Source organism: Camellia sinensis, chromosome 13 (genome assembly GCF_055761805.1).
Source record: "Camellia sinensis isolate YWXY chromosome 13, ASM5576180v1, whole genome shotgun sequence".
Classification (NCBI taxonomy): domain Eukaryota; kingdom Viridiplantae; phylum Streptophyta; class Magnoliopsida; order Ericales; family Theaceae; genus Camellia; species Camellia sinensis.
In genome coordinates, this window is record NC_138973.1 from 2,776,936 (window position 1) to 2,849,024 (window position 72,089).

Below are 72,089 nucleotides of genomic sequence, written 5' to 3' on the forward strand. Positions count from 1 at the left end.
AATAACTCGTGTTACATTAATTTCACTCTCCTTCTCTAAATGCATATCACTTTCAATCCAAGCTTTAGTATCTAATTAACGAAATTCTTTTTCTTGAATTAGATAACAAATAATATCACGAGTTTAATCTATAACTTCACATTATAAATTGGACAAATTACAAATACACTCGATGAGATTTACTTAAAATACAAATTGCCCTTTATGATTTGAAAAATTATAAATACTCCTTTATTAGAATTTTTAATTTAACAGAATTAATTAAAAAAATAAAATTCATAATTATTCTCCTATACAATAATAAAATTACTTAAATTATTAATTGAAACATATTTTTAACATTATTAAAAATTATTAATTGACTTGATAATTTATTAATAAAAAATGTTATTTGTTATGAAATTAAAAACCTTCGGTAGTGGAATGTAATTTTCAAAATCACAAAAAATAATTTGTATTTTAATCAAATCTGAAGAAATGTATTTTTAATTTACTCATATAAATAATGTTGCAGAGCCATTAAACTAAAACGCCTGGTTCGAGTTTGACACATCAAGGATTACTTCTTCTTTTTCATTAATTTTTGTTTTTTTAAAGTCGTGGAGTCTGATATTTGTTATTCACCAAAAGTTAGGACTGTCCTCAAATTTGGGGATTGGAAAGATTGTTGCACATCACATGGAGTAGTTACTGTTGTACAGTTAATGGATCTTTTGGTAGGTTTTCATTCAGTCGATCTAAATCGTTCATTTTTTAAAAGATATTGAATAAAATATATCTGTACAAATTTAAGTTAATCAAAGATCTGTATCCTTTTCATCCAGACATATTTGTATCTAAAAAATTTAATGGTAAATTTAATTTTAATTATAAATATGAATACAAACATGTCTTGATAAAAGAGATACTAAAATCTGATTAACTTAAATTTTTACGTGCATATTCTACTCAATATCTTTTAAAAATCTAATGAGATCTAAAAAGGACCCCATTAACTACACAATAGTCACTGCTACAGTCACTGCTACGCGTGATGCGCAGCAGCCTCCCCAAACTGTCAAATTTGAGAGCCTACCAACTTTGAATTGTAAATTATGCGCGGCGGCAGCCTTCCCAAACTGTCAAATTTGAGAGCCTACTGGGGGTGTTTGGTGCAGCTTTTTTAAGCCAACTTATGGCTTCTGGCTTTTAAAAAGTTATTTTGGACTGTTTGGTTAAACTTATTTCAAACAGCTTCTGATTCTAACAACTTATTTTAAGTCAAAAAAGCTGATTCTGAGAAGCTGCTCACCCCTTGCTTCTGATTATCAGCTTCTGCTGTGGACATGTTAATTCACGGTTATACTCTTAGATTTTTTTATTTTTTATTTTTTTAAAAATAGAAAAAGACTCAAATGGACTATTAAATATTATTATTATTTTTTATGAAAAATGTAGACAAATAGTGAATAATAAAAAATAAAAATTAATTGAAAAAACTACTTCACAGCTTATTTAACAAACACTACTAAGCAACTTAAATCTATAATCCAACAGCTATACCAAACAGATTAACCGCTTCTGATTAAAGTCATAATCTATAATCTGTTAAGCTATAATCTATAATCTATAATCTATTTTAACAGCTACACCAAACACCACCACTAACTCTGAATTGTAAATTTTATCAAATAACTTTTGATAAAAGTTTTTCCTTTGCAGTGGCACATCACCAAACTATCAAACTTACGAAAAAAGTTCATCATGTAGTTGGCTACCATTAGTAGAATTTCTGGTAGAGAAAGTGAAATTGATTCATGGCCGCCTAGATTTCATTTATATTATACTAGCATAATATCCGTGTATAAATAAATAATTAATAATTAATTTTAAAATTAAAATTAAATAGTAAAAGAATAAAATTAATTAAATTTTAATTATTATTATCACAATTTTGTTTATGGTTTTTTTTCCCAACCATTAATGCTATGTTTTAAGTTCTAAATAACAATAACATAAATCGTAAAGTAATTAGTAAAAATTTTAAAAAAAAATTATAATAAATTATAAAATTGCACCTTTTAATTTTTATTTTTAGGAACAAAAACTATACCTATGATAAAATTTAAATACATTTTTATTTTTTAAGGATTTCATAATTTTAGTTTGTCATATACTAGATGAGATCGTAAACTATATGAAACTCAATAATTATTATTATTATTTTTTACTAATTACATTTTTATAGTATACCATAATAGTAATAATAATAATAATAATAACTTTTTGTTGAAACTCAATCTAGCAAAATTTGTTTAAATCAAAAAATTGAATAACAAAATGAAAATGACAAACAATGAATTATCAGTAACTCTTTATCTTTTTATTTTTCTTGAAATCAGCATTTACCTACCAAGTATAACTTTTAAATTTTCTTACAATCGCTAGTTTTGACATCTTACGTTGGATCATTTTCTTATTCTGCCCTCGCACTCACCTTTACTTAACGAATCGTCATATCATGGGTGTAATTTTTTAGAATTATTTTATAAACCATAATACTTATGTTGTGCACGGGATTTAAATAAATAATTAAAAATTAATTTTGAAATTGACTAATAACATAAAATTTATTTATAAGAAATAAATAAACTATGATAGAATGTATTTTAAAAAAGTGTAATAAAATTATAAAAACTATATTTACAATGAAATATAAATGCATTTCATTTTATAAGTTTGGCAATTTAATTTATTTTATATAAGAAATAGCCCAATCATATAATAAATTATATTTATTAATTTATTAACTACCCAATGTCTATTTGTAAAAGTTTAAAAATATGTCTACTCTTGCATAAAATTATAATTTCGCTTATGCCATAATTCACGAATACAAAAGAATAAGAGTTAGTTTGAGGATTTATAGTTGTGCTAAACACTAAAAAGTGACATAGTCTAATTGACTCAACATTTATCTCAACTTGGTCATGACCTAATAATTAGATAATTATCTTAATCTATTCCTAAGTATGAACCACTTAACTCATTTATTTATTAAATTGGTAAATAAATATATGTTACTATTTTTTATAATAAAATAATAAATATGTACATGTTTATGCATAGTTACTTAAAAAAATTGAAACTTTGATAAAATTTTATATTTATATTTAAAATTATGTCACTTTGAGATAAATATTGAATCAATTAAATTATATCACTTTTAATACCTAATATAATTATAAATTACCACGCCAACTCTCGTATATTTTATTATAAAAAATACTAATATATATTTATTCATCAAGTTAATAAATAAATGAGTTAAATAAATAATGCTAATGTGGGAAAAAGAAAGACTGGGACGTGACTAATGAAACCTCCCATGATTTGAAGGAAAAGTGGAACATGAATGGAGTAGTGGGGCTGCTGGAGAACCGTCTGTTTTAAGCCTACAAATAGGCTCAAAGCAGAAGAGAAAACTAGAAATAGCAGCAACTTATCATAAAAGTAGTTCAATACTTGTATTGTACATAGGAATAATTTTTAACAGTTAGTTTCAGCTTTTATAATTTTTTTAATACTCGTCGATTGTATAACAAAGATTGTACTTGTTAGTTGATTAATGCAATTAAGTGAACATTCAAATTTATTATCAATTTTAGTGTGCCTATATATACTTTGTTTCTTCACATTACAACCTTCAAAAAAATCATTGAACCTGTCAAGGTATAAGATACCAACTATAATTGTTTGATCCGTTGTTTGTGAAATTTTTATCTCTGTCGAATCAACACTATCAATTTGGCCCAAGCCAAATTTGTGCTAACACCTACCCATAAAATAAAAGAAATAAGTAAAAGTAAAATTTTGGAGAAAAGATTTTTCAAAAGAAAATTAGCCTTGAGTGATTAAAAGAATACAAATATCATTCAAATAAATGGCTCAGTTAGCCTGTTTCATGTTGCCAATATCACATACTACGCCTGTTGTAGGGTTCATCTATGATTGAGACACTACATTTTTCACCCAGAATTTAATATTTCTTCCATAAGAATTAACCCTAACCCTGGGCATGGCTTTATATTCGCTCTACCTATACATACATATATCAAACAAAATGACGTGCCCATGTACCTAAAAAAATATATCAAACAAAACTTCTACAGTAAATATGATTGGACACTCGAAAGCACCCATCACCAATGCATGCTATGGAGAACAAAACTGTGCCCATCTTTGGCCTATTTTGGAAAGTGACTTAAAAATTAACTTTTTAATTTTTTTTTTTAAATGTACAAAAAATAAATAAATAAAGAAATAATATAATCAAAAAAAAATCAAAAAAAACCAATTTTTATCCATGCTGCCAAAATAGGCATTCCCAGAATTTTTTTTGGTGGTGTGGGGTAGCAGGGGAAGCAGGTGCATGATAGTGGGGGAGGTGTGAGGTGATGGGTTGATTTGGGGGGGGGGGGGGGGGGGGGGATTAATGCCTTGGTGGTGTGGGGTAGCAGGTGCATGATAGTGGGGGAGGTGTGAGGTGATGGGTTGATAGTGGGGGAGGTGTGAGGTGATGGGTTGATTTGGGTGGGTGGGTGGGTGGGTGGGTGGGTGGGGGGGGGGGGAATTAATGCCTTATCTGTTATTTCATGTATATTTATTTTTTGAACTGATAATTGAATTTTGGCTTCCTCCACTGTGGACTTATTTGGAAACTTAACTATTTTAATTAATTTTTTATTTATTTTTTAACTATTTTAATCTAACTACAAATGTTTTGTTTGAGATGATAATTGACTTTTTTTTGTAATTAATTTGATGATTATGAGATAAAAAAGTGAAATAGTTCTAATTTAAATGTAACATTTTATCTTATTAATTATTTTAAACCATTTTATTGTCTTTATTGACTATTTTAATCAAAAACCATCTTCCGAAACACCATCTGTATCCTTAGAGGGCACTTAACTACTTGCAATAATGTGTATAGATTAAATATAAAAAAAAAAAAAAAAAAAAAAAAAAAATCAAAAAGCCAGATAAATATCCTAGTAATTTTTGGAAATATTCATAAATTTTATGGGAGACAACTGTACGTTTATACAAACAAACAAACAAAAAAATCATTCTGAAAATTGTACATTTGGATCCCTCTTGGGGAGTCAAGCTCAGGCATCTGCAGTCGTCCTCTCCCCCATCTAACTCATTGGATACTATACTATAACAGCTATTAGGGCTGCTGTCACTCACTTCTAAGAATAAAATTAAGGCAACAACCTATAGTCAAGAGATCGTACCTTGAAGCGGCTTTCTCGTGCGCGGCTTCTCTCTGCGCGCACTTTTATCTTCTACGGATACAGATAGTACTCTTAGAGGCCGACCCAATACGAACGACCATTGCTGTTGTGAATAGGAGATGAGCTGGGAGAAGTCACGCACCATTCGTACCAAACCTACATTGCATTCAGCAGAAAACAAAACTGCTTTCAGAAATCAACTGCCAGAGAAGGGAATGAGCGAGATACAGTTTTAGGCTAATTAATTAAACAAAGCTAATTAACTCTATGAAGCCATGCAATGAAATGTTTTACCTTAGTCGAACCACAACAACGCCAAATGTGAAATTCTAAAGGAGAACCGGGTGGTACTTGCACTGGAGTCCTCAACGGGAAAAATATTGGAAACCTGATTTCAGAGGAAGAAGCAACCACCAAAATGCTGTCATAGCAAGGAAAGAGCCGGATTCTGACAATACTCATATATTACACAGGTTAATGAAACAATCTAACCACACTACATTCAACATGCAAGCTAACCCCTCATAAGCTATAAGCATAGACACTTTTAAGAAGACTCTGTGTCCGTGCCCAACATGTGACAATAAGCATCCAAGCATGCTTCTAATTTTTTATTTTTTTTAAAATTAGACTTGGACATGTTTTGGATACTTGGGGGGCACATGTTGATTGCTTAGATAAACATGGAACACATTACAAGTTTAAAAAAAAGACGACATAAGATCTAATGTAAATTTATACTTATTAATAAGCATCACTTTGACTCTTATATTTTCTTCACAGTAATCGTGTCCACTGGTTATGATGTTTGAAGCAGCTTTTTTTTAAACAAAATTGTTGAAGAAGCTTGGATCCTCTAATTTTATATATGTTTGTAGAAGATAACTGTTAAAATCCACCTACTCTCCACCTACTTCACCCACTTAAACCTACTCCACTAAACCTAACCCACTAAACCTAACCCACTACACCACTACCACCTCACCTACTCCACTAAACCTAACCCACTACACCACTACCACCTCCACTTCACCTACTCCTTACCTACTACACACTCACCCTCTTCTATATATAGGAATCATGAATCATTGTAATTTATATAACATTACATCAAGCAATAATAATACATACAATTTATTCTCTCTCTTTCTCTATACATTATTTATTACATGGTATCAGAGCGATAAGATTTAAGCATGTATTTCTTTCTCACCGGCGGGCAGCCGGCCGACACCTTTGCCTTTGCTGCCCGCTGGAATTTTCTACACATACCTTCCACTCTCCACAGCCGTAACTCTGCAAGAAGAGAAACTTCGCTCCATCATTTTCTTCCACGAATCTTCTTCGTGGCTTTCGAGCTCGTCTCTCACTATCTCGTGCAATCGATCTTTGCACTTCATCGCCACATGTGAGCAACCGTGGCCGTCGTAAACGCCGAAAAAGTGCAAATCCGCCGGATTCTGACTACTCCGGCGGCAAAGCAAGGGGTGAATGGCCACAGCGTCTTCCATATCTCTCCTCCTTCCACGCACAGAAGTCATGCCTAACTTAGGGCATTTCTGAGCCACCTCAGGCTTGTTTGTCACATTTGAAGTCGGAGATGCACACTGTTTCGCAGACGTCGTCTCTGATTCACCGTTCTCCACCAAACGACCTTCACTAATCACGCAATTCTCAACTGCTTTTCCGCACTCAGACAGCTTCGAATCTGCCACCAAAACATCCAATTTCTGACGTTTTCTACCGTGCTCTTCCAGATTCTTCTCAGCTTGGTGATAGATTTTTCATAATGGTTGCTACCGCCGCTACTTCTGCATTTTTTCCAGTTGCATCTCCTCCACCCGATTCTGGTGCCAAGACATCCAGCAAGCTTGGAGGACCTCCAGCAAATGTGGATGCACGAGGGATTAAATCAAAATCTGCTGCCACTGGGGGTTTGCAGGTTAAGGCCAATGCACAAGCCCCTTCCAAGGTAAACGGTACCAAAGTTGGTGTAATGGAGGGGCTCAAGAGTGAGGATGATTCGCCATCACTTCACCAAAGGACTTTTATCAACCAACTGTTCACCCACGTTGGGCAGTGTTACAGCTGCAAATTTGTCTTCTTATCACGTGAGGTGATGATGAGATTTGTGAATTATTTGAAGTGGTTTGAGCTGGAATGCATATCTTCAGAAAAGGAATGTGCCGGTAAACCTAAGATAAACTATGTTAATATGTTACAGTGTGTCTCTCTCTCACTTTACTTTTTCCACCACCCACAACACATTATCATCGCCATTCCCTAACCCACATGGACTTGTTCCCATCGTTTCATACAACTCATCATTCATCCCACTAGAATATATAAAATATATATATATATATTTTTAAAAAAAAAAAAAAAAAAAAAAATACAAATTTGCACACCAAACCTTCCCTTATTTTATTCATGTTGGGGCTCACCCCGATCACCATTTTACACCCAAAAAAAAAAAAAAAAAAAAAACAACAACAACAACCACAAGATTTGTTTTCTTTTCTGCAGACGACCACCCACCGATCTCACTTTTTCGCCTATTCCGCCGGTCTTTTCTTCTTGCCTCCGTCCTGGGCGGCCCTTGACGGTGTTGCCTCCGTGTTTCCCACTCCACTGGGCACGATCACTCCACCCTGCTCCTCCACTACAACATATGGCGGACCTCCAAATCGGAACATAACGGTGGCCTTCCGCTTCAGCTCCTTATTTTCCGCCTTTAGCACACTTATCTCTGCTCGCGCATCCTTATACATGCGTTGGAGCAGAGCCAGTTGGGCGTTTAACTGTTGCACCTCATTTGTCCTACTCTGCAGCCGGTGCGACAAGTTTGTGACCGCAGTCATAGTTTCAACACAGGACTTCAATGTATATTGATTAGCTTCAATATCCGTTTGCACTGCCATTTTTTGCTCCACCGACCGCATCGGAAAGTTCAACGGAGCAAAACCAGAGGTGTTTGGTTGAGGTTCACAGGCCACCGCACCAGTTATCTCTCTTGTTGACTCGTTGAGGTCGGGAAAGAGAGTGAGCAGACCACGGGAAGAAGAGGCTATGTTCTGGGTAGCTGAACGGGAAGAAGAAGCCATGTTTTTGGGTTGCTGAGTGTTTCAGAGAAGGGTTGGTTACAGAATGTTACAGAGAACGAAGAGGTTTCAACTGGTTTGTTATGCTTCCAAGCCTCAGACTTCGCTTTGGTTTATAAAGACAGAGACGACGAGGCCGACACGCGCTCTGTCAATCACGTGCATCGCCGCGTGTCAGGCACCCCTTTTGATGGCTCGACGCTTTCTGTCGGGCACGTCTTTTGATGAAGTGGGCGCGCCTTTTGATGGCACGCCTTTTTGATGGCACATCTTTTTATGAATTGGGCACGCCTTTTGATGGCACGCCTTTTTATGGATTGGGCACACCTTTTGAGGGTGCGACTTTTTAAGGGTCCGACAAGACTCTGTAAACTGTCCCGACATTGATTCCAGTTAGCTCCTTTATGGGTCCGACAAGACTCTGTAAACTGTCCCGACATTGATTCCGGTTAGCTCCTTTATGGGTCCGACAAGACTCTGTAAACTGTCCCGACATTGATTCCGGTTAGTTTCTACAAGGGTCCAGCAAGACTCCGTAAACTGTCACAACAACTGTCAGAGCATTATCTGCTACAACGGTCCGACATGACCCCATAAACTGTCTTCTACATCGGTCTGACACCGCCATCCAGTGTCCTCTACACCATTATGACACCACCATACAGTGTCCTCTACAACGTTATGACACCACCATCCAGTGTCTTCACCAATGGTCTGACACGACCATACAGTGTCACCTATCCTCTTTTATTTTTATGTATTTTCTTATTTTGTTACTCTCTCCAAACTCAAGTTGGTTAGTTCCTATCCCCCTTGAGTTTGCGGGGGGCTGTTAAAATCCACCTACTCTCCACCTACTTCACCCACTTAAACCTACTCCACTAAACCTAACCCACTACACCACTACCACCTCACCTACTCCACTAAACCTAACCCACTACACCACTACCACCTCCACTTCACCTACTCCTTACCTACTACACACTCACCCTCTTCTATATATAGGAATCATGAATCATTGTAATTTATATAACATTACATCAAGCAATAATAATACATACAATTTATTCTCTCTCTTTCTCTATACATTATTTCTTACAATAACATGTGCTAGTAAAGAAATATTTCTTGCCTCACATAAACGGGAGATAGAAATTTCATGTTTTCCCTAAATCTTATAAATAATTTGCATCATCTTATGTAAGAGAGTTATAAATATGCAACACATTCAGGACATGTACTTTCTGGCAATTAAGGTATCTGCCAGCTGAATTACCTTGTACATTCAAAACAGCAAAAAAACACTGCACCACAATGCATTGAGCTTGAAGCTGAATTATCACATGCCATGAAGTACATACAAGAACAATGCACCATGAATCAAAAGGCAATTCCAGCAAAGAAAAAAAAAAATCATACCAGCTGAACATGTTTGGCGTTGCTGTTGATGGCTCAATACCAAGATGGACATCTTTGTAAAGTGTTGCATCAAAATAGCCAGCAAATCCTATTAATCAGGTGTAAAAAAAATCTTGTAAAGTGACAATTTGAATTCTCAGAAACATTATATAGAAAACTAAAAACGGCAGAGAGAGAGAGAGAGAGAGAGAGCAACGAATGTCCTGTAGTTGACAGCAGTAAATGTCAACATAAACCTATTTAATATTGGTCCCTAGGATTCTCACACACCATGCCTCAAGAAATTCATCTCAGTGAGATCTGATTCATTATTTTTTATATTGACAAAATATGACCGAACAAAGTGGCAGAACCAAAAGAAAGTTGTTGGACAGAAAAATTTAGTAATATTCACATTTTGGATCTCTATTGCAGTGGAACTGTGATACTAAGTGCCCACAGTGTAGCCTGCTCTCTATTCCTTTTCCATTAGCTGCTCCTTCGAGACAATCAGTTTCAACTACCATCACTGTTATTCGAGAGTACAAGCCTTACTAATAGAAGAATACGTGCAATCCTAGTATCCATTAGAATGGCCCCACAAACCATACTTTTCTATGTTCCTTGAAATTTTGGCAATACCAATGTCATCCCATGTCTGTGTTACATGGACTCGCCGGTTTAGGACAAAGTACCCGTGTCGACACGACACGGGTGCGGGTGTGAGATACGTGTCGGATTTGGCATGGTTTTCTCGGACACAGCTGACATGAGAGGAGAAAGAAGAACGGTTGTTGAGAGAGAGAGAGAGAGAGAGAGAGAGAGAGAGAGAGAAAGAGGGGGGGAGGGGGTTGAAACCTATGTTACATGGACTCGGGTACGGGTGTCGGGTGCGGGTATGTATCTAGAGGTCAGACTCATTAAATCTTAAATTTAAGGGTACACGGACTCGGCAAAAAAATATCATATTTTTATATTTTTAATCTAATATGTGAGATAAAATGGTACTATATGTAACTTACAGTGTCAAAAAGACATTTATAGTAATTATACAATAATATGCACATATAATAATTGTGTTATATACAATTATATAAGAAATATCCGTTGAAAAGAATCTAACACAGATCCCATACCCTTGTCCGAGTGTCGGATGTCCGACACGGGTATTTGATCTATTTTGAAGAGTCTGTGTAACATAGGTTGAAACTCACCTTTGCAAAGCAAGTCGAGTCGCGAAGCAAGATTGAAGCACGAACCCTAGTCGCAAACTAGACCAAATCTAAGGAGATCTGAAACCAACATCTCAAAGTCTATCCCACCCAGAATATGACCCTTAGGGCTTCAACTCCCCTTTGGTCTCTCTCTCTCTCTCTCTCTCTCTCTCTTTTTTCTTCTTTGACACTGTCTTCTCTTCCTCTCTGTTCTCTTTCTCTGCTTTCTATTTATAAATGATATTAATATAATAATATATAATAGCAATCATATTATAATATTCACTCAAAAAAATATTATATAAAATAATATATCATAAATGATATAATTTTTATGTCTAAAATAAAAATAATTTATTTTATCATATATATTATAATTTATTTTATGTCTAAAATAATTTTTATATATTATTTATATTTTATTTGTTATTTTTTTTAACAAAATTTGTTATTCCTTAACTTTTTTTAACTCACCTCATCTTCATATAATAAATATATTTAAAAAAATAACTATTTAACGTATTCCCATACCCATATCCAAGTTTGGATTCATATCCATGTATTCCCAATTTTTAATTTTGAAATGTCCGACCCCTAGATACGCACCCGCACCCGAGTCCGTGTAACACAGTCCCATGTTCCTAATTCCAGTATTCCAACATATCAATCAAGAACTACACATGTAGGAATGAAACTAATTCCAGTTTCCCACAGTTCTCTAGGTGACATGGATATTTTGATTTAATAAAATATTCACATACATATTAGTTTAAAACAGGGACAAGTCTTAGGCAACCACATACCATGAACCAAGGCTGATCCAGTGTCATTGGGCATCTCAAACTGAAGCTTCATATACCGCTGATTGCTTCTTGTAATTGAGTACTCTGGATGAGTAAACGTAAAGACCTATACCAGAGTACAAAACCACAAGCAGTTTCCCACAGGAACCAATATTTTAAGTTCATAAACCACAAGTTTGAAAATCCCTGTGAAATTGTTATCGAAGGAAAAACTCACAGGCTGGGAGGGTGCAAGCCTTGCAACACGGTGCAGTTTGACAACATAAGCAGTTTCAAAGTGCACAAGATCTTTGTGTGACTTAACCTGTAACATAACAAAAAGCAGTTCATTTCAAATGCTTAGAATAGGAGACATTGACGCATTGGAATACACAAAGACAAAGAATTTACATCATTATACAGTTTTGATGTTGTCACTGGTTGAATGAAACTTGTATACCTGATGAAGGCATAGCAACCAAAAAAAGCACGTGAGTACGAAAATATAATCAGGCATTTGACTGCCAAAATTCGAATTGGTTTTCTAAAACAAATCTAGAGCAGGATTAAGGAGAATAGAACTTTCAAGAGATTCAAAAAACCACCCAATAAGATGTGATGTGATCCAAATTCCGTAAATGCCTGAGCTCAAGTCACTCACCAGAGACGGGGTCACTCATAGTGGAATTACTCCTCCAAGGATTCTATATTCAAAAGTAAATGACATATCATCTAATGTCTCCAATTAATTTAGTTAATCATACAATTTTTGTGGAAGGTTGGAAGGAAGTCATTCCAGATAACAAAATTGGATTTTCCCTCCTCTTACCAGCACAATACTGTGCTATCTATTGAGTTAATATTTTTCTGTCTACTACTTTTCAGGCTTCAGAAAAATAAACAGCTTCTATCGCTGCTCCTGGTATTAGAAACAAGTTTCATACGCCAAAGTAAAGGAAAACACGTTCACTTTCCCAAAAAAAACCTTTTATTTTAATACCTAACAAAAAAAAAAAATCGAGTAAGCAACAGGAGTGGCAACTGCAGCAGAGTTGAAGGAAAACATGTTAACCATAAAACCATAAAATATATATTAAGAAAATGACACATACGATGATGGAATTGATATTCCATCTGGCTTCAAAAATCTTTGAGCTCCATCAAGACACTCAGGTGACAGCTCATTGTCACCAAAAGAACCCAGCAATTCACTAACCTGCATTACAAGGACAAAAGAGAGGAAAAAGTAAGCAGCTGAAAATGAGAAGAAAAATGTAAGAAAGATTTTCCACATGATTTTCCATGTACCAAAATGTCCGCTTTCTCAGGAGCATCCCAGCAACGCATGTCACAAGAAACTATGGTAACCATATTCTCCCAACCCTCTAGTTTAACCAGGCTCTGTTGCAACAAATTTACAGTCATTTCACTGCAATCCTATATTTAAAATAAATAAATAAAAGAAGACGAAGAAGAAGAAGAAAGTAGAACCAAAATTTTCTGTGATGTAACAGTAGGCCCAAAACGAGGGTCTAGTTTTACTCGTGAATCTTTCTTCAACTAATTTTATTCATGAATCCTGGGTTGAATTGGTTTACGTGCTTTCACAGATAATTGGGTCTAATTTCTAATCCAACAAACACAGTGCATTGTTGCTGTCTGGAGATGGCAGCAGGGGTAACTTTTGAAATTGATATAAATTTTTTGGTGTTGAACTAACTTGCAAACCCTAGACCAGTGTAAAAGCCTAAAAAAGTCTAGTTTCACAAAAATTTCAGTGGTACAATATTTGCATGCATAACAAGAACCACACCATCAAATTACATTATAACAAGGCACAATAACAATCAGATTCAACTGATTGGATTTGACAACTTACATGAAGTGTGACAACTGCATTTGGATTTTTCTCCACTGCATAAACTCTCAACTTCCGTCCAGTTTCTTCAGCTGCCTATTATGAAGATAAGAAAAGCACAATAAGGTTTTTAACAAAAAAGATCAAAGTTGCAATAAAAGCAAGCAGCCCCTTTCAGAAACATAAGCCACAACTACTATGAAAAAACTAGAAAGCAAAGTAGTGCAAGCACGACTCCCAAGGAATTGAGCATTGATGTATGTACACTAATTATGACATCCTAGATGTTTAAAATAGTTTCTTTTATATACATCTATGAGTGTGTATATATAACCAAAAACTTTTCTAACACAGGTCGAACATGTAATTAGTGACATCTCTCTTGATTTTCCCTTTCAGGGAAGTCGACATTTTAGCATTTAGCATTTATGTAATATGTCAAATCCAAATTTTGTGTTTGCATCCATGTTCATCTCCATGCAACATAGACATAAGAGTAGACCTGCAACGATGCTCTAACAAGAGGTCCACGTCCAGCTCCCACAACCATCAGTACCTACAACACGAGAACAGAAGTGTCATGACCTTCACAGTCAAACTGCAACACATGCCATAATTGCTGATAAGATATTAAAGACAACGAGAATGAACTCAGCTATACTTTATTCCAACACAGATATCTGAGATATAATATCAGGGATTATCACACAGCTTACAGTGGTTATCATAGATGCTTCTTCATCTGGGACCCTGTCCATCAAAGCTTTGGAGACTGCTCTTTGATACTACCAAAATACAAGTACAAGATCAATACTAAAAAAAACAAAAAAAACAAAACTATTGACAGCAGCAAACAGTTGCCCTTTACCACTACAGCAAAACAGTATCTAAGCCATAAAATATTAAAAAACGTGAGCAATATGGAAACAAATAGCCATTAGAAATTAAAAATAAGCATACAATTTAGGCAGTAATTATACTTGATTAAATACATATATGCACACTGAACACTACGCCATGACTTCCACCTAAAAAAAATCTAATTTGTTTTAGATGAGATATAAATTATCTAGATTCTAGATTAATCAGAAGGCATACCTGGATATATTTGGCACTATCCTTCTCAAATGTTTCGTATGTTTGGGCCTCTAAATTATCCATGAGAGGCTGCATTCAGAAGTAGGAAACTCGACATGTAATTATAACAACAGTGAGGGAAGCGTCACAATGGATAGGAATGAAAAGTTCATCATACTAAAAAAGTTGCGAATTAAACCATGAGTTTACATAATAAAACATACTTGCAAGGGCGACTGTAAGAAATCCCTGTAACCAAGCTGCCATAAGAGAAGAAGATCAATAGAAAGATAATATAAAACTCCTAACCAGTTTGAACCAAGAAGAAAGGAGAGAAAGGCTACCTCAAAACGTTCTTGTTCAGGAAGAGGATCCATCCTTTGATATAGATAAGCAACATAGTCTAAATATGGCCGTAAGGGATGTCTCTGAAGACCTGAATGAAAAACAAATAAATAAAACCTATGAACTATAAATATACAACACAAACTCATTAAAATCAAAAATAACACCAGCAGAGTATAGTGAAACATGAACCACAATTACACACTATTTATCAACAACAAAATTTTATCGAAAATCAAAGGAGAAAAAGAACAACAAAGATGAAAGAGACAAGCAGTCCACCAAAAATAAAAGGAGGCAAAATAACAAGTGACATATAGCCTTCCAATCACTAAACATCAAAAACAAAGGAATCACCTTAAAAGGAGACGACACCCAAACACAAAAACAAGATAAATAACAAATCTTACAAGTAACTACATTAAAACTAGAAGGGAATGTTGCCCATAAACATATATATAAATCTTTAACACTAGTTGTAACATGATAAAAAGATAGAGAAGTAAGAATAAGTGCTGAACTCTTCCATTCAAATATTTGAATAATTTATGCCAAGTTTAATACGGCTTAAACAATATTAACCACCAGCCTTCAGTACCAATTACCACCCCAGTCACCATCACCAACTTACCGTCAATGTGATTTACAGCCAACTCTGAACTTCCTGTGGGAAGGCTGTGCTCTGGTTTCCCAGAAACTACTGCCTGAGGAAGACATTGCAAAAGAGAAAGATCAGCATATATTGCGGAATGACAATGCCATGTAGAAAATCATAAGAAAGAACAACTTTTGTTTCTGCAATAGGCCTCAATTAATCACCTACTATGTCTTAAATTATTGTGAATCTATGTTATAAGGACTCAAGTATGGGCATTAGGTGCCGGTACGTATACGTGTCAAACTTATCTAATTCACAATCCCAATTTCATATTTATTTTATTTATTAATTATTCATTAAAGGTAAAATATGTTACCAAAACATGGCTTTTTTTACGCATATGATGGGAGTTTTATGCATAGTTTTGTAGTAAGCTCTACAAATTAAACATATTTGTTGGGCATGTCCAACTAGACATGTCAAAAACATATCCCATACCTTAGTGACAAGTGTACGGCAGAGGCACTTGACAAATTTTAAATGGTACAATGGAAAAGATGCAAAAGAAAGGAACGAAAGAAATTTTACCATTTGCGCCATCATATAAAATTGGAAATGAATCAGAAAACTATTGGAACATTCCAGCTACAAAGAAAAATCAAACATCACAAAATCTGCATTGCAGTGAATGGCCAACTACTAATTTTGTTTCAATTAAGCACCCTAACATTATATACCTGAAATGACAGATTCTGAATACCGACTCCTTCCCCCACCCCCACAAACAAAAAAGAAGGAAAAGAAAAGAACATAGACTTTGTGCAGCAAGAAACATTGCCACAGAACAAAGAATAGAATATAGATATTTATATGACAGTTGTCAGTTATCCCACTGAATTCCCAAAAATAATATTTGAAATCTTAATAACAGCAACATTCTACAACAAAGTATAACACAGTAATCATTGAAAACATAATTTTGAGATCCAAGTGTCTCTTCAGCACTAAAATTTGATATACAGAAAATAACAACGCTACCTGTATTGAATGGTTAAAAAACACAGACAACAGCTTTTGGTGACGCTTTGACAGACACGGATATCCCCGAGCATTTGTTAGAAAAGACTGGCAAATCAACAGTCACAAATGTGAGTGTCTGAGTCACAGAGACTGCATGCAATACTACTTAAGCTTAGAAAAGGTATAATCGATAAACCCTTTACACTGGTATGAATTATGGCTGCTCTAACAGATTCCCCAAACCATCTTCCAATTGAATTTGATGAAGGCAGTGAACTCCTAATGAAAAGATTGGTCACGTGTCAAACCATAGAATTACTGGTGGTTCTGGAGTACTGACCACTGAAACTTCACATCATTTAAGCACTTCTGCATTCAAAGAAAGATAGATAGATATGGGTAGGGATCCATTTACACCTGCTGTAAGACATTTTTATTCTTACACACATCTATAACATTTTGTGCAAGCCACCTTTCACAAATCCTGCCGATGGATTTCATGCTCATCTTTTGTCATTCATGCATGCCAAGCATTAGATCAATCAACAATTGAAAAAAAAAAAATTAGGCTACCCATACACTTGCATTTTGTGTATAATATGACTATATGTATGAAAGCGATACGGATTAGAAAACTCTTGACCTTCAATTTAACTGAAATTTGGCAAGATTGAAAGGTATAAGATAAGCGTGAAATACAACGGTAGGATTTGTGAAAGTTTACACACAAGTTACGGAGGGGTGTAAAATAAAAATTTTACACTAGGTGGAAACAGATACGTCTCCTATATATAAATTAATGTTTATATATACTCACAAAACATCAAGGGCAATGGACAACTGACTGTGATGTTCACATAGAAGACGGAAGGAATTCCATGTTTCCCAAGAATCGACCTGTCCTCCACTCTGTTAGGCAAAAATAGAAGGGCTTGTAAAGGTAAAACTGATATTTATTACACAGTTATCACAACAATTTCTAATCTACAGACGCTTCACACCATACCACTTAAAAGTTCTTTCAATGGATTAATTAGAAAAATACTAATCCGAGAAACAGGAGAAGAGCGAGGGCAGATTTTGATCAATTAATCACAGGCTCTGAAAATTAAGGTTCAGAAATTGATCATTCTATTTGAGAAACCGTGAACCAACACAAGACAGAAAATCTTGTTAGGCCAAAAAAATACACACTTCAGGATTCAAAAATTAATTGGACAGGCAAAGAAACTACAAATGATCCAGCCATAAGAGCGAGGCATAACCCCAAGATGACAGGAAGCAATTCCATGACAAAATAACTTTCCATTTGCATATGCTAAGTTCAAACAAATCAGAAAATTAAAACGCATGCACTCCAGCTCTCCACCCCTAATAAGCAAGATCAACTTTGGGTGGTGGCATATTTCACATACAACAAGTTCAAACTGCAACAGCTCGACTAAATAAACATTTTCAACTGTAGATTTGTAAGCAATATGATTCAACTGCAATTGCGAAAGTAATACTCACCAGATGATCAGAGTTCCCATTCATAGCATCATTATCAGACTTCTCCAATGGAATCCTAAGCCACAACTTTAATATGGAAATAAATAATAAGAACGAAGACTACACAAAAGGAGAGACAATGTAAGACATGAAGCAAGACTCAAATAGTGGATGCGTGATATATGGTTTAAGATTAGCACCTGCATGTTGGTCAGATTCTGTAGAATCTGATTCACACACCTAGCATAATTAGCACAGGATGCTCCTTTAGGAGTAGGAAGAAGACAAGCCTGCAGGAGAAATGCAAATAGTGAAAACAATAAGCTTCTTATGCAACGATTGGAAGAGCTGCAGTGCAAGAACACAAAATAAAACACGGCATTTTTATCATACAAATTAAAATCATCATATAAGATGCAAAATAACCTCCCATGAATTGTACTTGCTAATGTACCTACCTAGAATAAAAGGCATTGATTGAATACAAATCAAAAGGACAGTGGGTTGAGGAAATGGCACTCAACACTGAGCACCATTCAGGTCATGTTTAAGAAGTTCATCTGTGTAAGCAAGGCATCCTCCCATTCTTTTTTTGCTTACATCACAATTTTAGAGGGAGAATATAATAAAGATTAAAACCAAAGTTCACAGTTTATAAAGCAAACATTTTTATTCATATGTGTTGTGCCACGAAACAAAGAGAAAACTGTCCCCAGTTATATACACTGCCAAAATTTCTCTGCAAAACCATTTAAATTATAAACACACCTGTAAACAAATATTTTTATTCATTTAGCAATATGACATAAGATGGGCCAGTGTAAAAGAACATTTTCCCAATTTTACACCACAAAAAATATTCTGCAAAATCATTTAAATTATACACACCTGTAAAGAGAGATGACATGCCCAAGCTATTTCTTCCTTGAGAGCAATTTCAGAATCCTTTCTGAGTATCTCATCTTCCGAATCCAGGTCAATCCATGAGCTAATTTTTCCTGGACCACATAACGGAAAATATTAACTGAGGAAATTAAACAGTGGTATAAAAACGCGTGCAAATGCAAACAAAAAGATACAAAAATAATAATAATAATTTAATCAATATCCATATGGTAATTTCATGATAAAGGTATCAGATTCTTGAAGATCAAAGGAACAATTGTCTCACGCCAACCAAGAGCATGCAGGTCCATGCAAGAGTATCCTTTCATGATACCACAGCACTGATGTCAGGCAGCTGATAAGTTAATCCAATTAATCTCCAAAAGTAGTGGAGATAATAAACAAGACTCTGCATGACTTATAGGATGATTGTATAAAGAAGTCTTGGGTGGGACTCCAAGAGTTTCCATCATCTCATCTTCTTCACCTCTTTTAGAAACACTATTCTAGGGTTCCTATTCACAGCCCCAGAAAACCATTGACAATCAAGCCTCGTGTCATGCCCAAACTTTTCCCCACCCTTAAGTTTTACTTTCACACTTAAAATCTCTGAATATAACTGATGCCATGAAACTTTTTGTAGCCACATTTAGATTTCCTGCAACCTAATTTTTGGGAACCAGGCCCAAACTAACCTTTTCTACCTAGAAACCTCCTATCATATAAAATCCCAACCTAGCAAGTGTCCATGGCCAAAAACCGTCACACAATCAACTCATAGCCAGCCTCAGGCCTTGGTTTCTTAAGCTGTCCTATAGCAACAAGTTCACATCAAAAATGTAACTTAGTTTTTTTAGGATGACACCTATCCGAGGAGCCTATGGGTACCTAAGTATATCATACTCCCATAGCATTCCCAACACGATTCAATAATTTTCATATTCTACAGAAATTGAACTTAACTATGCTGTGATGCAAGACAGTTAATGCATTTTGAATCTTGCGTATATTTGTTCACTGAGTTGATTGAATAAATGTGCCTCATCTAGCAATATAGAGTGTAAGGAAAGGTCAATTTTGACCATAAACAAAAAAACATCAAAATGAAAACCATTGCACACCCACAAACCCACACAAGCACAAACGTTGATACAAAATCAACCTGTGAGCAACAAACCTACCAACAACATGACTACTCCATTGTGAAGGGCTCAAAACCAAGTCTGACCCAGCAAATGGTGGAACGCCAGCTCCATTATTACCAGCAACCATTAAGCTAGGCCGATAAGACGGATCCATCTGCATCGTATTAAATATAAATCAAAAAATAATAATATGATGTACAATGTACCATTGCCCACCAATACCATAAATAATAACATCACATTAACTCAACGCAATTAACAAAAACAAATTCAATAGAAAAATTCTCTCTGCATCCTTGCCTCATCATTGCTAAGGGAAGTCTTGTATGGTTGCAGGATTGCACAGCAATTTGTATTATTTTGCTATTGTTATCATGGTTTTATTACATCGTTGCTCATATATCTTCAATAATTAAGCATGTCCAGTTCAACCCGTTTTGCTAGTAGCTATAATGGCTAGACCCGATTTCATATCATCAAACTCTACCTCGGCTCAACTCCACAAAGTTAAACATACATTAGTAGGTAAAAATAAGGTTATCCCTACATCAAGTAACATGGCAATGCAGGCTAGATATGCAAATTTGTGATTTAACAATAGAGTTAATAACAACTTGTGAAAAAAGATGAGAAATTCAATTCACCATTTCGGTCAACAAATTCAACAACATTGGGAGAGTAGTACGGAGAGAAGAAAAGAGATCTTCATATGGCTTTTATAGATTTAGAGATGTAGTCAATAACCTATGAGAGAAACAAAACTTCCCTTCACTTTACAAGGCAGCTGACACCATGCTATAGGTGGGCTTACTGACCACTCACACATAACGACAGTTATTCAACTGAAGTGTGATTGGCTAATTAGCCACCAGAACTCAAAGAGAAAATGCACACATGAATGAGCATAATTTCAATCAAATAGAAAAAGTGATGGCAAAGTAAAAAATATATATCAAAACTTCACATAAGTTAAATGGAACATTACAAAAATATTATCATAATAATAATTAAATAAATACCTACTACAAGACTACAGTATGAACATAAATTCCAGATGTACTCTCATAATCTTGTAATTTTTAGTTGACTTTGAAAAAGAAAAGCATAATTTCAATCAAAGAGAAAAAGTAATGATCAACATTACACGGACTCGGATGCGGGTATCGGGTGTGGGTATGCATCTAAGGGTCAGACACTTCAAAATTAAAAATTAAGGACACATGGATATGGATCCAAATTAGGATACGGGTACAGGGATACATTAAATAGTTATTTTTAAATTTATTTATTATATGAAGATAAGTTTAAAAAAGTTAAGGAATAACAAATTTTATTAAAAAAATAACAAATAAATAATAAATAAAAATTCTAAAAATTATTTTAGACATAAAATAAAGGGGAATTGACCCATAAATCCTAAAATGTGGAATTGTAATCTAATCAGTCCCATATTTAGTTTTGTACACCCAAAGGTCCCATTATTTGGGAGTGGACAGTTTTGCCCATGAATGTATTGTTTTTGATTTAGTGATATTGACTTTGTTTGGTTTGTATTTGAGAAACATGTTTTGAGATAAAAAATACGAAAATTTGTTTGGTTTGATTTTTTTTCAAAAGATGTTTTGAAAAATTATTTTGAGAGAGAGTTTTGAAAAAAGTGATTGATTTGATGTGTATGAGAGAGAGATTTGTTTGAAAAATTTGTAAACCAAACAAGTTTTGAAAAAAAAATTTGGGAAAATTTGTTTGGTTTGATTACTTTTGAAAACTTATTTGTAAAAAATTTTTCCTAAAATTTTTTGAGAAACACAAACCAAACAAGGCCATTATGTTTGATTGATGTGGGTGTATGTAACGTTTGGGAAAAGCTTACTATAGCTTTTTTAGGGTTTAGTAGTGTATGTAGGGGTGTCCACGTTTTTGATGACCCACACGGTGGTGGCCCACATCATTTTTTTAAGCCCACATTTGAAGACAACCCACATTTGTGGTGCAGCCCCGATCAGTTGTCCCCTCGGTCCTCTACGGCACTTTCGCAGCCCCTTCCTCTTCCCGAATTGGCCATGCTCCTCCGCCACGCCACCATCGAATCTCATGATTCGAATTCGATCCCCGTGAATGTTCCTCTTCCATCGCCCAAAGAACCGCCTTGCAGCAGATGTGGAGAGGAGAGAGAAAGAGCCGATGCTGCTGCTGTCACCACCCCCACCCCTACCTTTGTAAGTTCATTTGCTTCCCATGGCTTCCGAAAAAATAAGGAGCATGCTGACACTCAGCAATCTAGGATGATATGTAAACATCGGAAAATGATTGCGAACATTAGATTAAAAAACAAGGAGGACTCCTTAGATGGCAAACATTGAAAGTTGAAACATTAGATTGCGAACATTAGATTGCTAACATAGATTGCAAACATTAGTTTGGGATTTACGAACATTTCTGTGGGTTTGCGAACATTAGATTGCCATTGTTTTTTTGATCGTGAAATGTGGTTGCCGTCGCCCACATTTGAGTAAGCCACATTTGAAGCAAATCATCAACTGCACAGATTTAAGGCCCTGGAAGCAATTCAAACGTCGACAGTTTGCGAACATTAAATTGCTGCTGTTGTTATTGTTGTTTGGGGTTTGGGCAAGGTGCTTTGCCGTCGACCATACGAACCCAGCGTGGGAGACATTTCTGTGGGATTTGACATTTTGAAAGTTGGAACATTAGATTGCAAAAATTAGTTCGTGGTTTGCGAACATTTCTGTGGGTTTGCGAACATTAGATTGCCGTTGTTGTTATTGACATTTATGTGGGGATGTATGTTGTGTTTTGTCTATGTACCTATGTTGGAGTAGTAACATGGGGTGGCATGGCGTTTGTTGTGTGTGGATGTGTATTGCAGCATGTGTGGTGGGTGAGTTTTTTCTTCTTTTTTTTTTTGATGAATGTATGCAATGTTGGCATGCATGAATGTAAGTTGGAACTTTTGTGTTGGGGCATGCGTGAGAAAGGGTAAAAAGGTCATCAAATCCATTCCAAAATTAGCAAATGAGATCTTGCAGATCATATTACCAAAAAGAAAAGACTTCCCAGAGTATTAAAAAACAAGGAGGACTCCTTAGACTAAAACTCTCCCAAATGAGATTTTTCAATAATTTCCCCTAAAATAAATTATATTATATATGATAAAATAAATTATTTTAATTTTAGTCATAAAAGTTATGTTATTTATATTATATAATTTTTTGGGGGTAAATAATATTGTATAATATGAATAATATTATATTAATATAGTTTATATTATATATAATTCAAATTATATTAAAAAGAAGAGACTAAGACTGAGACTGATCAAAAAAAAGAGAGAGAGAGACAGAGAAAGAGAAAGAGACAGAGAGAGAGAGAGAGAGAGAAAGATCAAATGAGAAGACGATCAACTTCGTAGATCAAGCTTCGTAGATCGATCAACTTTGCAAATAGATCAATCAAATCTGCAACCAAGTCAGATTGAAGTCGGCGACCAAGTTCTCTCCTTGCTCTCTCCTCTTTCGTTTCTTCTGCTGTATCCCCGTATCCCGGCTGTATCCCACACCCGTATCGTGTCGTGTCGTGTCAACACGGGTACCTCAGAAATTCCAAAGAGTCCGTGTAACGTAGGTGATGATGGCAAACTAAAGAAACATATATATCATCAGGTTACCAAAACTTCGCATAAGTCAAATGAAACATTACCATAATATAATAATAATAATTGAATAAATAACTAAAGCAACTTATACAAGACAACAGTATAAACAAAAATTCCAAATGTACTCCCATAATCTTATAATTTTCAGTCAACTTTTGTAGGTTCTGCGGTGTACCAGTTTAGAAGGTAAGTAAATTTTAACATAACTGAAGTTCAAATAACAAAACTTGTAGATTTAGTTAGTAGCCTAATGTGAAAATGTTGTCAATAACCTATGAGTGAAACTAAAGTTTCCCTTCACTCTACAAGGCAGCTGACACCATGTTGTAGGTGAGCTTACTGACCACTCACACATAACGACAGTCATTCAACTAAAGTGTGATTGGCTAATTAGCCACCGGAACTCTAAGAGAACATGCAGATCCATATGAAAGAGCAAGCATAATTTCAATCAAAGATTTATGACAAAGCAAAAATATATCACAAGGTTACCAAAACTTCATTATCTTACAAGACTACAGTATGAACATAAATTCCAAATGTACTCCCATAATCTTGTAATTTTGAGTTGACTTTTGCAGGTTATGCAATGTACCAGTTTAGAAAGAAAGTATATTATACCAAAACTAGTGTTCAAATCACAAAACTTGTGGATTTGGTTAGTAGCCTAAACATGAAAATGTAATCAATAACCTATGAGTGAAACTAAAGTTTATATTCACTCTACAAGGCAGCTGACACCATGATTGTAGGTGTGCTTACACTCACACATAATGGCAGTCATTTAACTAAAGTGTGATTGGCTAATTAGCCACCAGAACTCAAAGAGAACATGCACATCCATATAAAAAAGACCAGCACAATTTTAATCAAAGAGAAACAGTGATAACAGAGGAAAAAATTATCATGAGGTTACCAAAAAATTCCAGATATCTTGTAATTGAGTTGACTTTTGCAGATTATGCAGTGCACCAATTTAGAAGGAAAGTACATTTTAACAAAACTAGTGTTCAAATCACAAAACTTGAGGATTTAGCCCAAACATGAAAATGTAGTCAATAACCTATGAGTGTAACTGAAGGTTCCCTTCACTCTACAAGGCAGCTGACACCATGTTGTAGGTGAGTTTACTGACCACTCACACATAACAACAGTCATTCAACTAAAGTGTGATTGGCTAATTAGCCACCGTAACTTAAAGAGAACATGCACATCCATATGGAAAAGACGAGCATAATTTTAATCAAAGAGAACGAGTGATGACAAAGGAAAAAATATCATCAGGTTATCAAAACTTCACATCAGTCAAACAAAACATTACCAAAATATTATAATAATTATTACTAAATAACTAATAAAAGACTATATTATGAACATAAATTCCAAATGTACTCCCATAATCTTGTAATTGAGTTGACTTTTGCAGATTAGGAAGTGTACCAATTTAGAAGGAAAGTATATTTTAACAAAACTAGTGTTCAAATCACAAAACTTGAGGATTTAGTTAGTCGCCTAAACATGAAAATGTAGTCAATAACCTATGAGTGTAAATAAAGATTCCATTCACTCTACAAGGCAGCTGACGCCATGCTGTAGGTGGGCTTACTGACCACTCACACATAACAACAGTCATTCAACTAAAGTGTGATTGGCTAATTAGCCACCGGAACATAAAGAGAACATGCGCATTCATATGAAAAAGGCAAGCAAAATTTCAATCAAAGAGGAAAAAGTGATGACAATGGAAAAAAATATCACAAGGTTACCAAAACTTCACATAAGTCAAATGAAACATTTACCTAATAAAATAACTAATACAAGACTTTAGTAGGAACATAAATTCAAGATGTACTCCCATAATCTTATAATTTTGAGTAGACTGTTGCAGTTTCTGCAGTCTACAGTACATACAGAAGGCAAGTACATTTTAATAAAACTAGTGTTCAAATCACAAAAGTTGTGCATTTAGTTAGTAGCCTAAAACATGAAACTAAGGTTGCTAAAATACTTCTTTAGGTGAGTTATGGATCATTCGCACATAAAGACGGGCATTCAACTGATGCATGTGTAGCTAGTTAGTTTGAGTGCGAAAAACCAACTGACTCTACACCCAACCCATAATAACAAATGACTTGCATAAACACACAATCACAAAACAATGCTTCATTTCAGTAAAAAGCAAATATATTTTGGCAATTTTTACCAATGAAATCTAGTCAACAGGGTTAACTTACTAACCATTCACACAAATGACGGTCATTGAGTGGGTAAAAATTAGTCACAAATGGCGGACATTCACACAAATGACTAACCATTCATACATCTAAAATAGTCACATTTTTTTTTAACCTTTTTGTCATCTTTTTTTTTAAAATCATGTCAAAACTCTTCTGTGTATACAATCTAAAAAGTAATTTTTTTCTTTTTTGATAAAATTCAAAAAAAAAAAAAAAGAAGAAGTAACTTTTTTATATTTTTCCGGTCAATCGAGTCGAGTATAACCCAAAGACTACAACTATCTCAAAAAAATTAAAAATTTCAGACCAAAAAAAAAACCCCAACAAAAAAGCCATCCAAAACACAAACTCAAACACCCACTAAGTCTGAATGCGATTGGCCAAATAAAAGTTACTACCCTAGAAGTGCTTTTGAATCTAGTGATTATTATGTAAACACGCCACAATACTGATAAGGCATTAACGAAACCAATCAAAAATCAAAATATATAAAAACATAGATAAATGTGTGTGACTAACCAAAGGAGAGACGACAAAATCGAAACCACCATTGATGTTGAAGGCGAGAAGCTGAGGCATGTCATCATTGAACTCCGTCTCCACTCCACAGTAGCGCGAATCGCTTTTGTCCCTCACTACTTCTCCAAGAGGCATCTTCACTTCAAATTGTTTTAGAGAGAGGCAAACCAATAGCCTTTACTCTCTAGCTAGGGTTTCACACACACACACAGCTTGCCGCGAGGTTTTGGTTAGGGTTTTAGAAGCGAGCATGAATGAAAGCTTCCACATTTATATATTCATTTCTTGCTGTATAAATTTCCAGGGACTACTAGGGTTTTTCATTTTGACCAGACATTGACGGGTGGGTTAAACCCGAACCTATCCACCTCACTAACTTGGATTTCATAAAACGGAGCCTGCAATACAGGACAAAAATCAGTGGGTTAAACCCAACCCTATCCACTTCAATAATTTGGATTTCATAAAACGGATGCAATTGAGGAATGAGAGCCAACAAAGATCATGCATTTCCATGTTGGTTTACTAGTAGTACCTCGTGCACGAGACTTCATAAATTAAAAAGAAATTATTATAATTACTTTAAAATAATTTAATATTTTATTTTGTAGTATACATAAAATTTATAAATTAATTTTATGTTTATAACTTTTGAAATTATTAATTTAAAAAAATTAAAATATATATATATATATATTTAGTGTAATTTTGATAAATTTGTATTAAAAAAAATTAAACCTGATTGAATGAGATTAATTGAGTTATAACATACCTCTTCTTTTTATAAAAATAAAAAATTTTAAAAGTTATAATTGACACAAATATAATTTTATTATTAAATATGAAGTGCAGTGATATTTAACAGTAATTAATATGATATTTTTATTATTAATCCAATAATTTAAGTTACATTTCTTTTTATTTCAATTTAATAACTAAAAATACAATACGAATATAATACACGCATAGATTTCTAGTCTTTATGAATAAGAATGTTTGAAAATATTTTCAAACTTTCATCATTTTCTTTTCTTTTTTTTTATTTAATTTGATTTTAAATTTTAATAAAAATTTTGATTTGATATGAATTACTTTAACTTTTTCATTAAATTTTTATTAATTTTTAAAAAGAACTTTCATTTTTATCCCAATTTTTTTCCTTTTCACCGTTTTTGACAGAAAAAACAAATAATTTTCAACGTTCATCTTTTTAAATTTTTATCAAATTATAATTTGATAAAAAAATATATTAAGGATTGAAAATTCCCTTAATTGAAATTATAGTGAAATAACATCTTGAAATAGACAAAGTTTGAGTATGTGATTGGTTGAAATGTATAACTTAATCAGTTCTTTTCTCATATTTGTATAAAAATTGACACTTATAACTACATCATTATAAGTTGGATTATGAAAAGAAAAATTGGGGTGTCAAACATTTTTCACTTGTAAATATCCTATATATTAAAAAATGAAAAAAAAAAATGTGTAGCTTTTTTATATATGTTTATTAGTTTTGTTTGATAGACATAAACAATTGATGTTTCAATTTAAAAAATTAAAAAGTAAAAAAAAAATAGATTAGGTTTTTTAGAGATAAAAGAAATCATCTAACTCTTCTATATACTATTAAGATAGACTATTTCAATTTAAAAAATTAAAAAGTAAAAAAAAAATAGATTGAATTTTTTAGAGACAAAAGAAACCATATAACTCTTCTATATACTATTAAGATAGACTATTTTAATCATATAAAAAAATATAAATTATATTTAAATATTATCCCTATATACTATGCTATTATATACAACTATAGTTGCAACAAATTAACTATAATATATATGGAAAGTTATATTAAACTTTCATTTTCAATTAATTGAATTATAATTAACAAACTAACAAATTACTAGGATAGAAAGAGAATAAAAATAAAGAACACAATGATATTTAAAAAATTTAAATTTACCTAGTTATCCAAAATCTAATGTTATAGTAAAATTTTGAATTCTCAATAATTTTTCACATTTTTTTATAAAATAAAATGACAAAAAACATTTAAAAAAAATTGATACCCATTTTTTAAACTTTAATTTTATGGTCTTCACTGAAGAAAATAAAATCCGATCAAAATTCTTGGCATGGAATGCACATAGATACTTCGATTACAATCATAATCACTAATAATTCTTCTCTACAATGCAAACCTGTAACACAAACACATAAACCTTACTAAAATCGAAACCAAAACCAAACTAACAGTAGAGAAAGAGAATCACACAAAGGGAAAAAATAAAATTAAAAAATTATTAAATTTATAGAGTGGGAGAATGTTACCTCCAACAACTTAAATCTCACCTAACCCAATCTGTTAGCTCATCTGCCAGTGCCTGTGAATTTTAGGAGTTGGGATAACTAATCAAACTATTTTTAAATAAGACTTGAAAATTGATTAATTTGTTTCATTAAGTGATTTAAAATTTTGATATACATACATCAGAAAAATAGATAATTATATTACTAAATCATAATTTAAATGTAGATATTGTCATATCCTATTGATTAATTATCTTTTTTATTTTTGTGTGGTTTCTATTCGGGTTTTTTTTTTCCAATTTATTTAAGATGAAGTTGTAGGTATCTATTTTTTTAAAAAATTTAATTTATCTCTGGTTTTTATTTATTTTTAATTATTATTATTTAAGTAAGTTATAATATGAGTTAGATATGTAATAGACATGTGAGTTTTATTAATTTAAAATATAATAGTAGAAGATATTTTCAAATTAGATTTGTTTAGATAAACTTTAAAGATTTTTAAAATTTAAAATTGGATATTGAGATGCAAAAGAAAGATTTTAACTGAATAAATAAAAATCAAATTTATTAATTTTATCTGTTTGTATATCTAATTTTTAGTTTTTTTTTTTTGTTATGTTATAATATAATATATAAGATATAGATAGATATCTACAACTTTCATAAAAAATATTATCTCATTTTTTGGGAAGAGAGAAGGAAATATGAGCTGGGTATGGGTTAGATTTGAAGTGATATGGTAAAGAGATGATATAACTCTAATAAGATAATGACTTTTTGACTTTTATAGGTTATAACAAAAAAGGCCAAAAATATATATATATATATATATATATATATATATATTTTGGAAATTGGTGATAGAGATTAAGATGGAAAGATTATGAAATATTTTTGTTATTTAATAAATAAATCAATCAATAGTTTTTTTAATCTATTTTATAGATTAAAAAATCAATAATTTTAGAAAATTGATTAACTTGTCTCATTAAGTGATTTAAAACTTTGATAGATATACATAAAAAAAAAATTATATTACTAAATCATAATTCAAATTTAAATGTTATATCTTTTTGAGTTCTATAGTTAAATTCTTATCTTCTTTATTTTGTGTGTAACCATAGTGTATGGGAGAAATTGAAAATGGTGTTACAGCAATTATGAGAGAAGTCAAAAGGGTTTGTGGGTTAGGAGAAGTCAATAAATTATGAGGGTTTTTTTTTGTTAAATCAAAAAATTAGAATATTAAAATTAAGATATTGAAACTCCCACAAATCTTATAGATTAGAATCTCCCTTTTCCTTATATACTATATAGATTCGAATAATTTATTTCATAATTTTTGTAATAAAAGTAAAATTAATTTTGTCAAATAATTATAAACAAATCAACCTTCATTTTATATAATGGATGATAATATAATTATAAACTATCTGTCCATTATATATATATATTAATTCAATGGAATTGCAATCCATTTAAAAAATGATAATATAATTATAAACTATCTATCCATTATATATATTAATTCAATGGAATTGCAACCCATTTAAAGATGTGAAACTAGTCATACACAAAACCAATTGAAAACAAATGCAATTGAAAATGAGAGCCAAAAAGTATGATCTCCTCTCAATGTATTTTCATCTCTCCTATCTGGGGTGTAAAATCGGCTCACCGGCCTACAGTCTATTTGCCCGCACTCCGGCCAAGGTCGAGCCCAATACGTGACCCTAGGCCATGTGTTTTGAGGCTCGGCCTGATTAACCCGGCCCACCAACCTGCTCAATGTCATTTTCAAACTATTTTGGTGAGAAAAAAAAAATTAGTGAAAATTTTTTTTAAAAAAATAGTTAGGCCTGACCCAGGTCCGCGGCCTAGCCTATGGCCCAATTTTGAGTGGGTCTGGGCTGATATTTTTCCCACGTGGGCTGGCTCGGCCCGAAAATTGGCAGATCCCAGTAGACTTGATTGTAGGCTGGGTCGAATTTACATCCCTAGTCATGTGGATTCCAATTCGAACTCACACCAACCGATAACTTGAATCGTTTATTTTGTAAACTTTACAATAAAAGTAAATTTAATTTTATTGGACAATTATAAATACAAAAAAAAATCATATTTTATTTTATAAAATAAACGATAATTTAATTGTAAATTTAAACTATTCATTGTATATACATATTATGTTAGTTTTGCTATGGACAAGTTAATGCAATGGAATTGCAATCCATTTAAAGATGTGAAATTTATCATTATATTTAAAATCATTAAGAAAATCCAAGTGCATAAGCATCACAATATTACATTCACTAGACAGATGACCACGCAATGAAGCTAGGATATTGGTTAAAGGTATGTACAATTACATTACATTTGTAAGTTTTGATGGCCAAAGTACTAGACAGACCATTGTAAGATAATTAATAAATAAATAATTGGTCACATTTGTGTGGGTAATTTTCTGACCACACTGCCCGCCTAGTAATCAGCTGGAGAGCACCGGCAGAATAGATGGCTTCAGTGAACCTGCAACAGAAAGAAAAGGCTCCGGCGGTGGCTCTTCCACTCGGGGGCACTCCGACGATCAAGTCAGTATATCTCTCAAAGATAATCAAGTGCTAAACTCACAAGCTTGAGTATAAAACTGTGTACCTTAGACCCATGGGGGTGCCTCTCTTTTATAGTTTACTCAATCCAAGTCCTACTAGAAGCCTGACTTCTATGGACTCCAATTTAGTACTTACTTTGGATTTCTCAAGAGATAAAGATAAACTCCCTAAGAGCTTCATCCTTATCTTAGCAGAAGTCTTCTCTTTTCTCTAGGACTCTTGTCCCTTATCCGCTTATCTCAGATTCCGATATCTTTGGAGTCAACCTCGGCTTATCCATGATAACCTCGGCATAACTACCACGACACGTGGCACGTCGGCTGACACGTCGGCGTCACTATGCCACGTGTTAGTACTCAGAAAATATATCCCCACAACTGCCCCCTAGGTTCTATTACCTCGGCATTCTGAGGTGATGGAACCTATATCGATATTTCTTTCTAGTACCTCGGCGTAAGAACTTTTTTTGGCCGAGATCATTCATTTTAGGCCGACATGCCTTCATCAAAGAACAAGAACCCAAACGAACTCCTCCACGCGCATGAGCTGTCATGCACATTTTCTCAACCGTTCCCCTTACGTGTTCTATCTTCATTGGCCAGTGTCTGTGACGTGCTTGTAAGCCGTCTTTCACCTGTCTGCGCCGTCTGACGCATACGTTTCTCCAGGCGCAATAAATGCCCTGTTTTACCGCCGTTTCAAGTTTTTGATAAAACTTTTCTCTCCATCTTCATTTCTTTACTTTTGCATTCGATTTTCTGGCTCTCTCTCTCTCTCTAAACTTTCTCAAACCTGCCATTGCTCTAGCTCCAAGCTCTGCAACTGTCTTCATTCTTCCATTCCAGCGAAGCGTTCGTCGTTCTGTCTTGTCTGCAACCGTTGCCTTACCTCGGCGACTTTCATTCCGGTTTCATTTGTTCTGGTAAGCCTCTGTTCCTCTTATTCCCAATTTCTTTTATGTGCTTTCGTTTACTTACTGCCATTATTGCGCTGTTCAAACCTTTGATTTGCTGAACTATTCATCTGGATGCGTCTATTCCATGATTTTACTCATATCTTGAACACTTGCACTGTTTTAATACTTTTCTTGCCACTGTTCTTGACCTTTTACTTCTGTATTTCTTTCGCTTTTGAGAACCATACCTCTGTTCTTCGTTTCTGAAACGTCATTCTTTGTTTCTTGTTTTTTGTTTTTCCTTTCCAGATCTGTGCCTTTGATCTTCATCTTCATAGTTCCTAGGCTTGGGATTTGTTTGTAGAACCTTTAATTTAGGGAAAACTGAAACAATCCTTACCAGCATATACCTAGGGTTACGCCGAGGTCCCGATAACCCCTTAAGAACACCTTTCTTTCTGAAACCTAGCCCTCTGTCTTTAGGCCGACGTTATGGGTATGTGGAGACATAGGGTAGATACCCCAACCAAGCTCGAGTACTTTAGGCGGGAGTTCTCTATTTCTGCCGATGTCCATTTGAGGCTAGCTGAAGATAATGACTCTATCATGCCCACAAATGATTCAATGCCCTTTCCTATAGTAGCTTTTACTGAGTGCGGACTCCGGCTCCCACTTAACATTCTCTTTCGCGAAATTCTTCACTTTTACAAGTTAAACCCTATGCAACTCGCCATAAACTCTTATCGAGTGATCAATGGCATCATAGCTTTAGCTAGGCAGGAGAACGCTAGGATTACCCTGGCCGACATTCAATTCTGTTATACCATGTGCCCCCTTAGCCTGAAGGAAAAAGGCTTCGTTTATTATCTTAAGCCGAGGTCGACATAATACAAAATCATAGCTGACCTCCTAGACTCCAACAAGGGGGCTGGAGATGACTACGTTATTGCTTCGGGAAATTGGGAGTTTGGCCCAGACGAGGACGCCCATCTCTACCCTCTTCCCCGAACTATTAAAGAGGGTAAGGGTAAGAGCCCAATGTCAATACTTTAGTTGTTTATGTTCAAGTCTTCAATATTTAATCTGTTTCTAATGTTTGTTTCTTCTTGCAGACGTTCGTAAGTTACCGAAAGACTTTCGCCAATCCTACGTTCTTAGCAAGGATCTGAAAAGGGTCTTGGACTTGCCTGTCTACAAAAGGAAAGCACCTCTCCTTCTGAACTTTATTCCGACATACAAATCCACACTGCCCGACGTCCCAAAAAGAAAGAAGAAGAGCCTATCTCCTCCCTCTGCTACCACTCTACAAACAGCATCAACATCTTGGGTTGACCAAGGGTCAACCTCTGATCCAGCCGACCAACCATCAACTTCAGCCCCATACTTAATCTCAATACCAGAAAGAAAGCGTCGGCGACGACTCGTCAAAACTGCTGAGATGGGTCGCCCGAAGCCTGTTGCCCAAGACCTCCTAGCCGACCTTCCCACGGATGTTGACGCTCAACCGACGCAAACCATGCCCCTACCAAAGCCGAAAAGAATTAAAAAGGCTCAGCCCAAGGCCAAAGCCGCTAAGATTGAGGCTGAGGATGCTCTGCCCATCTCACAATTGGCTGAGAGTAAAAAAACTGCTTTTACTTCTGCAAAAAGGTCTGCTGAGACCAAGCCATCAGAATCCACCCAATCAAAGAAGCCGAGGTCATCGTCTGCGACGACCTCGGGTTCCAGAATTTCGAAAGTCCCTGGGAGACCAGAGATTACTCTGGAAGATAAGCCAGTGCTAGCCAGCGACAGTGCTGATGACATAAACGTCGGCGTGGCCCTAAGTACTGCTCTACTCCTCCCAGGCGATCTTGAGCAAAATGCCAAGATGAGTGAGTATGAGAACTACGCCTTTATGTTGCAACACTCTGTCCAAGTAAGTACCTTTGTGTTGAAATCTGTTTTCTCTCTTAATTTGTAAAATTTTGTAACAATTTGTGCCTTGTGTTCTTTCAAACCATCCAACATGCCCACTCCCTCTCCATGCAAGCTTTTGAAACAAGGGAAAGGTTGGCCGACATGAAGAGGGAGATTGCTGCTCTTAAAAAGGAGAGCAAAACTCTTCAGTTAAAAATGAAAAAACTGGAAGACCAGGCTGAGGTTGCCACCAAAGCCCAAACCCTAGCCGAAGAAAAGGCCGAGTCTGCTGAGGCCATCAAAAAAGTTGCCGAGGCCGAAAAGAGAGAGGCCGAGGTCAAAAAAGTCCAAGCTGAGAAAGAGCTTCAGAAGGCTCTGGCCACCAAAGAAGCTGAGATTAAAGAAGCTGATGAGAAGGCTTACGCCCAGGGCATGGCCGATGTCTCTGAGGAATACAAACTGCAAGTCAGGCAGGCATGCAACAGGGGCTTCTCCCTTGGTTGGATGTCCCTGATAAAGAAACTTGATCTTCTTGCTGACTCACCCTTCCGCAATGCCGATGCTATTCCTCTACCGTTCCCCCCTCCTCCTCCATCAAGTCAACCTGGAGGAGAATCTGAATCTGAGTCTGAGGATGCTGATAAGGAAGAGGATGAGGCTTTGGTCAGAAAACCAAAGGATGCTGATGGGGCTAAGTCCCCTCCTCAAAATGAGCAAGTCCTTGACTTGACTCAAGATGAAGAAGGTGATGAGGTTATCCCTGAAGCTGTTCCTGACACTGTTCTAGCCGATATCCCTTCCGAGGTTAAGACTGTCGAACAAACTCTTCAGGAAATTGACGCTGAAATAGTGGCAGAGAAGGAGGCCGAGGTTGTATCTGATTTCCAAATCCAACAATCTGGAGGAGAAGACCCTTAGTTTTGTGTTTTGTTTTTCCTTTATCTTTTTCTGATCAATGTAAGCTTTTACATGGCCGACATGACTCCCAGTTTTGTAAATGTTAACTCAGCTTTCCTTTTCTTAATGCTTGAATGCTTGAATCTTTGTCTTTTCTTTGGTTGTTTCTGTATAGTTCTATACTTAGAATATTTTGTATGATTTACATGCTTCTTTCCTTGCTTGTGTAATCTTCTCGGGGTTACATATCTCGGGTGTAATAACTACAAGCTTTACTTCGGCAAGATACTGACCTGCAATCTTTTCATAAGTTTCAACAAGTGTAAAACGTATACTATTCAATGTCAACTTTGCAAACTTTTTCTTAAGTTTCAACAAGTATTTTCAACAAGTACTTTGCAAACAGTGATCTCGGTCTAACCTACTTGTAAATTGCTACAAATTTCAACTAGTGTTAACATATACTGTAAATTTTTCTTAAGTTATGACAATGATCTACTTGTAAATTGCTACAAATTTCAACAAGTGTTTAAACAATATACTTAGCTTTTACCTCAACCTGTAAATTGCTGCAAATTTCAATAGATGATCACATGTCGGCTTAACGTTATCTTGTAAATTGATACAAATTTCAACAAGTGTTAAGCATCTTCTTTGGTTGGACCAACCTGTAGATTGCTATAAGTGTGCAAACTATAACCTCGGTTTCACTTCGACTTGTAAATTGCTACAAATTTCAACAAGTGAAGAGAAACAGTAATCTCGGCTTAACTTCAACTTGTAAATTGCTACAAATTTCAACAAGTGAAGATAAGGAATCAGCTTAATTCTAACTTGTAAATTGCTACAAATTTCAACAAGTGAATTAAGGAATAATCTCGGCTTAACTTCGACTTGTAAATTGCTACAAATTTCAACAAGTAAAAATAAGGAATCAGCTTAATTCCAACTTGTAAATTGCTACAAATTTCAACAAGTGAATTAAGGAATAATCTCGACTTAACTTCGACTTGTAAATTGCTACAAATTTCAACAAGTGAAGATAAAGAATCAGCTTAATTCCAACTTGTAAATTGCTACAAATTTCAACAAGTGAATTAAGGAATAATCTCGACTTAACTTCGACTTGTAAATTGCTACAAATTTCAACAAGTGAAGATAAGGAATCAGCTTAATTCTAACTTGTAAATTGCTACAAATTTCAACAAGTGAATTAAGGAATAATCTCGGCTTAACTTCAACTTGTAAATTGTTACAAATTTCAACAAGTGAAGATAAGGAATCAGCTTAATTCCAACTTGTAAATTGCTACAAATTTCAACAAGTGAATTAAGTATCTATGTCTTCTCTCTGCCCCCAATGTGAACCTGAGTTCTACTTGGGTTCTCATTATTCATGTCTCAAAAAAAAAACACCAATATGTAATTTTATCAATCATATGTGTTTTAAGGAAAAAGGAAAAAGATTTTATTGATGACATCGGCCAAAAATTCTGCACATCTAATGATAGAAGAATTTCAAATTACAAGTATTCCAAGGTCTTGGCAGTGCTTTGCCCTCGTTATCTTCAAGCCGATAAGCTCCATTGCCTAATATCGAAGTAATTCTGTAGGGTCCTTCCCAGTTTGGGCCAAGCTTGCCCTCTCTGGGATCTTTCTTGTTGCCGACGACTTTTCTTAGGACTAGGTCGCCGACTTGAAAATCTCTTGGATTGACTTTCTTGTTGTAAGCTCTAGCAAGCTGTTGCTGGTATACTGCGAGCTGAATTGCAGCTTTTTCTCTTCGTTCTTCCAGAAGATCCAGATCTCGGGCTAAGAGTATGTCATTGGTGTCATTCTCTTCTCCCTGGGTCCTGATCCCTGGGATGCCGATCTCCAATGGGATGACAGCTTCTGTGCCATAAGCCATGGCAAAGGGGGATTCCCCTGTTGATCTTCTCGGTGTAGTCCGATATGCCCAAAGCACGTTGGGCAACTCGTCTACCCACTTTCCTTTTGCTGCCTGCAGCCTCTTCTTTATTCCATCCAAAATTACTTTGTTGGATGCTTCTGCTTGACCATTACTTTGGAGAAAACTTGGTGTTGAAAAGTAATTCTTGATCTTGAATTTGGCACAAAAGTTCTTGATGAGTTTGCTGTCAAACTGTGTTCCGTTGTCGGCAACTATTGCTCTTGGAATCCCAAATCTGGTGATGATGTTTCTCCATATAAAGTTCTTGACATCCACATCTCGGATTTTGGCAAGAGGTTCTGCTTCTATCCACTTTGTAAAGTAATCTGTTACTACCAGCAAGTATTTTCTCTGCCCAGTTGCCTGGGGAAGTTTCCCAACCAGATCCATGCCCCATTGGGCAAACGGCCAAGGACTGGATACTGGGTTTAGGTCAGCAGCTGGCTGATGTATCAAAGGTGCAAACTTTTGGCATTGTTCACACTTCTTTACGTAGGCTTCAGCATCCTTCTGCATGTAGGGCCACCAATATCCCTGGGTAATGGCCCTGTGGGCTAATGATCTGCCCCCAACATGGCTTTCACAAATTCCTTCATGAATTTCATACAGGAAATCTTCAACCTGCAAAGGGTGTACGCACCTTAAAAGTGGTCCAGTGAAGGACCTTCTGTAGAGGTGTCCATCTTCTGTCAGACAGAATCTTGCCGATTTCAGTCTGACTTTGTGTGCTTCTTTACGATCCTCTGGCAGCTTTCCTTCTTTCAGGAATGCAACAATTGCATCCATCCAGCTTGGCCCCATGTCCACACACATTGCTTCATGTTTTGTGCTCTTTGGTTCTATGCTCGGGCCCGACATATAGTCGATCATAATTGTCCTTGTTTTTCTAGTCTGCATTGAACTTGCCAGGTTTGCCAACGCGTCGGCGTGGGTGTTGTCATCTCAGCTAACTTGGAGTAGTCGGCAATTCTGAAATAGGGCTGCCAACCTGATGACCTCTTTTGCATATGCCGACATTCTTTCGTTCCTAGCTGCAAATTCACCTGTTGACTGATTAACAATAAGTTGTGAATCACAAAAAACTATTACCTCATCTGCTTCTGCTGCTGCTGCCAGTTTTAGCCCTGCAATTAATGCTTCGTATTCCGCTTCATTGTTTGAGGCCTTGAACCCCCAACGGATGGACTGTTCTATTATTTCTCCATCTGGAGATATCAGCAGTACCCCTGCCCCCGCTCCTTGTCCGTTCGAACTTCCATCGATGAACAGTCTGAATGAATCGCCGATGTAGATGCTGCAGGGTCTGAGTTTTTCCTTCCTTTGCTCTTTTGCCCTAGGCTGGGATTCTTTTTGCTTGCTGGGACAATGCTCATCCTGGCTCAACGGAGCCCGATGTTCGATGGTTTCGGGTGTGAATTCTGCCACGAAGTCGGCCAAAACTTGGCTTTTAATTGCTGTTCTTGGCCTAAACTCCAGGTCATACTAGCCCAGGGCTACTACCCATTTTGCTATCCTTCCTGTTAAGTCTCCTTGTTGCAATAAGGACTTCAGTGGGTGCTCTGTTAGGACCACAATCTTGTACGCCTGAAAGTAATGGTTCAACTTCTTTGAAGCCATTACTAAAGCTAGCATTAATTTCTCCAATGGTAGATACCTTGTTTCTGCATCGGCCAAGGTTTTACTAACATAATAAACTGCCTTTTGCTCCCCTTTTTCTTCTCGGATTAGTACTGCACTTACTGCGTGTTCTGAAACTGCCAAGTACAAAAACAGTTCTTCCACTGGTTCTGGATTGGAAAGAACCGGAGTTGTGGTTAAGTACTTCTTTAGGTCGGTTAAAGCGGCTTCGCATTCTTCTGTCCACAGCAAGTCTGTGGCTTTTTTCACCAAGTTGAAGAAGGGTCTGCATTTATCTGAGCTTCTGCTGATGAATCTGTTTACGGCTGCGGCCCTTCCAGTAAGCATTTGAACCTGTTTTGTCAACGTCGGGCTCTGTAGCTCTAGGATGGCCTTGATTTGGTCTGGGCTGGCCTCAATGCCCTTTCTCGTTACCAGATACCCTAAAAACTTACCTGATCCAACTCCAAACGCGCACTTTGATGCGTTGAGTCAGAGCCGGTATGTTTTGAGTATATTAAAGACCTCTTTTAGGTTGGCAAGATGACCCTTAGATTCCTTGGTCTTTACGACCATGTCATCGATGTAGACTTCTACCGTTTTGCCAATCAGGTGCTTGAACATTTTTGTTACTAACCTTTGGTAAGTTGCTCCTGCATTTTTCAATCCAAAAGGCATTACCTTGTAACAGTACAGGCCTTTAGGGGTGATGAACGCGGTTTTCTCCTCGTCTGGAGGGTACATGGCAATCTGGTGGTACCTCCTGTATGCATCCAAAAAACTCATCATTTCATGCCCTAAAGTAACGTCTACGAGCTGGTCAATCTTGGGCAAAGGAAAGTTGTCTTTGGGGCAGGCTTTGTTGAGGCTGGTAAAGTCTACACAAACCCCCCATTTGCCGTTCTTCTTCTTCACCACTACTGTGTTGGATAGCCAAGTTGGGTAGTGAACTTCTCGGATGGCCCTGGCCTCTAGAAGTCTATCTACTTCTTCTTTTACTGCTTCGACGTGCATCAACGTCGGTCTTCTGGCTCGTTGAATCATAGGTTTTGCCGACCTGTCGACATTCAGTCTGTGGCAAGTGACCTCGGGGTCAATTCCAGGCATCTCGTAAGGTGTCCAGGCGAACACCTCAATGTTGGCTCTCAAAAAATCTTTCAGTTCTCTTTCCTCTTCTTCGGCTAAGCCTGAGCTGAGAAGAAAGAAGTGTTCTTCGTCGCCCTCCTGGACAAGGATTTTCTTTAGTGTCTCTTCACTCTTTTCGGTTGGCTCCTTGCCGACATCTTCTAGGACCTCCATGTCCTCGTCTTCAATCTCTGCCTCTTTTGGCTTTCGAATACTGCAAGTAGTCTTCATTGCTGCCATGGAGCAAGTTTTTGCCTGCAGTTGATCTCCTCTGACTTCTTCAATCCCATGCTCTGTGGGGAACCGTAGTAGTTGATACAATGTTGAGGGAACTGCCCCCATTGCATGCAACCATGGTCTTCCTAAGATGATGTTATATGGCGAGGGTGTGTCAATCACCATAAATTCTGCCTTGATTTTTTTTAGTACCAGCTTGTACTTCCACGCTTGCTGCGCCTAGTGGCCATGTCGGCGTTGCATTGAAGCCGACCATAGGGTTGCTGGATTGTTCCAGATCGTCAGGGTGAAGGCCCAGCTCCTTGTAACATCTGACGTACATGATGTCACAAGAGCTGCCTTGATCTATCAGGATGTGTTTCACTTGGCATTCCCCAACCTGGAGGGATACTACTAAGGCATCATTATGCAGATGTTGGACCAACTCCAGGTCGGCTTCAGTGAAAGTTATCATCGGTCCTTGACATTCTTCAGGCCGAGGTCTTTTGTATCCAACCTGGTTCACGTGCTGCAGGTGTTTTACTCTTTGGGTTTCTCCCCGAATGTCGCTTTCGTTCACCTTTGAGTGGATTACATTAACCACCCGTGGTCCTCCTGCCCGTGGTTGCTGTGCTGGAGGAGGTGGTGCTGCTGGTGCTTATGGCAATCTTGCCTGTTCTTCTCTTGTCCTGGCCTCATCAACAAGGTCCCTCAGATGGCCTTGCCTTACTAGGTCTTCTAAGTGTGCTTTTAAGGCTCTGCAACCCTGAGTTGGCTGTCCTTCTTCATTATGGTAAGCACAGCGGCTACCAACGTTTCTTCCCATAAATTTCCCTGGTGCTCTTGCCGGTGCCCTGAAATAGGGTTGATTTCGTATTTGGTCCAGGACTTTATGGATAGGGATTCGGAACACCATCGTCACTGCCTGTTTACCCTTCAATTCTGTTTCTTATTTGGTCGGCCCGTTGGTACCTCGGCCTCGCTTCGGCGAGCCGTTTCCCTTCTCCTGCTTTATCTCTTTGTTTCCCGACGTATCTTCCTCGGCTCTGGCGTACTTTTTGATTCTCGCCATGAGTTCCTCCATGCTTTTTGGCAATGTTTTTGCCAAAGACTTCCGTAGTGGGTAGTCATCTTTCAGGCCGTTCTTGAAAGACATGACCGCCACTTCTTGGTTACATTCGGGTTTTCGATTGAACACCTCATAGTACCTCTTCGCGTAGGCCCTAAGGCCTTCTTCCTTGGTGATTCTTAAAGCCATTAGGGCGTCGACCCTCAAGGGCTGTAATTTGTTCGTTACAAACCTGGCCACAAACATCTCGGTCAAGCCTTCCCATGTCTTTACACTTCCCTTTGGTAGTTTACGGAACCAATCAGATGCAATTTCCCCAAAGGATGAGGGAAATACTTTGCAGAGCAACGGCTCGTTCCCACTGTATAATGCCATTAAGTTCAGGTATAGTCCAACATGAAAGTTGGGATCTGACTTAACATCATAAATTTGGAACCTTGGCATACTGAATCTCTTTGGTGCTTCAAATTTGTCCAGTTCCACCGAGAATGGTGTTCTCGGCTTAACTGGGGATGTCACATCGGCTTCAACATCCTGCTGTCTCCTTTTGAGGTAATCCCTTAAGTCTTCCTTACTCCTACCTGGAGCTCGGCTATCTCTGGACTTCAATCTTTTTGGCACACTACTTTCGGCATCGTGGTGGGCCCGTTTCGATCTTTCTCCATGGGTTGTGTCAAAGCAGAGTGCCTGCCCTTGAACATGCCGATGTTCTTTGGGCCCTGGATCCTTCATTCGATGTGTCCTTCGGGACTCTTCTTGCCTCGGCTCCTCTCGTCCGACTTCCCTGGAAGGTCGGTGTGAGTGCCTTCCACTCCTGGTGTGCTGAGGGGCTTCGGGGATTGCTTTCCTTCCTCCCTTCTAGGTGTTAATTGCTGGCATCGGCGTATCTTGCAGCAGGTATGGTGGCTGCATAACATTGTTTTGCATCATGAAGTTGACCACTGACTGTAGGTCTGCCAACTTGTTTGCCAAGTCTTTTACTTTCTCATCTCTCCGTAGGCACCTATCCCTCCATACCTGAAAGTTATCTTCGTTATAATACTTGCTTCGGTCTGTTCGCTTTGAAGTACCGCCCTCCTGGCCGACGTTTTTCTCTCCGTGACCCTGGTCATGATTTTCTGCATTGTGGTTGTCTCCTTCAACATCAAGATCAATTGGTCTGCCACTCCTAGCAGGAGTGTCGCCCCCAATGTTTTCCCTCTGTCTATCACTAGCCATCTATTCTTCTAAGATTCCCACAGACGGCGCCAAATTGTGTGGGTAATTTTCTGACCACACTGCCCGCCTAGTAATCAGCTGGAGAGCACCGGCAGAATAGATGGCTTCAGTGAACCTGCAACAGAAAGAAAAGGCTCCGGCGGTGGCTCTTCCACCCGGGGGCACTCCGACGATCAAGTCAGTATATCTCTCAAAGATAATCAAGTGCTAAACTCACAAGCTTGAGTATAAAACTGTGTACCTTAGACCCACGGGAGTGCCTCTCTTTTATAGTTTACTCAATCCAAGTCCTACTAGAAGCCTGACTTCTATGGACTCCAATTTAGTACTTACTTTGGATTTCTCAAGAGATAAAGATAAACTCCCTAAGAGCTTTATCCTTATCTTAGCAGAAGTCTTCTCTTTTCTCTAGGACTCTTGTCCCTTATCCGCTTATCTCGGATTCCGATATCTTTGGAGTCAACCTCGGCCTATCCATGATAACCTCGGCATAACTACCACGACACGTGGCACGTCGGCTGACACGTCGGCGTCACTATGCCACGTATTGGTACTCAGAAAATATATCCCCACAACATTCTAACCAATTGTGACAGATTTACTACAATCACCCTCTTTTGCCTCATCAAAATAATCTTCTCGGACATTTGTTACTAGCATTAGCACAATCAACCAAAATAATGAAGAGTCCAAAGATACAAAGGCTGCGCCACCAAGGATACCACTCTTGGCAATGGGGCATTCTGCTTCAAGATTATGATGAACATTGCGTATCATGAGAAAGTGCCCTGTGATTGTTGTGTGCAGAATCAACGACACTGCGAATCCTGATGTGGCCCTGAGTGATGAAAAAAATAAAATAATAAATAAATACATGAATAATAAATAAAAACTTGAGGTTAATTAAATTTAATCTATAATTCCCCAAATATGCGATATGATGTACTTTATTCCCAAGGTATACGACATGTACACTTTAGTATTTGGTGTCAGCATCGTTCAAAATCAATAGTGAAGACATAAATATTTTTGAAACCTTATACACAAAATAAATGGAACAAAACGCATATTTTGGAGACCAAAATGAAACAAAACATACACTTTGGAGACCAAAATGCATTCTTTTGTGGTCCTTGTGTATATTTAGCCCTTTTGATTTTGTTGAGACTTCAAGTAAAATTTCGAAATTACCCTTTCCTCATTATTATTTTGAACAATGCTAACTTCAAGGACTAAAATGCAATAAATCGCATACTTTGGGATTAAAGTAAAAAAATTGAGATTAAAGTGTAACAAATCGTATACTTTGGGATCATTAGTGTCATTAACATAAAAATTTGTAAGAGAAAGTGTTCAGAGTACGTAGTATATTCTTACTGTTAATATATAATATACATCACACTATAGTGCATTTGTAGCTGTAAAGGGCAAACACCCACTACCACACACTTTCAGCTTTAACAGTAGCTTTTATATTGTTTTAATGTAGCCTTTATGCTTTCGGTGCTCCATTGTCTCCTTCTCCTCTCTATAAAGAGAGAGAGCTCATTCTCTTGTATATTACAAATACAACAACAGGCATTGAATATATCAATCATTCAGTCTCTCTCTTTTCTCTCTCTCTGTTTACCAATCTTTCATGGTATCAGAGCACAGTAATATAATTATGGCATTCTTCAATTTTGGTGCTTAGTCCCGTACACAGTGGAACTACACCAAACAGCTCGGAATCTCCTTATGATTCCAACGGCACCAAGCCCGTCACCAGAAACGCTCTCGCGCGCTCCCACGCGCCGCCCTTTTGCTCGGCGCGTCTCTGCTTCCGTTGCCACGCTCACACGCGCCTTCCACTCTGCTCTTTCGTGCGCCGCGCCTGCTACAGTGCACCCACGTGCGCCATTCGTCTACCGTGAGCCGCGCGTGCGCCGTTCCGCTATTGTGCACCTGCGTGCGCCATTCTGCTACTGTACGCCGCACGCCCTCTCTGCTAACGTGCGCCGCTGACATCATTTTCCATCCTGCTGACATCATCTCTGCACAGCCCACCTTTCCTAGCTATTTTCGACCTTTCGGGCTCACTGGTACACTCTGTTTTACCTAATTTTGCTCCTACAGGTCTATTCCTATCAATTTAGCCCTACTCAACTATTATTATGGATCGTCATGATGCCTCCCATCTCATTTCCGTTATTTTGAATGGTTCTAACTATGTTCTATGGGCCCAAGCCATGTCTTCCTTCCTCAAAGAAAAGAAGCTCTGGCGAATTATCACCGGGGATATGACCCAACCGGTGAAAGACATTGCTGAAACCACTGTTTCTCCTGCTACTCCTACATATGAAGACCGCCTTGAAGAATGGGACAGTAAGAATTACCAAATCATTACCTAGTTTCAAAATACTTCTATTACCTCCATCAGTCTTCAGTTTGGTCGCTTTCAGCTTGACTCTGTCACTACTCCTGCAAAAGACATCTGGGATTTTTTGAAAGAATGATACCAAACTACTGGTCTTGCTCATCAATATCAACTTCAGAGCCAACTTCACTGGATGCGCTAAGAATCTAGTCAGTCCATCAATGACTTCATTTCTCAAATGTACTCCGTTTGGGACCAACTTGCTCTTTCCGAACCGACTTGGCCTCACCGAGAAGATGCTGTCTTATTTACTGCTTATTGTAATCAGCAAAGGTTAGTGCACTTTCTCATGGCTCTCACTTCATCTTTTGAGCCCATACGTGCCTCTCTTCTTCATCGTCATCCCTTGCCCACTCTGGAAGAAGCTATTTCTGAGTTGCTGTCAGAGGAGACTCGTCTTGGTACTCTCCAAACTCATCATGTGGACTCTGTTCTTGCCACTTCTCCGTACCGGCCATCATTCACCCAGCGAACCACTGTCTGCCTCTACTGTCAGAATCGGGGCATTCCTTCAACACATCTCCTGGTCAATTGCCCCGTCAGAACCTGCTGATACTGCAACAAACTTAGTCCTGGGCATCTACGACAGAATTGTTTTTGCAATCCATCCCGCTCATCCTCCAACAGCCACTCTTCTCACGATGGTTCTTCCTGGGAGAGCTTTCATCGTTCCGGGAATCAGTCTCATCACACTGCTGCTGCTGCTGCTGCTGCTGCCGCTGAGGGTTTTTCTGAGACTCCTGCTCCGTCTACCCCTCTCTTTTCTCCAACGGATGTCGAGTCCATATTCAAACACCTTCTTTCCCCTTCTGGTACACCTCCTCATACTGTTTTTTCTGTGATTCCAGGTAACTCTTCTTGGTATTTTGACTCTGCCTGTTGTAATCATATGACCTCCAGTTCAACTATATTTTCTTCCATCTCTTCATCTCCTCATATTCCCTCAATTCAAACTGCTGATGGTTCTCTCATGACTGTCCGTCATATTGGTACTGTTTTCACATCTTCTTTATCTTTACCTCAAGTTTATCATATCCCTGCTCTCACTTTAAACCTTATCTCTATCGGTCAATTGTGTGAACTTGGTCTAAATGTCACCTTTTTTGCTACTCATTGTTTGGTGCAGGACCCTCAGACGGGGCAGACTATTGGGACCGACCGTAAGCACGGACGTCTCTATGAGCTCATTCACCTTCATATTCCTAACTCTCCTCAGATCGTTGCTCCTGCATCTGCTTCCTCATTATCTCCTTTTCATCTTTGGCATTGTCGCTTATGGCATATTTCTGTTAATCGCTTAAAGTCTTTGGTTTCTAGTGGACAATTGGGTCATGTAATTCCAGATACTTTCGATTGTATACCCTGTCAACTTGCCAAACAACCTGCTTTATCATTCAATAAAAGTACTTCTGTTTCCTGTGCACCTTTTGATCTTATACATTCGGATATTTGGGGCCCCTCCCCTACTACTACTATGGGGAGATCTCGTTATTTTGTTGTTTTTATTGATGATTTTTCACGGTTTACTTGGATTTTTCTTATGAAAACTCGGTCTAAACTTAAAACCCTTTATTATCGATTTACCCAAATGATCCACACCCAATTTTCCAAATCCATCAAACTTTTTCGCTCTGGCAATGCTATGGAATATCGGGATTCAGATTTTCTTTCTTTTCTTTAGAGTCATGGTACATTGCCTCATCATTCCTGTGCTGGCACGTCCCAGCAAAATGGGCGTACTGAACGGAAACATAGACATATTCTTGACACTACTCACGCTCTCCTTCTATCTTCTTCCTGCCCTAAAAGATTTTGGGGGGAAGCTGCCCTCATTGCTATCTACACTATCAATTGTGCTCCTACCCCTGTCATCCATAATCAAACTCCTTTTGAACGTCTGCATGGCACTCCCCCTCCCTATACTAATCTTCGGGTTTTTGGCTCTGCTTGCTTTGTTCTCCTTCAATCTCATGAACACACCAAGCTTGAACCTCATTCTCGTCTTTGTTGCTTTCTTGGGTATGGAATTGAACATAAAGGTTTTCGCTGTTGGGACCCTCTCTCTAAACATCTTCGTATCTCCCGCCATGTCGTTTTTTGGGAGCACCAAATGTTTTCCTCCCTATCCTCCTTTCACTTACCCGCACTTTCCACTAATATACTGTTTACTAATCCTTCCATAGATCTCTTCTCTGATGATTTTGATACAGGTTCCTCCTTCATTGCGACGCCCTTACTCACTCCTGCTCCCGATCAGACTGCTCTCCCTGAAGGTCCACCTCTCCCTGCACCACCTCCTTCTCCATCGGTTCTTCCTCCCACCGATCCTCCTACGGGTCGACCATACTGGGTAACTCAACCTCCTATCCACCTTCGTGATTATATTGTTGGGTCTGCTACCTTTTCTACTTATGAACCTACCTCCTATCGTGAGGCTTGTACTAATCCTCTTTGGCAACAAGCTATGACTGATGAACTTCAAGCTTTGGACAAAACTCATACTTGGGATCTTGTTGATCTTCCTCCTGGCAAAATTGCGATTGGCTGCAAATGGGTTTAAAAAATCAAGGCTCATTCTGATGGCTCTATTGAACGCTACAAAGCTCGTCTTGTTGTCAAGGGTTTCAACTAGGAATATGGGATTGATTATGAGGAAACCTTCTCCCCTGTTGCTCGGCTTACCTCTGTTCGCAGTTTACTGGCTATTGCTACTGCTCGCCATTGGGAGCTCTTTCAAATGGATGTCAAAAATGCTTTCCTCAATGGTAATCTTCTTGAGGAGGTATACATGCAACCTCCACCTGGGTCCACTTTTCCACCTCATATGGTTTGCAAACTATAGCGTGCCATCTATGGCCTCAAGCAAGCACCCTGCGCTTGGTTTGCTAAGTTCAGTTCTACCATTCATGACTTCGGGTTCACCTCTAGCTCCTATGACTCTGCTCTTTTTATACGGACTACTCCTCATGGTACCACTCTTCTCCTTCTGTATGTGGATGATATGATTATCACTGGTAATGATGCAGCTGGTATTCTCCACCTCAAACGTTTTCTTCACCGTCAGTTTGAGATGAAGGACCTTGGTACTCTTAACTACTTTTTAGGCCTTGAAGTCTCTCACGATTCTACTAGTTCTTATGTATCTCTGGCCAAATATGCATCCGATCTTCTGGCTCGTGCTGGTCTTACTGATTGCAAAACTACATCTACTCCAGTTGATCCTCAGATTCGTCTCACTCCTCTCGATGGGGCTCTCCTTAATGATGCTACTCTTTATCGCCAGCTCGTCGGTAGTCTTGTCTATCTCACAGTGACTCGTCCTGACATTGCCTATGCTGTTCACATTGTTAGTCAGTACATGTCGGCTCTTCGCACTCCCCACTATACTGCTTTACTCCACATCCTTCGATACCTCAAAGGCACTCCGTTCCATGACCTTCACTACTCTGCTTCCTCCTCTCTTGAACAACGTGCCTTTTCTGATGCTGATTGGGCTGGGGATCTTACGGATCGACGCTCCACCACGGGATTCTGTTTCTTCTTAGGGGATTCTCTTCTTACTTGGCGTAGCAAGAAACAATCCCTCACTACCTGTTCTAGCACCGAAGCTGAATACCGAGCTCTTGCTGATACTACTCAGGAACTTCTCTGGCTTCGTTAGCTCCTCACTGATATGGGTGTTTCCTTTTCTAGCGCTACCTCTCTTTGTTGTGACAATCAGAGTGCCATTCAAATTGCTCACAATGATGTTTTTCATGATCGCACCAAACATATTGAGATTGATTGTCATTTCATTCGACAGCATGTTACACGTGGTACTGTTCATCTTCTCCCTATTGCTTCTGCCGATCAACCTGCTGATATTTTTACCAAGGCTCATCCTCCTGGGCGCTTCCGTGATCTTGTTTCCAAACTCAACTTGGTCGATGCCTACCCTCCTTGAGTTTGCGGGGGGCTGTTAATATATAATATACATCACACTATAGTGCATTTATAGCTGTAAAGGGTAAACACCCACTACTACACACTTTCAGCTTTAACAGTAGCTTTTATATTGTTTTAATGTAGCCTTTATGCTTTCGGTGCTCCATTGTCTCCTTCTCCTCTCTATAAAGAGAGAGAGCTCATTCTCTTGTATATTACAAATACAACAACAGACATTGAATATATCAATCATTCAGTCTCTCTCTTTTCTCTCTCTCTGTTTACCAATCTTTCACTTACAATGCAATATTACGAAATATATTGAACGTAGTGTTGCTAAAAGCAGATTGTGGAACTGATTTTCCTTGGTATGGATAAGTAAGTGAGAAATAACCAAGTGTTGTAGATGCCACAAGACACAGAGCAGAGAGATATCCCAATGGTATAGACGGATCAGATGGATATTTGCAGATAATAACATCTTTCCCTTGAATTGATTCTCCGGCTTGAGGCTTTAGAACCCAAGAACAATAAGCCAAATTAAAATAACTAATTTATTTCAAGTTTAGATCATTGATTGCTTAGAGAGTTTAAATGTCCATTACTTGGGGAAAAAATAACAGGAGAAATGAAAGAAATGGAGTATGACAAAACAAGTTGCGTGAATTTTTTTGCTGGCATTGCCTTTCAAGTTGGGGTTTGGCAATTACTTTTTCAATAGTTTTTTTTTTTTTTTTGGAAATTGTTACTAAAAAGCTAATGCAATAAAGAGAAAAAGTTCAAAAAAAATATAATTTTTTTTTAGCAATTGTCAAACAATTTATAGTGTTTGATAGATATACCTTCTTTTGCACAGCGACAACACCAAAAATGAAGGACAATACACCCAAGGCAGCCACAATAACAGCAAACTGTTTGGGAGTAAATGCCATAGTATGCTCTGGAATAATAAATTGCACAAAATTAAATTAAAAAATTTCCAACCAATTAAATATTCCTGATGATTCCCCCATGCAAGTGCAAAATAAATTGTATCATAAGCTAGTTTATCAATTGTCATCATCATCAAACCAAAGAGGACAAAAACTATAAATAATTGGGTTGTGTTTAACAATTATTTTTTTAATAATGAAAAAATTGGTCAATTGATGAATGCACGAACAAGAAGAATTTCAGAGAGTGTGATACTGATGTGAAACCAACATGTGGGATGTGAAATTTTTCTGTGCACTTAAACTTTCTCTGTAGCAATCATTTCAGATGGAGGAATGAAGTTAATTAGGATTTGATTGCAGATATTATTATTTCAAACCAAATTACTAACAAGAAATACTTTATAACATATATATATATTCATGGAGATGAGGGACATGAACAAAGCATGGTCATAGTTACCTGCCTCCTCTTAATTCTCTTATATATGTTGTTTGGCACAGGGGGATATCAAGAATTGGTTGAATGCATAAAATGATAAATCTCCAATTACTCTCTTACAATTAAATTCAGACTCTACAAAGCTATTTATTCATGTACAAAGCTCTTTATTGGCTTAGATTCACTAAATGTGTGGTTGGTTATTAGTTGGAATTTACCATAATTGGACCCTATGAACTATATCAGTCAAAAATGCACTATTCTTGGGAATCTTTTCCCTAAATTTCTGGTCTGAATTCATGGATTCTGTTAAAATTGATACTTCAAACCAATGCAAGTCCACAAATGCTCAAGTCAAATGTTGCCCTCAAACCTTTGATTTCAAAGTCCAAATTCAGTCATTGTGGGTGGATCATGCAGGTGTGGAGTTAGGGTTAGTTACACATTATTACTAAATATCATTTTATCCTTCTCAATTTTAAAATCATACATTAAGACCCCTTAATTATTAAAAAGGGTACAAACTCCACCTTTTGAAAGTGGTGCAAATGAAGCGATTTTGATAGTTGAGGAGGCTAAATGTACGATTTTAAAATTGAGAGTAAGGTGATATTTAATAATAATAATTAAGAGAAACAAAGTGTAATTAACCCGTGGAGTCATCATAAAGAGAATATTTATAATGCAGCTCAAGACACATAGTCACAGGAATACATAGCGAGACTTTAATATCAACACCAATCTCATATTGGGAGCCAACTTGACAACTTCTCACATGAAATCTCACCTTCAAATAGTTCTCAAATCATCTCCAGATGATGGATTCCTTATTGCCTATAGTTCTCAAATCAACGATTTTTTTTTTAAGATAGGTATTTATCAATAAGTAAAACAAAAGTTTGCAAGATTTGATAATCTGCATAACATTACTTTTTATGATATTTCATAATAGCACATGACTTCTTTTGTAATTACCTGAAGAAGAGAGAAAAGAGAGCGCCAACAGTACGCCAACTTGTTTCCACAAAATTTCAGATTTTAATCGTTCATAGATAGGTAGGTATACAGATTTTCATTTCTCTACAAGAATGCTAAGCAGGAACTTACAGAGACATCTCTCAAAACTTTCATGCTTCTTCTTCTTCACTACTCTCAATGAGAACAAGAGCTTTTTTAATTTTCCGCCTCTTCATGGGTCTGTTTCCACTGTCTTGCCCTTCTTCATCCACCAAATCACTATCAGGCGGATGGTTAGACTCGTAATTTCCAATTTCTTCAAGGATTCTACTCCCATACTTTTCCGTCTTCAACTTTCCAATCATCTTCTCCAACTGCAAGAAACAATAGAAGTCTATTGGTTTAGGGTGATCAGTTAGATGGGCAACTACTACGATTGGTCGCGCATGACAAGCCATGACAACAATTGGATCAACAAAATTGGTCAACTCTAACATCAAAGTTTGGCATGACTCCCTTTAAGAGCAACTGTAGAATGTGTGGGCATGTGTTTTGCATACATGAGGCGCCACTTTATGAATCAATGAGGGTGTCGTCTAGTAAAATTTAAGGTTTTTTTGTTTACAGAAAACATTAAACATATTTATGTTTTATTTTTAATAAAAATGAAAACACAAAACATGTTTTGTACATACATGTTTCAAAAACTTGTTTTGAAAATAAGTGGAAGTGGGTGGCCGGAGGAGGTTTCCCGGCGCTAATGGTCAGAGGAGGTTTGCTTGTGATGGTGGCCGGATGTGGTGATGGGCAGTGGGTGGTGGCCAGAGGTGGGGGTGGTTGGATGTTATGATAGGTGATGGGGGGGTGGCTGGAGGGATTGGGGGGAGGAAAGAATGAAAACTTGTTTTCAAAACAAGTGAAAACAACTCATTTTTAAACTATCTACAATTTTCTCAATACAAAACAATTTTTTGTTTACAGTAATCAAATTTTTTATAAATATAATCAGAAACTTGTCAACAAACTCTAGTTGTAGTGAATATAAACCATAGATACTCTTTGTTTGTGGAATTCCTCTTTAAGATTGCTACACTGATTGCAGGAGCAGTTTATAAACTAGAGTATCATAAGGAAGCTAGTCAAATACTAAAGAAATCTTTAACCGGAAGATCAAAGTGTGGGGGACGCACCTCTTCTATTGTCTTTGGTCTCTGAGTACTTAGCATGGTGATCTGTTGAGTTGACAAGACCGAATGAGGAAATATTCCCCCATGAATAGAAGAAAGTTCCTTTCGCAGCTCATCAAGCTTATACTGTAATCCAGACGACGTCAGGCTACATTTGGAAGTCTTCGTTATGCCACCTTTACTCTTCTGTTCTCGAGAAACCTCAAGCTTAACAATCTTCTTTCCTGTATATAATGCGATTGAAATTAAAACACAAAAAGTTGCAAAAGAATTGCAATATTCCAATGTATACACTGGTGTAAACCAGTAAAATACCACTTTTTCATGAAAATTGGCTTTAATGATGCAAGAGAGGAGAGATGAATACATCAGTAACAGTGTAACTTGTCCATAAGAGTACAAATTCTAGGAATTGTCCTTGGCAAGACAATTTAAGATAGTGTCCCCACTTCAAAAAAACGTGTATGAATACCAGACAAGCAAAGAAATACATTCTCACCAAGTTCCAGCTATTATGTATGATGGATCAACATGAAAAATCAAATTCATACCTTGCAATACTTGCTTTGCAAGAGGTCCTATGGTTACATAAGAATTTGTAGAATAAGCTGTATGCTGAAATTCTTCTTTCTGCAGAAAAAAACAGAAGGTAATAAACCAAAATATATTAATAAAAAATAAAAACATTACCATATTTCATTTAATGCATCAACCAAGAGACAAGAGGATCATCAAAACCTAAACACATTAGAAGGAAATGAAAGGAAAGTACTCTTTTTCATTTATAAATTTCTTTTCATAGATTGAAATGGTTGGAAAGGAATCTATAATCTTCGAAGAGAAGATTGATGATCTCACGAGTCTATGGCATAAGATAGTTTAATTGGCTTCATTTTGGGTTTCAGTCTCCTTTCGAGGGAATAACACTCTACTTTCTATTTCTAGAGATTCGAGAGTCGTATGTTGCACGCGATATTTTGTAGTAATTTTGTTGTGTTTTAGTGTTTTTGGTGGATGTCTTGTCCCCTGTTGGATTATTTTTTTTTTGGTGGATGTCGTGATATTTTAATAAAATTTCTTTCTTGTTGATAAAAAAAGTTCCAAATTGATTTAAAATACCCACATCATTTATCAAGTAAGAGTTCACAAATTTGAATTCCATGTCTTATTTGATTTATAATCATCATCAACACATGAGCTCATTTTTACAACGATAATGGAATGAGCATCTACGGATACAACGTCTGAAGAGTCGAGCTCCTTACCAAAACACGATCCACTATAAGCTGAATCACAAGTTGCTCTAATTCATCTCTCCTTATCTCTGGACCTGAAGAGTCAAAACAACAAAGGTCAATGCTGCTGTATTATGGATGTTCATGTATGAGTCTCAATAATTGCTTGAAGAAGAAGAGACATAAAGTGTGTAGTGGTTTTTAAATACAACAGAAGTTTACGAGAAAAAAAACTGAGGACAATAATACCAAATGAGTTGCCTCAATTTCACCCTCCACTTGAAGGCCAATTATATAGTCCAAAATAGTAAAAAAAACACACTTTTTGTGCCGTGTGGACAAAGTAATTATGTTTTTGACTCAGTTCTGGCAGAATTAGAATTGGAATTGCAAATATAGACTATTCCAATTAAACATATGCATCAAGGTAATAGAGCTCACCTGCATCCTTGTGCTTAACCTTCATCTTGTCCACCAATTGCAACATTGTTATTCTTTGATCATTCTCTTGCATATCTTGCAGCAAGGATAACATAACTTTTGCATGTCCTGCAAATTATGCCCACAATAAGCATGCAAGCCATTAAGAATTGCCAATGCCCAAACCAATGCATGAAATTAGAAAGTATTTTGTGTATTTGGGCATTAAAAATGGAATTAACAAGTTGGAATTACATAGAGCAGGAGTTGAATTTCAGGGACCTAATCAATTTGAGACCATTCTGTTTTGAGAGTTGATTCCTTTGTGTGTGTGTGTGTCTGTGTGCGTGTGTTTGATTTGTAATTCCTTCATGTTGTTTTACTCTAATTAATAATATTTCTCTTGTTACTGATCAAAAAATCAAAAAATGGAAGGCACAGAGAAGCCTCATTTATTTTCTTCTTATTATAAATACAGAACTAATCATAGATTTTTTTTTATTTTTTATGAACTGTCATCTATTAGAGTCAAATAGCTATACCAGAGACATCCATTTCCTTGGCCTCACTTGAAAACGAACAGTTGTCGCACATCCCTGAGCCAATACAAAAACAGAGTTGACTTTGTCATTCCTCAAGTTTATAAAACAAACAAACACGATAAATAATTATTCATGGTTGAAACAAACAAACGGTACCATTGCAGTCTTGTAATGGCTCGGCAAAATGATGGAAGAAAGCACTTCGACGGCATTCTCTTTTAGACTGCAAAACAAGAAAGAATATCAGTTTTGAGCTGACAACTATAAGAATTTGTCAATTGCATAATACTAATTTCTATGGGTGGATTTCAAATGCCTCCGCACATGCAAGGTCAAGCACTATCTCAAATCTTGATAGGAACTACTGGTTGTATGGTGTATAAGTGGCTGCACAAGGTTTTGTTTGCCTACAAGGAATGATGTTCACAAAAGATGATTAGTCTCATAGTTGACATGGTTGGAGAAAGTGTTACTAAGTAGATTTAGCGATTTAGGTATATATAAAAAACAAAAATGATTATGATAGTCAATCTGATTAAACTTGTTCAACAATAAGTGAAACACATAAACCCAACTAGTACTGATTTGAGCTGATGAGAACAAACAGGCCTTGCAGCTTGAGCGGATTTTGGCTTTATTTCCATTTACCAACATGGCATCTCAAAGAAATAAATAGAGAGTAGAGTTCATGTGGGCAATCTTAGGTTGCGTTTGGTTGTGTTTTGTAATTATGATTTGAGAGTATGAGTTGTATTTTGAGTTTGTGGGGTTTGGAATTATGATTTGAGTGTAGAAAATTTGTTTGGTAAAGAGTTTTGAAAATAGTTTTGAAAAGAGTTTTGATTTGAGTGGGGAATTGTTGATGTGACATTTGATATTTGATACAAAAATTTACAACTCATAACTAAACATACAACTCAAAATTATTTTAAAGCACATAAAAAATTCAGAAAATGTTTTTTTCGATTATATAAAAATTAACATACAAATTGCAACAAAAAAAAAAAAAAATTGCTATTCCGGTCAACCAGTCGGACGACCCGTCAGGCAAAATTTTCAAAAAAAAAAATCCTAAAAACAACGGCTGAGACAGAGCGCTCTGCAGAGTTTTCGAAAGGTGATTACAAAACACCTACCAAACATCATACGTGAGAGATGCTGCTGAATCATGATTTCAGAACATAACCAAATAAATTCTTGCAAGGTAAATCAGATTTTGGCATTATCTTTTTCAGAGTGAAATTTCCATGTCAAGACAGGAAAATGAGATGGTTGTTCTCCCAGGTTTGTTTAATGAAAAGCATCAATTTTAGAGCTCTACCTCCAATTGTTCAAACCAAAAACATACCTTTGAGTTAAATACCATGTGCATTCTTTTTTCTTTTGTTTTTTTTTTGAGCAACAACAAAATTTTATTAAAAATGTGAAAGAGGACAAGGAGTCCTCATATAAAGAGAGAAAGAAAAAGAGCGAAACAAAAACATAAAATTCATAGCCCTAGGGAAGGCAAACAGCAGCCCAATTCCTAGAGATCAAGAACACGGGAACTCCTTTAAAAGGAGGGGATACAGATGCCCAAAAAGACGCCAAATAATACCACGTGCATTCTTGCTCAAAGGTTAGGAAACAAAATTTGACAAAAAAGGAAGAAGACTAATAAATTAAATCTTGAAAGAGGTTACAGATGTAAGCAGACAAAATCATTCTGTCAAATCAATCTTTTAACCACACTGATACTTGAGCCCATTTGCCTGGCAAATACTTTTAGAAAAGGTGAGACATACTTCTTCTATTGCATGAAATTTACCAGATGATTTGACAATAGGCAAAGATTACTGAAAGCATTTATGATTTGAAAGGACAAAATACCTGACAGTACCGTACTATGTCATACAGATTTTGCAATCCAGAATTCTCATAGAAAACCATCGAGCTCTGCTCAGAGAAGTATCGGCTTCAGAACTAATACTGGGCAAACAAATATCATAAACGTGGATTCCAAACCAACTTTTACCTGCCTCGGGACATCACCAGGCCTAAAATAAAGTAGGCATTCAGAAGGAAGTCCATCTCGCCCAGCACGGCCACTTTCCTGAAATGACACAAAATTAAAGAAGGGCAGAGAGCATAATAGTAACCTTACTAGGAGGTGGTGAAAACCTGGTAGTATGTCTCCATTGACTTGCTTAGGCTGTGATGGATGACAAACCTGACTAAAACGTATATAAAATTTTAAATCTGGAATAAGCAGGGCAATAATATTCATATGCACATTAGAAACTTTATCAAAATAATGAAATAAACACATTTTTAGGGTCGCTTTCATGTATTGATGTATCATTTCATATGAGAAGCAATAGATCAAAAGAATAGAACACGTAAAATACTAACCATCTGGCTTGTTGATTCCCATTCCAAATGCTACCTGTAGAAGAAGTATATGTTTCAAAATGATAGGCAGGATTTCTATAAAATTATTGGCAGGAAAATGCCATCTGTACATACCGTACCAACAATGACTTGCAACTTGCTATTGCTCCACCTGTTCCATAAAACATGTATAAGAGTCTCCAAAAAGCAAAATATGCCTTGATTAACATAATGACAAATAACTCAGCCTTCTATAATCATAATGATTGCCAACTATGAATTATCAAAAAGTAGCAAACCAGCTTTGTAAATTCAAACAACGTTATGAAATGATTGATCAGTATCAGTGGGAAAAGAACGGAGTGGTACAGCACCTAGCCTAGAATGTGGTTAAAATTTAGGTTTACATAGCCTACACGAAAAGCGATAAATAATTCATAAATATTAAAAGCCATTAAGAAGTCAAAAATACTAATTTTCTTTTCATGACATTCTAAATTCATGTTGACACAACTTATGGTTTCAGTATATTGCATTGGGTTTTATTGTGTTTTAATGGAAACAATAGAATTTTGGTATTCCATTGGCGTTTCATTTCAGTTTCTTAAAAAACTAAAACATTTTGGCTGTTTCAGTGGAATCAAATAGAAATATTATTCCTTACCAATGCATAAAAAGGGGTATATATCAGTCACAGCAGGGCATCCATAGGATAGACTGAAATGGCACAATTGGATTAACACAAGCAATAAAGGCATAATAAAATGAGTTTACCGCTGATGAACTTTCTCACGAGCATTTACATCCATATCTGCATGATAATAATCAGCTGAAATTCCTCTCTGACGAAGTTCCTTTGCAACCTACATTGTTTCAGAGGATAAGAAATAATAATTAAATTTATAATAAGTCAATAACAACATGCATTATCAAAATTACTCAGAGATGTACAATTTTAATTGTTTTTACCAAAACATTAATGTGTGGCCAATTAAAGAACGCAAAGTGAAGAAAACAATAAACATCATTACAGCTCTGCATTGAACTTTAGCTCCTAGGTAAATATAGAACAATGTGGAAGACACAAACTATAATATAACTATCTTTGTGCCACATTGAACTTCCAGCTTGAACTTCAATCAAGGAAGTAGATACTATCCCAAGAATCACATCTCAAAGCACAATATATTAAGTACAAAATTCTTTACCCCCATTGAGATTCAAGATCAGAAATAACCAACTTTACACACACCTGTTCACACTCTTTCCTCGAGAAGCAATAAACTATCCCAGATTCCTCATTTGGATATGAACTTTGTATAAATTCAGCAATTTCATCAATAACCATCTTTCCAACAGATGATTTTTCTCGTACCTGCAGTGTAAGTGATGTAGTTCTAGCTGTTAGAACGTTCATCAGAAACTAGTATGAATAGAAATACAATTTCATAATAATAATACCATATAATAAAGATTTGGTCTGTTCACTGTGCTAACAAATTTAATACATTTTGGAATGTGTAGCATCTCTATCAGATCTGCTTGGACTTTCTTAGTTGCTGTTGCCTGGGAAATGAACAAAGAATAAGACTTATAATTACCACCCAAAAAACAATGAGAGATAACTGCTGCTATAAATTAGAAACATGTATAATAACATTTAGGTAAAAGAACATACAGTCAAAGCAACCATAGGAACATTAGGAAACTGAGTCTTTAAGATACTAAGATTCTTGTAGTCTGGACGAAAATCATGGCCCCACTGACTGCAACAATGTGCTTCCTGCAAAGTAACCAAATAATTAACCATAACCAATGATGCAATTTTATGTGGAACTATCTTAACAAATGAAATCATGATAAAGGGATAAAACATAACGTTATGTTCAGATAAATTATAACAATGAAACAAAGTAACCCAGAATCCATGACAAAACTCAGAAGACAGTGTTTTCTACATATTACCATTGATCCATTAGTTAGGCACACAACAATCTGTCACATGTGGCCAAAGCACAAAAAAGATGTTCGCACATACATCAATTGAAATTAGAGACAGACGACCAGCATGATGGCACTTCTCAAGTTTTGACATAAACCTCTTGCTCTTTGATATCTTCTCCGGAGTGACATACAAAATTTTAAGTGCTCCTTCACCTTTTTCAAGGGCTTTGTATATGAACTTTTCATCTTCTTTAGCAGTTGTTGAGGTCAACTTGAATGCAGGGATGCCCAAAGCAGCCAACCCCATCACCTGAAGGAACTGCAGTTGTCAGAAAAGGCTGGTTCATTTGGTACAACGGTTCAAAAAGGCAAATTTAATATAAATCTGAGAGCACCTGATCCTGAATAAGAGAAAGTAAAGGACTGACAACAAGAGCAACTCCATCCAGAAGAATAGCTGGAAGCTGGTAGCAGAGACTTTTCCCTCCACCAGCAGCCATAATAACCAAAACATCTCTTCTACTCATAATTGCATTTACAATCTGGTGATAATTGGGCATTATTAGTAAATATGTATACATAATGTACCTACAGAATTTTGAAACAATCAATACACGTCAAATGATCCCAAATATTCAATATACATGCACTGATATTACAACAGAAGATGATGCAAAAATGTAATACCGGTAAAGAGAAAAATGAGAACAAAGAAATTCTTGTGATCTTTGAATAAGATAATATCACTGAGAAAAGTTAGTAGGCAATGATGTCAGTGGTCAAAAGGACCAAAGAACCTTTCCAGATGATGTCCCATAGAAGAGAACCACGCCCGCAGGCTCTACCCAAGATTTGCCCGATCCACGTGGAAGGGGCGCTTTGCTTGGATTCCGGGATTAATCGAGCTTTGCCCGATCCACGTAAACTGGCCCAGACACCCGGTCATCAAAAAAAAAGAAGAAGAGAACCAAACCCATTCTTCAATGAATTGAGCATGATCATATAATAATCAGCCATTATCTCTTCCATGAAGGAAATGACAACATAAAATGAAGGCAAAACAAAGGTGGCACATAATACGTAATGGAGGAAATGTTGTTTCTCTACATTCATAAAGTAAAACAAATATACCAACTTTGAAGACCACGGAATGTTCTACTGTAGAACTTCTAGCAGGACAAAAACTTGACACATAAAAGGTAACAGGGGAAATGTTGTTTCTCTACATTCATGAGTGAAACAAATACAGTAACTGTTGGAATGTGTCCCACATCACCTGGAATTGCCCCATTTGTGCTAGTTATAAAGCTTCAGTTTCCCTCTCCTTAATACCTGAGTTTTAAGGAGAAGTGTGGGCTAGGTTTTTCGATTTGGTATCAGAGTTTGGTTAAGCTTGTGACTGGTGTACCATTTGTCTGGCTACTGTATGTTGTGATCCAAGAGGGTGTGTTGGAATGTGTCCCACATGGCCTGGAGTTGCCCCATCTGTACTAGTTATAAGGTTTCAATTTCCCTCTCCTTAATACCTGGGTTTTAAGGAGAAGTGTTGGCTGGGTTTTTCAATTCTAACTTTGATGACCTCCAGTGTCCTAGCATACCACTTCTAACATGACAAGGTCCACTTGCAATTCATTAATTCTACAGGGGATGCTTGGAATTGAGGCTATTTTAGAGTGCATATATTATATCTACATATTGGGCTATGGTTTAGCTATCGAGACATAGTAACTATATTTGGATCTTACAACTTATCAACATCACTTTCCACATCAAATGCCTCTCCTGTCAAATATATTCCGATACAAACATCTAGAACATTTGTAGCCATTCAAAAGAAAAAGAAAAAGACAAAGATGCACAACTGCACAAAAAGAGAAAAAGAGAAGAAACAAAAATCTAAACCTTATTTATAGACCACATAAAAACATGACCATTCAAAATTAGATAATAACGTAACTTCAGTCTTCTAAAAATAGAGGATCTCCCACGCAAAGTAATCCTACTTCAAGAGACACCTTTTTCGTGGGTTTCATCCAACCAAATGGTAGGATTTTACCGATACTAAGTACTCATGCATAATTTCACTTTCTGCTTTTTAGCAATTGCTAAAGAATGCACAGAATACATATAGTTGAAACAAACAAAGATAACACTGCAAAGGCAACTGTTAATTCCTGCCTGTGACTCTTAGATATATTTTTTCTTTCTAATCTTAAGATAAGAAATGCAACTTTATTAAAAGGGTGAAAAAAAATAAATATAATTATAACTGAATGGACATTCTCCAGCAAGAAACAACAAGGCTCAAGGGAAAGAAAGAAAAACCAAGAAAAAGGGCTGCATGCCATAAAACTAAAGCACAAAGAAAAAATGTAAGAAGTTGGTCTGACTCCCTTCCACAAAGAAAAAATGCAGAACCACACAACTGAAGATTTGTCAATGAGGAATTGTTTAAGTAGAATTACAAGAAGCCATCAAAAAAATAAAAGTAGAATTACAAGAATATTAGACGAACTCCTGAAATGGCACTGACCTCTCGCTGATTAGCACGATAATTGGAAATGCCAAAAACGTTGAATCTTAAATCATCAACCTGAGAATCCCATTCAAATGGCCTTGACCAATTCTCCACAGTAACAGCAGTGCCATCATTCCGAGGACTACCTGACGCGTCACAGTCTTCCAACAGGGCCTTCAGTTCAGATTGTCTCTCATACAATTTCTCTTGCCGATCAAGTAATATCTTTATATGGTCTGAACACAAAGACATGAAGACAAGACGCTATGTGATTGAAAAATTAGATAGAAACATTTGACGTTCTGTAAATTCATATGATTTTGAGTCAATAATGGCTCAACATCTGTTTTCACCTCTTTTTTTTTTTTTTTCACTTGGGGTGGTGCAATTAGCAAAGCTATTGACAACAATCCAGAGAAGCAAATATCAATTGAATTTTTATGATAATCTTCTACTTTTGAACTATAATTTTTTTATCGCCAATTTTGATAAATAATGATTCACTTCTAGAATCCAGAGAACAATAAATAACTATGATAATTCTCTTGCAGGAGAACTTATAATTGAATAGAATAACATCTTTAGCAACACAAATTTTTTTGTTCCAGGTTGTATGTGCTTAAATCAGATTATTACTTAAAAAATAGTTCTTTTTTAATTTTCATCAGTACTCTCTCCAACCATGCAAACAGTTACCGCAAGTTCATACCAAAAGAAGGTAAAACAACAGCATATCAGAGTTATTTACATGAAGGCACAAGTATATTCATCATCCCAAAGTTGAAAGACTATGTTAAATACATTGAAGGGCCACAAAAATTGTAAGTAGATAACAATATACCATTTACACTATGTTTGGTTAGAGGATTTGGGAAACGATTTGGAAAGAGAAAGGAAAAATGTGTGTGAAATTTCCTTTCCCTTTTCAAATCGGTTCTCAAATATCCAACCAAACACAGCTTTAATGATTAAACCCACATCACAGCTTCACATAAAAGGCCATGTTCGCAAATTCAACCACTAAAACTTGTAATAAGCAGGCCAAGTTTCAGATTTTAAAGCAGATTGAAATTACTAACAGTGAAATCAGTGTCATTTCTTCAAGGACAAAAATTGAAAGTCTTTTATGTTCAAAATTATCACTGTTTTATACGGAGAATGAACAGAGACTAAAAAGCAAATTAAACATATATATACACATGGAGAGAGAGAGAGAGAGAGAGAGAGAGAGAGAGAGAGACCCTGAACATCTTGAAGCTCGACCTCAACGTTGAGCAGCTCCTCCAGGATTCCATCGGTAGTTGACATTCCCCAAGGTTAAAACTATATGTACGTGCAAAAGTGGAGCTTCTACGCAATTCGAAACCCTAGAGAGGTTTGCTCTCGAACTCCAAGGAATATATATGGGTAGTGGATTCTGGCAGAATCAAACATATAGGTTTGGTATGTTTATAGTGCATCTCTTTGGCAGTCACACTTGGGATTGCTGATTATCTGCATCAACTGGGCTTCTTGTAAAAGGAAAATGCCATAGCCTCTATCAATTTTTTTATCAAAACTGTCACGCGTGAGATTCTTATAAATATACACGCGAAAAATTTAATAAAAAATTTAATAAATTATTTAGAATTCTTAATACTATCTTAACGGTTCAACGGTTAAACAAAATCATCACTAAATTTGAATTTGGTAAAAGAAGATAACTTTTTTTTTTTTTTTTTGTCTCCAACCAGCAGTTTCATAAAAAATGATATTAAAATGAATGGTCTGAAAATTTTACCAAACTCAGGAAGTGGCCAGATTTCACCATTTTATGTGTATGCTGGAAGTGGGGCCCACCGGACGATGTCCTCCGGTGGTCCTTTTCCTTGAGCAATTCCCACAAAAATAATACAACACAGTGTTGGTTTATTCAATCATGACTTTTGACTAATTTTGAGCTTAAATTGAGATGGGCTCTGGACATTGATGAAGATGTGTTTGGGTGAAAACGCATTTTTTGCCGGATGGTAATTCACTTCATATATTTGGTTGTTCAAATCATTTTCTGAATTAATGCAAAATTGACTCCGAAAAGGCTTCGGCAACATGGTAGTTGCTCTGTTAGCAAAGAGTTCATCTATTTTTCTGATGCCGTTGAGTACTATAACCATCTGATATTCTGGTGGGATGTGTTTTGAATTTGTGAAGTAGGTCTACTTTCTATTTAGATTATATCAGTAGAAATGGAAATTAACTCAATCTACCATTTTGTTGCGTACCCTGTGTGTTGAAATCAACTCAACCTGCTACCAATGTAGAATTTGTGAGGTGTGTTGAAATTATCAACAGCACCTTTCTCTTCTCCCAAACACACTCTCTCTCTCTCTCCTTCGTCCGTGTCCAACTCGTTCCAAATTTTTCAAGACTTGATCAGAAATCTCAAAACCCCAAAGAGCTTTCACAAAAATGTTTTCCATAAACCCAGACTCTCACATCCCACCTTCCACCTTCAATCCTCCTCTTCACCACTACCCACTTCTTCAAATCTAAATTCTACCCTTTAAAACCATACCCATTACTCAAATCCTCGTTTCAGCCTCTAAAATGCTCAGTTTCAATGGTTTTAGAGCCCACCCATTTGGAATTGAACACAAACAATCACAAACCATTCCCAGTTGAGGTTTCAAGAACAATCTCAGTTTGCGTTGACCGGTTGACCGACCAGTCACTCGTCCGGTTGACCTGTAGTTTGATAAAATGCCAAATTTTTCCTTTGGAGCAGGCGATATCAAATAGAGATTTTTTTTTTTTTTTATTCAGATTTGACAAAAAATTTTCTGAACCGTTGGAGTTGCTCTAAAACCATCTGCAACATGTACTCAGCTTCATCACCAAATTTAAATTTAGTGAAAAAGTATCGTTTTTGGCCCTCCAATGATTTTAGCAAAACGATATCAAATTGAAAATAACTTAAATCTTACACCAAATTGAGGACGTTGCCCATCTTTCACCAGTTCACTGTGTGAGTGTGGGGACTACCGGACGACCGACCGGATGTCCGGCCCATTGTCCCCCTGGTCGTCTGGATTACACAGAAAATGAACAGCAGCAATGGTTGCTTCATTCACGCTTTGGGTTTTTTTCCTCTTCGTCTTCTTCTTCAGACCCAAATCAATTACTGATCCAAGTAAAATTATTTGTGTAGGTTGTAGTGAATTCTTGGTTTTATCGTTGGGTGAATTCTTGCAGATGTGGAAGGCCGAAGAAAGGTCAAGTTCTTAGCTGGGTGAATTCTTTCGTAGGTGATTCATTTTTTTTTACCGTTGCTTGACTTTTTGATTGATTTGGAGGTGACCCAGTTCAAGATTTGAGTGGATTCTTTTGAACTTGGGAAAACCCATTTCAAGATTTGGTGTCTGAAATTGCTGTAAGAGATTCTACTTTCTGTCTCTCTTCTGTGTGTCTTTGTTTGTACGCTTTGTGTGTATGCTTGGTGTTTTCTGTTTTTGATCCAAGTTAAACTCAGAGATTTTTTTTTTCATTTCTAAATTCAATTTTCCCGTGTACACAAAAAAGAGGGATTTGGATTACTTATTGATCATTTCAAAGAAACAATTCTTTTTAAGTCAGTGTGTTCTTCTTGATTTTCCTTAACAAACACTAATTTGAGGTGTTGGAGGTCGATTGTTTTGGAGGAGACCCAAGTGAGAGATCCCTGGTGTTCGGATACTGAGAATTTGTGTGAAATTGGATGATGTCTGGAGTGCAAGATCTGTTGGGAAAAACTACTCACATTACATAATTTCACATTGCATATCGCAAAATTATGAGATGAACAAAACAAACCTTCAATCCCAGGAAAAATAACATGCTGAATAAAATACAGATAAAATATAAAATGGTTAAAGGAAGCAAACCGAAGCCTGTGTGATACCACAATCTCCTTAAAATAGATTCGCCGCCTCACCGTTGGGTGCTGGAGGTACGCCGGCGTCTACTTCCCAGGATACGACGGTTTTTACCAGCTACAACAGAAGCACCTTCTAATTAGCTTAACGAACAGACAATGGCAACACTCTCTCTCAGGAAGAAAATAATAGGAGAAGTAGACTGACAGTGTATCGATGTCAAGGAAAAATTCTATATCTCTTTTCAAGGAATATGGCCTCCTTTTATACACCATGGGGAAGAGGGGAGGAGCCTCTAGCCATCAAGGCTGGCAACTAATGCTAACAAAACTGCCCAATCAATTTTGTAAAACTGATGAGCCTTAAATGTGTGAGTTATATACACATTTATGAGGCAATTTCTTATTCAACCATTTTTTCTCCAACAATCCCCCACATGAATAAAAATTGACCGAATACAGCAAACGCTCAACGTTTATCAACAAAGACTCGGAAAGAGAGAGAGCGCATAGACTAACCCTACACCAGAAAAGGTAGCTGTTGGCCTTGAACCTTTCGTAGTGAAAGCCTATCGAATTTACTAGCTGACCAGTGAACGTGATGTCTTGAACTGTTCTGCCGTTTATGTAAACCGAGACAATAGACCTCACACAGGAGTTAGTCCAACCATTGTTCTTGTTCTCACTGGTGTGTTCAGTATGGCCCTATAGCACTAGCTTGGTTCTGTGAGTGTTTTTAAAGAATTTGGCCTTGGCAATTCTTAAAGAAACGGCCCCACATCGCACTCATATAGGTGACCTAGATACGGTATTTCATTATACCACGTCACGAAGGTCATTAAAAGCATTAGTTTAACCTTCCACCCCCACAGGGCATCACTGTATAAAGGAATGGGCAAGAGGATTTACCTCTTCAGTGACTCACCCGTTACATGAAGTTAGGTTGTCCCTTTGAACCTAAATCTTGGGATCTCCAGTCAACTAGGTTGGGTTTTCCATTCCGGTAACCTTCACTAAAGGCCTTAACCCCATTCCTCTTGACGACTTTTCTACTAACTCTCGAGTTAACCCTTTGGTTAGCGGATCCGCAATGTTGTCCTTAGACTTGATATAGTCTAGAGAGACAACTCCATTTGAGAGTAGTTGTCGTATGGAATTATGTCTACGACGGATATGTCTAGACTTTCCATTATACATATTACTCTGTGCCCGACCAATCGCTGATTGGCTATCGCAATGAATACTAATAGCTGGCACAGGTTTTGGCCAACGTGGAATATCCTCAACAAACTGGCGAAGCCATTCAGCTTCTTCAGTTGCTTTATCTAAAGCAATAAACTCAGATTCCATCATTGATCTCGAGATACACGTTTGCTTGGCAGATTTCCAAGACACGACTGCCCTCCGAGGGTAAACACATAACCACTAGTGGATTTAGAATCTTTTATATCAGATATCCAATTTGCGTCACTATACCCTTCTAGTACCGCTGGGTATCTGGGATAATGCAGCCCATAATCCAGGGTGTAACGGATATACCCCAACACCCGCATAATGCCCTTCCAATGAGTAGCATTAGGATTACTCGTCTATCTACTCAGCCTACTAATAGCGTAGGCGATATCCGGCCTTGTACAACTCATCAGATACATCAAACTTCCAATGACCCGAGAATATTCTAGTTGAGAGACACTCACCATTATTTTTGGTCAAATATAGACTTAAGTCTACCGGTGTCCTAAACATGCTTGTATCTGACTTTCCAAATTTCTCAAGTATCTTATTAACATAATGAGCTTGAGAAAGTACAATACCACCAGATGTTCTGGTGATCTTAACACCCAGAATGACATCTGCAAGGCCCATATCCTTCATGTCAAACTTAGAGTTTAACAATCTTTTGGTAGCTTTAATCATTTCATCATTGCTACCAACAATGAGTATGTCATCAACGTATAGACACAAAATGACATAACCTTTGTCAGTGTCTTTAACATATACGCACTTATCACACTCATTGATTCGAAACCCATTTGACAATATAGCATTGTCAAACTTCTCATGCCATTGTTTAGGAGCTTGCTTCAAACCATACAATGACTTGACAAGCTTATAGACTTTCTTACTTTTTCCTGGAGCTGAAAACCCATCGGGTTGCTCCATGTAGATTTCTTCATCTAAATCTCCATTTAAGAAAGCTATCTTTACATCCATCTGATGTATTTCTAAACCACGTAAAGCTGTTATTGCAATCACCATGCGAATGGATGTAATCCTTGTCACAGGTGAATACGTATCAAAGTAATCCAGACCTTCTCGCTGTCTGTATCCTTTGATAACTAACCAAGCTTTATATTTGTCAATTGACCCATCCGCTTTCATCTTTCTTCGAAAGATCCACTTACTCCCCAAGGCCTTACTGCCTGGGGGTAGATCAACCAACTCCCAAGTATGGTTCTGTAAGATGGAGTCAATCTCACTCTTAATTGCTTCTTTCTATAAAGGACTTTCAGGTGAAATCACAGCTTCATGGAACGTTCGAGGTTCTCCCTCTAACATATAAGTCAAGAAGTCTAGACCAAAAGACTTTGTGGTTCTAGCTCTTTTACTCTTTCTTGGCTCATCTACTTCATCAGCTTGATCATCTACTTGATTAGTTATTTGATCAGCTGTTTGATCATCCATGTGATCATCTATGTGATCGTCTTCGTGATCATCTATTTTTTTCATGGAACTCAGAACCCTGTCTTGGGGACGACACGGAAATACATCTTCAAAGAAAGATGCACTTCTAGATTCCATGATAGTATTCTTGTGTATATCTGAAATATCAGACTTGTGCACAAGAAATCTATATGCACTACTATTTTGTGCATAACCAATGAAAATACAGTCCATGATTTTCGGACCTATCCTAACCCGCTTGGGTGTAGGTACCGCCACTTTTGCAAGACACCCCCACATTCGTAGGTATTTATATGAAGGCTTGTGACCTTTCCACAACTCATACGGAGTCTTGTTCACTTTCTTCTGTGGTATTCTATTAAGAATATAATTCGCGGAGAGAATTGCTTCCCCCCATAAGTTTTGTGGCGACCCAGAACTTATCAACATTGCATTCATCATCTCTTTCAGCGTCCTGTTCTTCCGCTCGGCAACACCATTTGACTGAGGCGAATAAGGCGCTATGGTTTGGTGAATAATCCCAAATTGAGCACAAGTCTCGGCAAACGGGGATTTATACTCACCACCACGATCACTTCTCAATGCCTTGATTTTCCGGCTTAATTGATTCTCAACTTCATTCTTAAAAAGAATAAATTTATCAATAGCCTCGTCTTTGCTTTTAAGCAAATACACATAACAGTATTTAGTGCAATCATCAACAAAAGTGATGAAGTACTTGTTGCCACTATGTGATTGTACAACTTTCAAGTCACACACATCACTATGCACTAAACCCAAAGGCTGGGTACTTCTTTCAATAGAATGAAAATAAGACATTGTCAATTTTGCTTCTACACAAGTTTCACACTTGTGTTGTGGATTAATCTTGAAAGATGGTATGTGATCTAACTTGATTAATCTACGTAAAGAGTCAAAATTTACATGACCCAATCTACCATGCCATAAATTAGGGGACTCAAGCATATAAGCAAAAGAAGAAGCTTTTTCATTAATCTTAGGGATAAGTGTCATTACATTCAATTTAAACATACCATTTGACATATATCCCTTCCCCACATAGACCCCGCCCTTGGTCAACACGACCTTGTCTGATTCAAACACCATGCGGAAGCCATGCTTGCTTAGGAGAGACCCCGAGACAAGGTTCTTACGAATGTCCGGCACAAAAAAGACATCGTTCAAAGTCAGTTCTTTTCCTGAAGTCATCTTCAGGATCACCTTGCCTTTACCCTCAACAGCTGAGGTTGCAGAGTTTCCCATAAACAACTTCTCCCCGTTTGAAACCAGTTCGAAAGTTGTGAACATTCTATTCTCTGCACAAATATGGCGAGTGGCCCCAGTGTCCACCCACCACTCCCTCGGGTTTGACCCCACCATGTTCACTTCTGACACGACGGCTAACAGATGCATGTCGTCCACATCGTGTGACAATTCCTCCATTTCAGCCATATGTGCCCGGTTTTTGTGTTGGGAAGGGTTTTTCCTGTAGGGCTTATTCTTCAGACAATCAACTGTCCGATGCCCGTCACTTCCACAGTTGAAGCATTTGCCATCGAACCTAAAAGTAGGCTCCATTGGCTTGTAGGCTGGCCTTTTGGAGATTCCTCCTCTAGCCCCCAACTTTGAGCTTTTGCCTGTCAGTGATTTTTTTCTCGCCCCCGAGGACTCGCCATGCTCAACCATGTTGGCTTTGACAGTGGAGGTACTCCCTCTTTTCTTCCTGTTGTCCTCTTCAATCTGGAGCCTGACAACGAGCTCTTCGACTGTCATCTCCTTTCGTTTGTGCTTTAAGTAGTTCTTGAAGTCTTTTCAGCCGTTAGGCAGCTTCTCAATCAAAGCAGCTACCTGGAATGACTCACTTAGGACCATCCCTTCTGCATGTATCGCGTGCAGAATCACTTGGAACTCTTGGACTTGACTCAGGACAGTTTTAGAGTCCACCATCTTGAAGTCTAGGAACCGGCCGATGATAAATTTCTTTACCTCAACATCCTCGGTCTTGTACTTTTTGTCCAAGGCATCCACACAACTCCTTAGCCGATTTCTTGGCATAAAACACGTTGAAAAGCGGATTCGCCAAGCCGTTCAGAATGTAATTCCGGCATAAGAAGTCTGCTTGTTTCCAAGCGTCCAGAGCCATGAGCTTTTGTTTATCTTATTCATTCTCCTCTACGGCTGGTACATCTTCACTCAGAAACCTCGCAAGGCTTAGAGTAGTCAAATAAAACAGCATCTTCTGCTGCCATCTCTTGAAATCCACTCCCGTGAACTTCTTCGGGCGCTCGTGATGATTGAGCGGTCCTCCCGGAACAGCTGGAGTAACAACAGGAGGATTGACCACAGAGGTCACAGCAGGGGTTGGCAAGCCAGTCGCCCCGGGGTTCGGATCCCCACCAACATTAGCAGTAGCAGTAGCAGCATCAGAGACAGTTGCCATTTCTAAAAAATTACAGCCAAATTTTCACTATTCTGTATTTCTAGAAATCAAACTTAACACTAGAAAATCCCACAATTGGAAATTTAATTCAAAACTAGTCTCACCACGCAACCTAGAATCGAACATGGTTAGGAAAGTTTCCAGGAAGACTGGAGGGGTCACATCGGTCCCACTTAAAACCCAGTTAACCTTAGACAAAACTTTCAAGAGCATGTTGACTCCTAGTCCATGGGAAACAACTTTAAGAATTGAATTTTCCAAGGGATGAACTAGGTTAAACACACCAAGTTCCAAATTGTACAAGCAATTACAACAAAATTGCTACAATAATTACAAGCAAATAAAACGTGCTTTACATATTGGTGAATAACCACAAATGAACACTCAAGCAAACAATTGCTTCAAATATTTAGTCCAAATTAATCATTTTTCCCATTTCCATAGGTATTCCTGCAATAAAGAGTTAGCAGCAAAATACAACAAAACCTTCCTCAGCTTTTCTTTGCTTTTGGCAAAGTAGTGATTGAAGGGGAGGGTACTAGCAAACAAACTAATAAATAACTGTAAGTAAAGATTAAAACCAACCCTTAAGTTACACATCTAGAATTTAAACTAAAAAAAAACTGTAAAAAATTAATTACATAATAAATATGTAATTAACTATATAAGTTACAGACCTAAATTAAATATAATTAAACCATATTTTAAATTGGTAAAGGTTACATATGAACTTATGGTACACTAAACATGTAATTAATTGAGGCAAGTTACAAACATTTTATAACTCCTAAATACTTAAATCACATTACTAGGTAAGAATTGCAAATGACATGATTAACATGCAAATAATTCTAGAGAAATTAACATGAATTTAAATATAGGTAAGTTATAAACTTTACAACTCCACACCTAAATTAAAGATTAATAGGTACAAGTTACATGAAAATTTACTACCTAATAAATATGCTAGAAATGTAAATTACACTAAAAATTAAACCCGAATGAACATGTAATTTATATTGTAAACTAGAAGCATGTGAACTAGAAGCATGTAAATCTAGAAATACAAGGCATGAACCGGTACACCATAAATTAATTAATTAATTAGAAAATACAGTGAATTAACTTTGCACCAATGGAACTCTTCTTCCCTATTGATAACAGTGGCCTATTCCATGCCATGGGAAGACCAAACAGTAGCATACACAAAATGGCAAAATCAAAAGCTTAACCCTGTGTACATGCATCTAATAAACCAATTAACTCGCTAGTACTATTAGTGGCCAATTACATGCATGAATCTATTAATCTAATTCTATGATAAACGTCGAATCTATTTTAAGCTTGTTGGGAAAAACTACTCACATTACATAATTTCACATTGCATATCGCAAAATTATGAGATGAACAAAATAAACCTTCAATCCCAGGAAAAATAACATGCTGAATAAAATACAGATAAAATATAAAATGGTTAAAGGAAGCAAACCGAAGCCTGTGTGATACCACAGTCTCCTTAAAATAGATTCGCCGCCTCACCGTTGGGTGCTGAAGGTACGCCGGCGTCTACTTCCCAGGATACGACGGTTTTTACCAGCTACAACAGAAGCACCTTCTGATTAGCTTAGCGAATGGACAACGACAGCACTCTGTCTCAAGAAGAAAATTATAGGAGAAATAGACTGACAGTGTATGGATGTCAAGGAAAAATTCTACATCTCTTTTCAAGGAATAGGGCCTCCTTTT

The 72,089-nt window shown here is 36.9% G+C and overlaps 3 protein-coding genes across 9 annotated transcripts; all 3 read right to left on the reverse strand.

The window, feature by feature from the left end:
- Positions 1–5,040: 5,040 nt before the first annotated feature.
- SKB1 (SHK1 binding protein 1) lies at positions 5,041–27,149 on the reverse strand. 6 transcript variants are annotated; one of them, XM_028224536.2, is made up of 24 exons: positions 26,629–26,896; positions 23,623–23,855; positions 20,233–20,350; positions 19,055–19,164; positions 18,367–18,456; positions 18,188–18,253; positions 17,493–17,584; positions 16,879–16,954; positions 16,694–16,780; positions 15,689–15,761; positions 15,057–15,148; positions 14,937–14,972; positions 14,734–14,802; positions 14,352–14,420; positions 14,138–14,191; positions 13,657–13,731; positions 13,086–13,178; positions 12,890–12,993; positions 12,189–12,237; positions 12,016–12,102; positions 11,799–11,904; positions 9,803–9,890; positions 5,577–5,670; positions 5,041–5,438 (listed from the first exon to the last, which is right to left on the reverse strand). In XM_028224536.2, exons 3-24 carry the CDS (start codon positions 20,348–20,350, stop codon positions 5,355–5,357), a joined length of 1,812 nt encoding a protein of 603 aa, XP_028080337.1. In that variant the 5' UTR covers positions 23,623–23,855; positions 26,629–26,896; the 3' UTR covers positions 5,041–5,354. The 6 variants fall into 6 exon arrangements, with proteins under 6 accessions (XP_028080337.1, XP_082757354.1, XP_082757355.1 ...); XM_082901228.1 differs by having other exon boundaries at positions 22,632–23,855; positions 26,629–26,894; XM_082901229.1 differs by having other exon boundaries at positions 17,493–17,572; positions 26,629–26,797.
- A 21,929-nt stretch (positions 27,150–49,078) lies between these two features.
- LOC114281952 (uncharacterized) lies at positions 49,079–49,714 on the reverse strand. Its single transcript, XM_028224532.2, has 2 exons — positions 49,625–49,714; positions 49,079–49,294 (listed from the first exon to the last, which is right to left on the reverse strand). The coding sequence occupies exons 1-2, from the start codon at positions 49,712–49,714 to the stop codon at positions 49,079–49,081; spliced, it is 306 nt and encodes a 101-aa protein (XP_028080333.2).
- Positions 49,715–51,063: 1,349 nt separating this feature from the next.
- RECQL2 (RECQ helicase L2) lies at positions 51,064–62,883 on the reverse strand. Of its 2 annotated transcripts, none has more exons than XM_028224530.2 (20): positions 62,571–62,883; positions 61,345–61,565; positions 59,207–59,353; positions 58,906–59,121; positions 58,546–58,650; positions 58,329–58,433; positions 58,120–58,242; positions 57,642–57,730; positions 57,003–57,039; positions 56,889–56,922; positions 56,658–56,710; positions 56,512–56,589; positions 56,367–56,432; positions 54,654–54,720; positions 54,498–54,551; positions 53,977–54,084; positions 53,566–53,630; positions 52,852–52,930; positions 52,304–52,524; positions 51,064–51,487 (listed from the first exon to the last, which is right to left on the reverse strand). In XM_028224530.2, the coding sequence occupies exons 1-20, from the start codon at positions 62,635–62,637 to the stop codon at positions 51,284–51,286; spliced, it is 2,139 nt and encodes a 712-aa protein (XP_028080331.2). In that variant the 5' UTR covers positions 62,638–62,883; the 3' UTR covers positions 51,064–51,283. The 2 variants fall into 2 exon arrangements, with proteins under 2 accessions (XP_028080331.2, XP_082757356.1); XM_082901230.1 differs by having other exon boundaries at positions 59,207–59,399; positions 62,571–62,833.
- Positions 62,884–72,089: the final 9,206 nt, after the last annotated feature.

Coding starts and splice junctions, on each gene's coding strand:
- SKB1 (XM_028224533.2), bottom strand. CDS start 26,763: ATGCCTCTTGGAGAAGTAGTGAGGGACAAAAGCGATTCGCGCTACTGT. Junction 14,973..15,056: donor CTGAACAAGAACGTTTTGAG/GTAGCCTTTCTC, acceptor CTCTTATGGCAG/CTTGGTTACAGGGATTTCTT. Junction 12,994..13,085: donor CTGAGAAAGCGGACATTTTG/GTACATGGAAAA, acceptor CTTGTAATGCAG/GTTAGTGAATTGCTGGGTTC.
- LOC114281952 (XM_028224532.2), bottom strand. CDS start 49,714: ATGGCATTTACTCCCAAACAGTTTGCTGTTATTGTGGCTGCCTTGGGT. Junction 49,295..49,624: donor TTGTCGCTGTGCAAAAGAAG/GTATATCTATCA, acceptor TGGGTTCTAAAG/CCTCAAGCCGGAGAATCAAT.
- RECQL2 (XM_028224530.2), bottom strand. CDS start 62,637: ATGTCAACTACCGATGGAATCCTGGAGGAGCTGCTCAACGTTGAGGTC. Junction 59,354..61,344: donor ATCGTGCTAATCAGCGAGAG/GTCAGTGCCATT, acceptor AATTATCACCAG/ATTGTAAATGCAATTATGAG. Junction 57,040..57,641: donor CGTGAGAAAGTTCATCAGCG/GTAAACTCATTT, acceptor TTTATGGAACAG/GTGGAGCAATAGCAAGTTGC.